At 45.7% G+C, this 72,089-nt stretch overlaps 1 protein-coding gene and 1 pseudogene across 2 annotated transcripts; both read left to right on the plus strand.

Moving 5' to 3' along the window:
- The first annotated feature begins 5,334 nt into the window (after nucleotides 1-5,334).
- Nucleotides 5,335-40,865, plus strand: LOC142590422 (pancreatic lipase-related protein 2-like). 2 transcript variants are annotated; one of them, XM_075702519.1, is made up of 8 exons: nucleotides 5,335-5,658; nucleotides 9,823-9,950; nucleotides 19,410-19,517; nucleotides 20,554-20,868; nucleotides 27,853-28,102; nucleotides 28,880-29,071; nucleotides 37,547-37,789; nucleotides 40,592-40,865. In XM_075702519.1, the coding sequence occupies exons 4-8, from the start codon at nucleotides 20,632-20,634 to the stop codon at nucleotides 40,594-40,596; spliced, it is 927 nt and encodes a 308-aa protein (XP_075558634.1). In that variant the 5' UTR covers nucleotides 5,335-5,658; nucleotides 9,823-9,950; nucleotides 19,410-19,517; nucleotides 20,554-20,631; the 3' UTR covers nucleotides 40,597-40,865. The 2 variants fall into 2 exon arrangements, with proteins under 2 accessions (XP_075558634.1, XP_075558635.1); XM_075702520.1 differs by lacking the exon at nucleotides 9,823-9,950.
- A 625-nt stretch (nucleotides 40,866-41,490) lies between these two features.
- Nucleotides 41,491-41,661, plus strand: LOC142591786 (U2 spliceosomal RNA; annotated as a pseudogene).
- The last annotated feature ends 30,428 nt before the right edge of the window (nucleotides 41,662-72,089 follow it).

A 72,089-nucleotide genomic window follows, 5' to 3' on the forward strand; every position in this document is an offset into this window, starting at 1 on the left:
GTCCGAGTTGTTCCACGCTCCATTCTCTCGAGCTGCACGCTGCTCTCGCTCTCGTGGCCACGCGTTTCCTCCTCCTCGCGTCAGGGCCACACAATCCACATCATCACTGCCGTTCCATCTTTGCCTCGTCGCGGCAACACAATTCAGATCATCACAACTACCCCCCTCTCCCTTGCTCCCTTAAGAAAGTTGCTCGCACCTCTTCTAATCGAGGACAGGCATAGAGTGGGAAGGAGTGCAGGCGCGTTTTGATTGTTCAAAGAAACTTCACATTGGTTTAAGTATTCTTCCTGCCACAACCCAGAAAGGATGTTACAGACGTGAAAACTGCCTGTCTGCCTCGAGCAGTGATCACCGTTGATGGCGCACCAAAACGGCTAATCGACGTACACAGGAAAGTATGAGCAACTGTCTCCGCCGTTATGTTAGGCATTGGAGCTGCTTCAGGCCAGCGTGTGTAGCTATCAATACACGTAAGCAAATACGTATAGACAGGGCGTGGTGGCAAAGGGCCAACGATGTCTAAATGGAGGGTGTAGAAACGTGCATCAGGGAGAGGGAATTTTCCCAATAGAGACCTGGTGTGTCGTTGCACCTTGATGCGTTGACAGGCTGTAAATGTTCGGACCCAGTCGCGCATATCATCCCGTAAACGCTGCCAAGCTTAACGCCCGGATGGCACATTGACTGCAGTGTATCAAAAACAGCACGACGAAGAAGAGCACGAACATAATTGCGGGTATTGTTACGTAGGACGTCGCACCAGAGTGTGACGTCGTGGTTGGGAAACTTCACTTGCTCCAAGCGGAGGGATGCAGGAGACCGGAGTCGTGGTAGTTCATCGTCGGATACTTAAGCCGCCGCAAGTAAAAACAAGGAAAGCTGGATAGAACTTGTGGCGTTGATGGTAAAACGACTGAGGCGATTCCTAACGCAAGTCCGTGACTTGAGATGCGAGCTCTTTTACTTTTTCCCGACGGGAATCCACTTAAGCAAGTGGAGAGCTACGGACAGTATTTATGACTGCCGGGGCGATGTCCATCATATCGTCGTCCAGGTTGGCGAGTTCCGACAAGGGCTTACTTATGCTTGGCTTCGACGAGAGCCGTGCATTATGTTGGCTGGGGGACCTTGTAGAAACAGCTCACGTAATACGGCCGTGTCCAAGGAGTCTAGTTGGTCAACAATGAGATAGATGATGCAGGTAACGTAGAAACATGAGTTGGACGACGGTCACCGAGGTCTTCGTTGCACAGGAGCTGCTGCGTACGCCTATGCACAGGCAGGACTAGACGGCGAAGAGCCTCTGATTGTCGTATATACTGTTTCCTGATATGGCTGGACGAGGATGTCTAGTATCTCGGCTATGGCCTGTAGCGGCAAAGCTTCAAGTAGGAGTTCATATTTGGGACACTCCGACCTGACACGCCGACTGCGGAACTTGTTCTGAGCTTGTACAAACCATAACGTGGAATGGGCCAGCCATAGCTGTGGTAGCGTAACGGTAGCTGTAGCTCCTATAACACCCGTAGAAGGTATCTGACCGACTGCAGAGGTTGCAAGAACGCGTTCGTAGTCCGGGTCATCAGTAACAGTGGAACCAACGAGCAAACTTAAAAGCACAGGGTTTTTGTTTGTGTGTTCCTTCACTTGATGTACTCCATCGTTTGTAACTACTATAGCTAGTCTCTCAAGCCGTACGCCACTACTCGCACATGTCAGGAATACCAAGAGTAGAGGAGAAGTCGTTAAAGTGACGCTTCTCAAGTCCAGACATTCTCCGAAAGCCGTCTTCTTCGATGCTTCCGACGTTAAGCCAACCTACGCTAGACGTATACTGCCGCCGCCCACGCTGTTGGTACGTCAGATCTGGGCGCCATAGAAACAGATCGATGTCGCCTCCAACGTAAATCTGCGTACAGCAGTAGGCTGCAGAGTAAACTTCCCGTGTTCCGGGGGATTTTCGGCAGGTTTTTCCGCAACGAAAACAGATGCTAGATGAGGTCAGGTCGGCGTCCGTCAACCCCCCGCCCCTCCCTCCCCCTTAGCTTAGAAAGGGCAGAAAGAAGTCGTACAAATAAAAACATAGTTACTATTTTATCAAAACGTTATTCCACGCCCTTCCTTTCTTATAAAACGCATACTTTTATGTTTCCCTTGTAAAAAGAAAGACTATAATTTTTTGGCTCTGAAGTGTCTTCTGTTTTCACCACTCCGGCGTCCCGAGCGCGCAACCGAATGCTGCTCTCGTCGCAATTCTAATGAAATCAACTATGATCAAATCAAGTCTTGAGTAGCAGGTATAGACGCTGCGTGGGAATTGTACCGTAGTCAGAGCGCACGGTGCCCACTGGGTTCGACAGGGCTTGCATGGCGCGGGCTCCTTCCCCGACCAATGCACCCTTAAGAAAGCCGAGCGTCGGGTCGTGCGACGTCTGTGCCCATTTGGATAACCGTTGGGTAACCGGTGGCGGCGTGATTTTGAACCCGTGACCTGCCGCAGCCGAGGCGGACGCCCGGCGACCAGGTCACAGGGGTGAAGCCGTACCAGTACTTGAGCGGGACACCTACCAGTGTCTCTCTTTAGAGACACTGGTAGATGATAGACAAAAGACTAGGTTGGATAACGAGGTTAGGAAATTCGCAGGGGCTAGTTGGAATCAGTTGGCGCAGTACAGGAGTAATTGGACATCGCCGTCCTGCAGTGGACATAAACTAGGCTGATGATGATGGTGGTGGTAGAGATGTTCCCTGGCCTGGTGATTGGCTCTCGTGGGGGCTCACATCTCGAAAAGGGGGCCCAATAGAGATTTACTAGTTGTCTCTGGGCACCTGCTTGTCCAACCACAGACGACGCTGTTAAAGAGCATCCGCCACGGTTGCGGGAAGCAGGTGCTGCCGCCGGGTACCTAGCGATAAAATGGGTGCCAGCGCGCTCGCGGCCTCGTGCTCGGCCATTGTGGAACTTCGACGCTTGGAACGGGGCGTGTGTCTCCAACCCTGTTTCTCTCCTGCCCTAGCAATCATTTCAATTACGGGCCCTCAAATCTTCCCGTGTTGTTATTTTTCGTCACTACCTCCCCGTACCGGGAGTGGATAATCTGCGCGCCTGCTGGCTTACTTCGATGTGGTAGCCGTTTGTCAGGCTCCCTCTCCGGAATCGAACCGCGATTATCCATTGCCTGTAACAACCATGGTAAGCAAGTAACCTACCATCGAAACTTCATAAGGCAGACACTTGAAAAAAAAAAAGAAAACGTTGCGGGCTCGTAGCCACGCGATCAGTACAAAGTTATCCAGGCTCGCCACACAATACGGGCCGAAACTTTGTCGATCTTCGTCTAATAAAAGCAACGATCGTGCAAAGGGCTTCAAGCTCACTGCATGTATTACGCCTAGAATCGCCACAGTTATCCAAGTAGGATGATGTGATCTAACGAACCATGACTGATCTAATGAGCCATTCGCGCTTTCGCCTTATTTCGGCATGTACTTACACATGCCTGGCTTAATGTTTGAGGCAAGCATATGATTACTGGTAGAATCAATCAGGCAAAACCAAGGTCAACCAGGTTTGAGCACTTGCGCAATACTAAAGGTGTCCTCGGAAAGCAGCCTTCAGTCCATCGGTTTAGGTAAAACTGTGTACCGTTCACACGGTGCATCCTGAAACCTTCGGAATGGAGCCCGAATGTCTGAGCAAGAAATTACCGAATTGTGGCCCCTTGGATTTCTTATTTCCCTTTAAGATCTCATTAGGCCCTCTCCTGCAGGTCGTTGCATCGCGTCGTTGATCATACGATTTAACAAAAGTAATGCTGCAGAAATTGTGAGAGCTGTCTACTAATGCGTAGGCATTCCTTGGCACGACTGCTTTTTCGTTTCTGCTCACTTATTTAGCTAGCGTATGTATGTCTACCGAATGCTACCAATCATCTACAATTACACTGTTATAACGATTACATATATGCTAACTTCTTTATTTTCCTTTTTTGTTACGTCATTGACGTGGCAACGGCCACGTAACCATTCTTTTTTTTTTCTAGCGATACCAATCATGCACTATTCTTACGACGATAAGATGTGTTAACTTCATTATTTTTTATTACGACTTTGACACGCCTACGTCACCAGTGTTTTATTTTTATTTTTTCCTGGCACTACCATTCATCTACTATTATATCACACTGTTATAGGGATTACATGTGTCAACATGACCAATTGTGCATTGATTTTGCAGACATAAGACGTCGCGGAACGGACAGATTTTGCTATGGCACTTGCCAGATAATGCTTCCGCATTAACAATACAAAAGCTCTAAAACTTCGTGGACAGCGCAGCTGCCTCATCTCTGAAATTTATTCAACCGAGGTGTTGAATTCAGCCTCTAATTCACTGCAGTAACGCATCTTGTGGTAAGGAATAATACATGTATTGTCTATTAGAAAGCGTAGATTTTTTTATGACCAAGGCGATTCACAATATGTAAGGCGTCTTTCAAAGTTTTCCCCAGAACAATTTTCAGATCAATTTGCAGAAGCAATATCATCAATCGCTACCACGTACCTATTACGGAAACTATGACTGTGAGGCGCGATTCAGGCTTATGCGTCTCAGCACTGACAGTCATGTCCAGAAAATAATTTCGTTACTTTCAATGCCTTCTTGGCTGCTGCAAAGATAGCACTGTCAAAAACAGAACAATCTTTTTTTTTAGGTGACGGAGAGCGCCAATGGCGTCTTTGTTTCCACGTGACAGCCATATGAATGCGCATTATTATGTTCGCGTCTCGAATAAAGGCATTTTTTTGAAGTTACCGCTCGCGCGCGGCCACTTGCTTCACGCCGTCCATCACTAAGCCTAACCGTTCTCAAGTACCTCCGTTGACCCGCGCTTCGGCAGATATCTGTTTGTGCTGCTGGCCTCTAGTGACAAGATCCCGAGTACACTGAATTATTAAATGATGTATGTACAAGGCAAACATGTATTCAGCATTACCTGGCCTGCTCCCCCATCGTCGCAGCCGCGTGCTTCTATTCGTGCGTGTCTGAGCGCAGACGCAGGAGAGAGAGAGAGAGAGAGAGAGAGAGAGAGAGAGAGAGAGAGAGAGAGAGAGCGTGACATGCAACATTAATTAACCCGATTAAGACTTCGCTAACGATTCATGACTTCAGTGCGAATCAACGCCCGCACTTCGCGGGGTTGCTGAAGGCGTTCTCGACGCCGGCGCGGCCCGACGGGTTGGCTCCATTGAGACGCCGTTCGTGCAGCGGCAGCTGTCGCCTGCATTCGTCAAAATATTTTACGATCATCGGCACGCGACATCTGCGCCGCTACCGCGTAGCTGGTTCTCCCCGGCAACACGCCTTTGTCCCAACCTATTTTCCACGCGCCTAGCTAAGCTGTCACGAACTTTTATCATCACAGGCTTTCAAGCCGCACGACATATTCGCTAATCAACAACTCTCTCCTCGCTTGGGAGCATCTCCTTCCCATAGTGCTTTACTGCGCGTCGCGCTAAACTGTATAACAGTTTCCGTTCTTCCTGGCTGCCGCTATGGCCGGAAACATTGGTCGGCAGACCTTTCTTGTGATCCCGCATCCTAGATAGCTTTGGACGCTGCGACTGGACTGAGTGGCTAATATCTTCAAACAGGTAAGTGTGGGACCTCGGCAGTTCTGGAGTAAGCAAAATCAATGTGGCAAAACGACTTATGCGTATTTTTTTTATTCTTTCTGTGAAAAAAAAAATATGGGAAAAGTTCTTGTAGATCGCAGTAGACAAGATGGGAAGATCTGTATGTTGTGCGGAAGTCGAAACTTACCCTGAAATTGACGCTACACCACTATCCCCTTTGTTGTGATGATTTTCGGTCCGGTAATGTCAGTATAAGTCTTGCGAATAATATTTGGTATGATACAGCGCCTTCTATATTTGCAACCATCGTCGCGTAGCTCATATAGCTTGGACCTCTGTCAAGCCTTTATCTATGCAGATAGCTTCGCTCGCAATAATTCTGGGTGTGAACGACAAGTCTCCATTTATGCATGACAGCTGCACCACAATTTTACAGCGAAGCTCTTTATGGCTAGGGTTCCGTAGGTCTTTCGTGTCCGTCAAGAAATCTACGTGTGCCGAAACTCAGCTCCCGAATTAAATGCAAATTTCTTCATCCTGTGAAAAAGCATATGTGTCTCATCACTTGGATATGCATATTTAGTAGATTAGCTATGAATAGGCACCATATTCAAAATCAGTTGACTCTATAATAATTTTTTGCTTGCATACGGAGCTATGCCATTCATTCTCTTACGTAACGGACAAGATTATCGTTGGGTAGCCATAGAAATGCTAATAACAGAGGTGATACGAAAATGTGTGCGCGTACCTATCGTAGCTCTTCTTTCATCAAAACAATCCCAGAAAATTATATGACGATTGGCCGTTAAGACGACTCTATCATTACGCCGAGTTTCATTTACTCTTCATAAATACGCAGTTGCCAGTGAAGTTGTAAAAGTTCTAAAATTCCCGCCTGCTGTCAACTCATGGGCTCCATGTTTGCCTGCTAGGATAAAACTCTAGTCCTTTTCATTAAGTTTTATTAAGCTAATTAACTAAGAAGTGTGCTCAGTCGTAAATTATAAACATGTTTTCTTCCATGCACTCCTTTGGATTTGCTGCCCAAGCACGTTCACATCATGGATTGGGGGCGAATTTGGGGGCAGAATGACAGCTTCACTGGTATTCCACTTTCTCAGAGTGGACTGGGCCCTAATTTTTGATAGTTACCGTTTTTTTATTGTTAGTCATTTTCTTTTTTTGTGCTCATTTCGCTGTTTGCGACAATTAGTTCTGTTCGTGGCAGAAGTGCTTGCAGTGGCTTACACTGCCAGACTTTCGCCGCGTAATCGCAATAACAATTCACGACTGCTCATCTACATTAACGGGATATTTTTCTATAGCGAATCCATTCTCGTGTTTGCAGGAGCGTAAGTTCGAGGCATATATATATATCGGAGGCTTGTTATGAGCGCTTACCTGGAAGGCTTCATAATACTGGTAGCAGTTTTGGCACGTATGTATTCCTCTATTTTTCCTCGTGAGGTCCAATGAAAAGCAAAGCAGTGTTCACAAAAACTACTGCTCCGCGTAACGGTTGCTCCTGTATCCGTACGCACATACTACGAAAGATATAACCATTTCTTCGACATTTTCGAGGCCTATATTACTATTTCCGAAAGAAAGTGTACTGAGAGAGCTTCGGAAGACACTTGTGTGGCATGCATGTTGATATTCAAAATAGCTTGTCATTATCGGCTAATATTGTGAGACTAATTTGCATTATGCAGCTTGAAAAATACAACTTCAGCACCTTGGAAAGCTGAGCTGCCATATATCAATATGAAAAAATAATTGTAATAAAAAAACTTTAAACGACGTATTTCCTTGCTTAACAGGTGGCGTCGCATTTGATGCATTCATGTCGCCACTCATATTTGTTATGAGAAGAATACGGAGGAAATTCTATGAATGCGCTGCAAATGTCGGGAACTTTCGATGAACTCGGAAGGCTTAGAAAGGATAAGAAGGACAAGAACACTGTTCATCTTTTAAGAAATTCTTTAAAGCCGCTGACTCGACAATTTTTACTTCTCTTTAGATATGCGACAATAGTTGGACATTCCTTTGAAAAGAAAGCGAGAAGCGGCTTCCTACACGATCAGTTTAGCCGAGAATTTTCAAATGGCTGTGTGCATATTTGGAATAAAGGTAGCATGCCGCTTGACCAGGCCATTCTCACCGGAAATCACTAAGCTAACTTTTCGAGGCCACCGTATCCGCTGATACGAACATGCAGGATGACACTACCGTGTAGCAACTACAAAGCACGGTTCGAGATGTTAAGCCGTAGTCACAGTGCTTCTTCGAGGAGGCATCACGGCAACACTGTTGTTTCTCTATGTTAATCAAGCAACTATTACTGACCAACCGAAAGATATGTGTGGTCGTAGCCTGCTTTTAAGGCAGCAGAATTCAGTACCTTATCCCAGTTACTCATAATACAAAAGGGCAACTTACTGCACCGAGCCCAACAACCTTTTCGCATACAAGTTTTTTAGACATCGCTTGTGCAGCAGGTCTTTTCTATTGGGAACCTGTCATGAAGTTCTATAATTCAGCTATATAAATTACAGATAGGTAAAAACACTTGGACCGCTGTTTAAACCGAACAGGAGCTGGAAATGTCCACTTCATGTTTTTGCTTATCTAAATGTGTTGACGTGATAGCAAATTTTTGCTCCTATCCTGCTGCATCAGTAAAATAATTAATCTATAGCTAACTGCTTTTATGACACCTGAACTATTTTTTGTTTACATCCAGGGAAACACCATACACACTCCTACAATAACCAAAAAGGTACTAGGAAAGAAAGCGGTACTTTATAGTGCTAGTATTGATTGTAATGCACACACTTAGAAGCTTTTCAGTCAGTACAAGATGACAGGTGCAACCAGCACATTACTCATTGTATAGTTGGTTCGAAGATATCTAGAAGCATCAATATGTAGAAGCATATTTTGCCCACAATTTAGTTTTAAAATGTCTTCAAGGTATCGGTACATTGGGAGTAATTAGCACCCTAGATTCACAGTAGCAGCACCCTCTGCAGAGAGGCTGATGCTACTGCGAGAGCTTGGTTGCAGAACACGTGCCTCCCGACCTTTGCTTTCAAGGGCCGTGGTTAAGCATTACTGTTCCTGTCACCGACATGTATTGCTCCATCGCCCTTTCAGAGAATACGTTTTTCATTGTGGACCTGGTTACACTTTCGCATAGTTTTATTGTATATGGAAATATTACGCACATTACAGCGAACGCGTTTAGGCCACTATAGAGCCATGATACACCTGCACGTGCCCTTCGTCACTCTTACTACTTTATTGCCTCGCCGACAGCAGCCTGCACTCTTTGACCTGACCTGGCCCTTGCGCCATTAAAACATATACATCAGCATCATTTTTCCGTTACCGACATATCCTTCGCTTCTGTGCAGCTCAACGCTCCTTACTCAATGAGCGCCGCAGTGCTGTTCCGCTCATTCCACTTCTTTCTCCGCACTCGGCTGCTTTACGTGCTAACTTTTGCATTTTTCTGTAGCTGACGTTGTCCGTTGTCTGTTGCCGAATGCACTTCGTGTCTCGTGTTCTGCTTGTCTATCCGGGCACCTACTGAGTGGAACATGCCCATTCTGGAGCTTTGGTCAAGAGTGTTCACGTACCTGTAATAAAGGGGAAATGAGACATCCGCCCAATCGTAGCAATTGCTACAAAGGAAGCCCATACGGATTCCTGGAAAGGAAAGCCTCGCAGTTGAAGAAAAATTCGTCCCGGTCCGGGACTCGAACTCGAGACCAGCGCCTTTCCGGGGCAGCCGCTCTGCCATCTGTGCCAACCAGGCGGCTGGCTAGCAGATGGCAGGGCGAAGTCGCATTTATACGATAACTCGAAGCAAACGAATGTGTTTGACGCATTAGTTCATCGGAAACCCGCAAGGTGGAGGGCAGTAACTAATAAAGGGGAAATGAGACATCCGCCCAATCGTAGCAATTGCTACAAAGGAAAACCATACGGGTTCCCCGGAAGAAAAGCCTCGCAGCTGAAGAAAACTTTTCCCAGTGTCGCATTCCCAGTTGCGCGTGCCCAGTGGCCGAAAAACCCAGGCTCGCCTAAATTTTTTAGCCCAAATATTTGATAATCGGAAAGGCAAGTACTTCCTCAAGACGTGCAGGAATTTCTCGTTCCCTCCGCCCTTAGTGTCTCTGCGACCGAGTCTCTGCGGAGGTTCAGTACATGGCAGCGATCACCTGGGCACCGGCGCTGACACACAGGAAATATTAACAAATGATCGCAGCCTCGCCAAGACGACTGTTAAGGCACTGCAAGTGAGTATAATGGTCTCATTTGATTTTCTGTGTCCTCTGCTTTTATCAACGTTTGATGTTGCTGAGGTTGTATCGACAGCATTTGTGATGGCCCTTTAGTACCATTCGAAAACATCTTAGAATATCTGAGAAAAATCGATGTCCTAAAGTCAATTTAAACATCCGTGTACAAAAAAATTGAAGATTTCTAGCATTAGTGAGAGCCACAGCATTATCTCCATACGTATAACTTCGGTGTGATACAAACTTTATCTGCCCGGGCACCTGTATGGCACGTGCCCATAAAAATCAGCCGTCGGATGTCTGGTTTTTCGTGTGGAAGACTCTGAATATAACAGAATACTTTTTTCACACGTGAACGGTTTGGGCACCTATAGAACCTTACCATTGCGTATTTTTATGAACTAACATGCAACAGCTATAGCATGTGTTTGGCTCTTTATGCCTTAAGATGGCCACTGTACCAGGAAACCCCCCCAACTACTACTACTAAGACTACTACTACTACTACTACTACTACTACTACTACTACTACTACTACTACTACTACTACTACTACTACTAAACATATCGACAACATGTAAGACCCACTGCTATCAAGATTTATTCGTGCTATTTGCTACGAAGCAGTGTGGCGTGAATACCCGTACTGGAGTGAAAACGTCTGTTTTATACGAATGAAGCCTAAGGAGAGAAATTCACGATTATAGTCATTCAGAAAATATCAAGATCTCTAAGCAGATAAGCAGTTCTCGAGAGAATGATAATTAACATAATTAGGACAGAAGTGAAAGCGTGGCAGAAAAAATTTTACGCATATTCTTTCTCTGTTTTCTATTATTTATGCGGCGTTTTAAAAACAGCGGGAACGATATGGCGCACTTTACGTGCACTCGCTCTATCGAAAGACCGACCATGTTTTAAATTCATTTGCTGTTGAAAAGATGGTCCGGCAGACGAACGTTATTTAAATTAGAGAGACAGCCAGAAACAGAGAGGGCAAAGGCAAGGAGGTTGACCAGACCCCAGTCTCCGGTTTGGTACCCTGCACGTTGGTCGGCGAAAAAGGGTCACGAAGAAGCTATAAGAGTAGAAAAGGAGAAAAATAAATCAGTAACTATAACGGGCGTCCAGATCGCAAGAAGCACAGTTCATTGACATTTTTTCCGATAGGATATCGACTCACTTTCATGTTGGAGGGTTATGTCTTCTGAAATAGCTGGTTAGTCAGACTTATTGAGCACAACGGTAAGTGGTCGGAACTTACCGTCGTCCAGAATGCTGCGGACAGAATCATCTCAGCTCAATACTACGGACATTAGCATAGAATATGACTGCGGTGAATATGACCTCTTCACCGCAGTGGTCACTGGCCGTGGTGTCGGCCATTTATATCCGGCTGCCGCAGGCATTGGTGGACGCCACGCCCAAGAATAGCCTCTGTAAACGGGCGACATCACTTTGGCGCAGTCGTGATGGTACCCAAAGGCTTAAGTAAGGGTACAGGAAATTTTCTCGGGCATTTCTACAGTTGAGGCTGTTCCAACGAGATACTGTGCATTGGCACTCAAATATGCAAAGCTTTAGCATCCGTCTTTGAAAGCGGGATTGATAAATACTGACTTACTCTGTAAGATTCCCGTGCCGCTTCATCGGCACGTTCTTTACAGATATTATCATGTTGGCTTGGTAACCACTGAGCAACGTCGTGGTGTCTCTTGTCAACTGTGGGGTGTATCGCTCCTCCAATATGAAAAGCAATAGTTCATGAGGACCACGATTCAATTAGGGCAATGAAATCTGCAGTGCCGCCTCCGATTCGCAGCTTGTTCGCCATCAAGGAAGCACAGTGCGAGAAGGAGGGTGGCAACTTCTGCAGCTGTCAACGTTGTCCCGTAAGATATATTGAAGTTGGCGATGGTGGCCGTCGCTGTGGCGAAACAGCTGCGATAGTGCTCATCGGCAGGACCCAGCCGTCGGCGTACATGCGGGAAATCGCTTTCTTTTATATAGGAAGAGCATGGTAAGCTGCTAGAAAGATGGCAATGGCACGTCCACTTCAATGATGACACACGATTGAATGACACACGAAGGATGCGTCGAACCTTTCGGTGTAGGATTGAAGCCAATTGGTAGTGACTCACGTTGACCTGATAGCGTTTTGCGGAACGACCTAATTGGTTGCTCTCTTAGTAGGTCGAAAAGTTCAGTGGTGACGACACGACCAGGGAAGATGTCATATCTGTGCCCTGAGCGATTAAGCTGTAATATGCTTAGTGATGAGGCAATCTAGAACGATCATGATAGTTCTCGTCGTTCGCGCAATACGAGAAAGGCCTGGGCACATGCGAAAAGCCTGAGCCTGAGTGACATGGATCATTCAAAGGCTCGTTTTGCTTGCATCGCTCTGGGCGAGCAAGCTGTATCACAGTAAGTCAAGTACATTATGCTCTACCCTATATGGGTAGAGCTTAATGCTCACAGATGTTCCCAACCTCATGACTGCAAAAACTAGATAAGACGACAGGTACGCTTATCAACCGCTTTTTCATGTACGACGCATGATGGGTTCACGAGATGTCTCGATCAATAATGAGATCTAAAATTTTGTCCTGGCATGCCGTATAATTTGACCATGAGTTGATGATATACTGTCATATGTCATGGGCTTACGCGTAAACACCACAACTGCACATTTCTCAGATGATACCTCGAGGCATTGACTGCGGACACGGCTTGTCGCATGAGCTGCAGCTTTCTGGAGCCTTGCTCACGTCTGCAGGCCTGTTACGCCGGGCCCACACGCAGATACCATCCGCATGCATGTGTAGTTCAAGTGAGCCTTGAAGGTCCCCGCAGGGGCGCCTGCGCAAGCAGGCGTTTGGTGTGTTGCGACACCACGGACCCGAGCACACGAGGGTTGGACCCTCCCGCGTGTAGCCGTGCGCGGCTTAGCCGTGTCTGGGGAAAGGGGGATCCTGGGGGTTGAGCCGATGCCGGGTGTTTGGACCTTTAAGGCCCCCCGGCGGAGGCAACACACCCCTTTGGCCTCTGCTTCACAAAGACGGCACCCCCGGACTGACCCACCCGGGGGAAATCGGTAGTTGCCTTTTCCTGTCTCTCTCTCCCTACAACCTTCGTCTTTTTCTTACTTTCCACCTTTCCTGTCTCCTTCTCATTTCTTTATTACTTCCGACCTTCCTGGCAGCAAGGGTTAACCTTGTGTGAGTAGCCAACCTTGGTTATATCATATTGGGTTATAGCGGCAACGTACAGCTGGCGTTTGCAGGCCCTGTTTTTCAGGCCCTGCAGCGTCCCCTTGTTGGACTCCATGGTGGGTGGCTGGCGTTGCTGCCGTTGCTGCCACACATGGCTACTTCCTTCCCTCCACTACCTGATCGTCCTCAGAAAAGAGGGCGCACCGATGAAGTCTTTCAATTTTTTGGCCGCCAAGAAGAATCGTTCCCGCGTTTCCATGTCATCCATTCTGCAAAACCAGATAAGCCAGTACGAACAATCTCACCCTTCCTTGTTTCCAAGTCATTGACTGAAGCCTTTGGTCCTCGATATAAGGCGTCGCGGATGGCAAGCGGTAATCTCCTCCTGGAGCTCCGCGATCAAAAACAATACGAAAAATTGTCAACACTAGTGTCATTCGGGGAAGCCCAAATAACTATAACCCCGCACCGCACGATGAACACCACCCGTGGTGTTGTCTCTGACGATGACTTGATGGAGCTCACTGAGGCTGAACTCTTGGAGGGCTTCAGCGAACAGAATGTCATAAATGTTAAGCGAATTAAGATGAGGCGAGATGGTAAAGAGATCAAGACGAAACACCTGATTCTCACTTTCGGTTCTAGTGTCCTCCCCGAGTCCATCGAGGCCGGTTATATTAAACTACGTGTTAGGCCATACGTGCCCAATCCTCTTAGATGCTTTAAGTGGCAAAGGTTCGGCCACAGTTCACAGAACTGTCGAGGCCGGCTGACATGTGCCAAGTGCAGTGACAAAGAACATTCCTCCGAAACGTGCCAGAACACCCCACACTGTGTCAACTGTGATGGCGAGCATGCCGCATACTCGCGCGCCTGCCCGTCCTGGAAAAAAGAAAAAGAAATTGTGACCATAAAAGTAAAAGAAAATATCACTTTCAAAGAGGCACGGAGGCGGGTGTCATACCTGTCTAAGAGCAGCTTTGCCGATGTGGCGCGTAAGGGGGCAGCGTCACAACGGCCTCCGGCGGCTGTCCGACCCACAAGCAGTGAGTCAGCAGTTACGCCATCTGCCCCCGCGGCGGTCGCAGCTAGCGCTGCTCCGTCAACACAGCAGGGGGGACCATCGACCCCGAAGGTGGGCGCAGCTGAGGGTGCCCCAATCTCCCCGGCCCCTCACAGCGCTGGCAACAGCTGGCGCAGCCAAATCCCGCAGGGTGCCCCATCGACCTCCGGGCTGGTGGGCGCAAGGGTCTTGCCTTCCGAGGCAGGACTCACTCGGAAAACTTCTCGCTCTCAAGAGAATGTGTCCGGCGCCTCGCTAGAGGCAATGGACACTACACCTGTCCTCAAGGCGCACCAAACGCCTAAGGAGCGGCGAGGCTCCCTCGAACGCTCCAGAAAGGGCAGAACCCCCGTTACAGGGCCTCAAAAGAGCTCTGTAACCTAAGACATCACTTCCGTTTCCGTAAACACAGCACCAATTTTCTTTAAATATGGATACGCAAATCATACAATGGAATGTCAGAGGTCTTCTAAAGAATCTTGATGACGTGCAAGAACTCATCCATAAACACAATCCAAAAGTGCTGTGTTTACAGGAAACACACTTAAAACCAAAACACACAAATTTTCTTCGACAACACGTTACTATTCACAAAGATCGCGATGATGCTCTCGCATCATCGGGCGGTGTTGCAATTATAATTCAAAAAAGCATAGCCTGTCAACGTTTGCAGCTACGAACGGCCCTTGAGGCAGTGGCGGTTCGAGTCATTCTGCTAAACAAGCTTATCACTATTTGCTCACTTTATATACCCGCACATTATAAACTAAGCAAACATGAATTTCAGTCCTTTATTGATGAATTGCCAGAACCCTACGTTGTTCTTGGCGATTTCAATGCACATAACTACCTGTGGGGCGACCCTCGTATAGATGCGCGAGGACGTCTTCTCGAACAGTTCCTCTTTTCTTCTGGTGCCTGTCTGTTGAATAAAAAGGAACACACATATTACTCTCTTGCAAATAGAACCTATTCTTCCATAGACCTTAGCATAGTCTCCCCGTCTGTACTGCCTGAACTTGAATGGGAAGTTACCGACAACCCTTACGGCAGCGACCACTTCCCTATACTGCTAAGATCACCGAAAGAAAATGAATATCCACCACACGCTCCTAGATGGAAGGTTGAGACAGCTGATTGGGAGAAATTTCGATCTCTGTCTAGTATCTCATGGGCTGACTTGTCTTCGTTAGGAATTGATGCTGCAGTCGAGTTCTTTACAGCATTCATAATAGATGTCACAGCTAAATGCATATCCGAAGTGAGTGGTCTGGCATGCAAACTACGTGTGCCGTGGTGGAACAGCGAATGTAGGATCGCCCGTATGAATCAGAACAAGGCGTGGGGGTTGCTACGCGCTTCTCCCACTGCAGAGAATCTTATGAACTTTAAAAAAATAAAGTCTCAAGGCAGGCGAACCCTCCGACAGGCCAGAAGAGAAAGCTGGCATAAGTTTTTATCAAGTATTAACTCGTTTAGGGATGAGGCCAAAGCCTGGAACAGAGTAAATAGGATTAGAGGGCGGCAAACACATTCACTCCCCCTGGTAAACACACAGGGAGATACACTGCAAGACCAGGCCGACTCCCTTGGGGAATATTTTGAGAGCGTGTCAAGTCCAACAAATTATACACAATCCTTTCTCAAACACAAAGAAACAGAAGGACGTAAGCCATTACCAAGAAAAGGTCGAGAGAATGAGCCTTACAACCGTACCTTTAGCATTGCCGAGCTAAGAGCTGCCTTGATCACATGCAAGAGCTCTGCACCAGGACCTGACAGAATTATGTACGACATAATTAAGAACGTACACGCTGATACACAATTGACTTTACTTGCACTTTTTAACACTATTTGGGCTGCTGGATATCTTCCACTTGCATGGAGAGAAGCGATTGTGATTCCCATTCTGAAGCAAGGTAAAGATCCTTCGTTGGCGTCAAGTTACCGCCCGATAGCCCTCACAAGTTGCATTTGTAAGCTGTTTGAGAAAATGATTAATCGGCGACTCATACATTTCCTGGAATTAAACCAAATGCTTGATCCCTTTCAGTGTGGCTTCAGGGAAGGGCGGTCCACAATCGATCACCTTGTGCGCATTGAGGGAAACATTCGCGACGCCTTTCTACATAAGCAATATTTCCTATCCGTGTTCCTCGATATGGAGAAGGCGTACGACACAACGTGGCGCTACGGAATCTTGAGAGACTTGTCGGGAATGGGCATCTGTGGCAATATGCTCGCCCTAATAGAAAGCTATTTGTTCAACCGTTCCTTCCGAGTAAAAGTGGGTAATGCACTGTCACGTCCTTTTACGCAGGAAACTGGTGTACCCCAGGGAGGTGTGCTCAGCTGCACTCTTTTTATTGTTAAGATGAACACACTACGTGCTTCACTGCCACCGGCCATTTTTTACTCGGTATACGTCGACGATATACAAATAGGCTTTAAATCCTGCAACCTCGCAGTATGCGAGAGACAGGTACAGCAGGGCCTGAACAAGCTTTCCAAGTGGGCTGACGAAAACGGATTTAAGATCAACCCCCACAAAAGCTCTTGTGTTCTTTTTACTAGAAAGAGAGGCCTGGCTCCAGATCCTTGTGTTCAACTGAGTGGACATCAAATACCTATCAACAAAGAACACAAATTTTTAGGTATTATACTTGACTCCAAGCTCACTTTTATACAGCACATTAAATACATTAAAGAAAAATGTCTAAGGACAATGAACTTGCTTAAAGTTCTATCCCACTCAACATGGGGTAGCGACAGGAAGTGTCTGATGAATGTTTATAAGAGCCTAATTCGATCACGATTGGACTATGGTGCCGTCGTATATAACTCTGCCGCTCCGAGCGCACTAAAGATCCTAGATCCTATCCACCATCTAGGTATTCGCTTAGCCACCGGTGCTTTCAGAACAAGCCCGATTCAAAGCTTACACGCGGAATCAAATGAACGGTCGCTCCATCTACAGAGAACTTACATCAGCCTTACATATTTCCTAAAAATACACTCCAATCATCAACATCCATGTTTTAACACTGTTAACGATATGACCTGCACTACACTATTCCATAATCGTCCTTCTGTAAGAAAGCCTTTCTCGCTTCGAGTGAGGGAGCTTAGTGATGAGATACATGTCCCACTCCCCGAGCTTCGCCTAATGCATCCAGCCAAGCTGCTACCTCCTTGGGAGTGGCAGCTGATACAATGCGACACATCTTTCATTCAAGTTACAAAGCACGCTCCTGAGGCCGAAATCAGAATGCATTTCCTAGAACTCCAGCACAAGCATTCCTGTGCAGAGTTCTACACAGACGCTTCGAAGTCAAATGCCGGGGTATCCTATGCAGCCGTCGGCCCATCCTTCTCGGAATCCGACGTACTGCATCCGGAAACAAGCATATTTACGGCTGAGGCCTACGCATTACTCTCTGCTGTGAAGCATGTAAGAAAATCAAAACTTCCAAAAGCAGCGATCTATACAGACTCCCTAAGCGTCGTGAAGGCCTTGATGTCAGTCTATACACACAAAAATCCTGTACTTAGTGAACTCTACACCGTCCTGTGTAAAGCGTACATATCTAACCAGCGTATCATTATATGTTGGGTGCCTGGCCACAGGAGCATTGAGGGTAACGTTCTGGCGGACGAGATGGCCTCGTCAATCACATCGCAAACTGTTAACCCTACCGCTGCGGTGCCTGTCACAGATCTGAGGCCTTTCTTGCGAAGGAGATTGCGGGACCACTGGCAACGCATGTGGGACGCGGAAACGAATAATAAGCTCCACCTGATAAAACCACAGTTACGATTCTGGCCCTCTACTACAAAATCGCGCCGAACAGATGTCCTATTCTGTCGTCTCAGAATAGGACACACGTTTGGCACCCATAATTTTCTACTAACCGGAAGTGAGCCTCCAACTTGTGGTAGATGCGGGGAGAGGCTGACGGTACTCCATGTCCTCCTGGAGTGTCGGGAAGCCGAAACTGAGAGAAAGAGATATTTTTCATTAGCATACCGACAGCACATTCCTCTTCATCCTGCAATGCTTCTTGGTCCAGAACCGCTTTTTAATGCAGACACAGTCCTAGGTTTCATCAGAGATGTGGTCTTACACGTCATTAGTCCCATGCATTCGTAGCGCCTCCTCTCTCCAGAGGATGCCACTGCGATAATTGTTTTGCATAGCACAAGCCTCCAGGCCCTTGTGTTTCAAGGGCCCTAAGGAGGTAGTAGTGCTCTAGCATTTCTTATAACCTGCTATATTTTACCTATCGTATCACTCTTTTTAAATGCATCTAAATGTTCATAGTACAAGTCATACGTCATCGCCATAATTTTATTATACAGATTTTACACACTTCAGTGCGTATATTTTAAGGCCCCTTTACAGCCACGTTGCACCAACTTCATAGTAATCATAAGTACACTGCAAACCCATTAGCACAGACATGGCGCTCTTTGGCCATACCTGGCCCTTGCGCCAAAAAACCCCATACATCATCAGCCTTGAAGGTGATGAAGGAGACTGACCAGCTTTAGAGTAAACAACGTAGGTTGTTTACTCTAAACTGGTCAGTACATGAGGTTGTTATTTTCACCGATGGTTGATGACTTAGCTCCTTCGTAGCCTTTCTAGTCCACGAAGAGTACGGAGGCAGAGTTGTGCACAAAAGATCCCATATATGCAGCGCTTGAGGTACAAAGCAAAAATAAGCGACGGCGCTTCTGGAGTATTAATTGCTGCGAGTTGTTTAGTTTGTAGCCAGTGTACGTCACTACGTTGTCCCCGCTTCGCGAAAGTCCTTGTTCACCTTTCTTTGCCTTGCCGTGGGGCTCATTCTCCCTGTTATTTCTGAGAATCGAGGTGGCTGCCCGACTGGGGCGCCACCACAGACACTCGGCAAACCTGCTTTTACTTTTGAATAAAGTCAGTCGACTCTCCGCTCTCAACCTGTCAAAACGGACATTCCTTGCACCCGCTAAATAGAGCACCCAACAAGTTTTCAGCCGTGCGTGCTTAAACGTGACATCCAACATCTGACGTGCTGAAAATTGCAAAAGTTTAAAAAGAAATTTCAGTAATTTAGCGAGATGCGCTTTCTCGCATCGCCAAGAAGAAAGGCGAAAATGACGAATGCTGACTCAAATCTCTTCCCACCTGGACAGGCGTCGAAGCACGATCTCCATCACGAGAAAGAAGGGCGTTCTCGTACCAAGCGGTTTGCTCCCATACGGTGGTTCTACGAGGGATTCAAGTCGCAACTCATCGAGAAGGTAACGCACGAGTGCAGATGTTCTGCGAGGAAATCACGCAGATAAGGTATCGCCTTGTCATTTAGTACTTGCCTAGTGGCTGTGGGTTTACTTGTTATGATAAAATTCTGCGAAAGCTGGTCACCGCGAGGCCGACTATGGAATAGGAACTGCAAAATGTTAAAGCACAGTGAAACAGGAGCAAGAAACGATGTGACAAAGAAATAGAAAGTATCGATGCAATCAGCTATCACCTAAGGTAAGCATTGCAAATAAGTATGGTCTGTACTAAAAATAATATGAAGCAGCCTTCTAGAGAGAATAGAATAAACCAAAGGGCTATAAATTGTAAGTAGTCCAAAGTTGGACACCGACCATAAAAATATGGTTCGGCTGCCGCACGGGAGCCTCTTCCACACGAAACGTCTTATTGTTTACAATTTTCAGGTTCGGCGTCCAACTTTCAACTACTTACAATGTCTCCTCCCGGTTTCCGTCAAACTCTTCATTTCGTCACCATGCCTTCAATAAGTAGTCCAGTGGAAATAGCCTCAAAATAAACGAAGAAAGAACTAATGCAAGATCATATAGGCATGCGCAAAATTACGTTCCGATTGTATCAACGGACGATCATCCATTCGGAATAAGTTTTCACAATATTTCTTTGTGCTGATAGCTGCCACGGTCTACGTACGCGATAGTGAAGCGCCTCAAATGCACACACGCGCAGAGATAACAAACGGCAGCTTAATTCATTGTGACTGTAATTCTAAAGCAAAAACTAGGTCAGCAAAACTTGACCTTATTTGATGGCGCATGGTATCCTTACGCTGATGTGCACGTCCTGGCCATCCTAGCGCAAAACCTTGGCGTCTCACCCTTTCGTTGTGTTTTTCCCTCTTTGCCACGAATATCGCGCCGGTATTCTTGATTTGGTGAAGCCTCAGTCAAGTCAGTGTCCAGTGATTGTTACGTAAAGGAACCGCGAGTGAGGTCACGTGCGAAATTTTCAAAAATATTTCGATTTGAATGTATGTGCTGCTCGCGCTGTTTTCAGGCCGCAACCCTTAAGCGACGTCTCGGCTCGGGTGGGCTCTGCTACCGTGTCCTCGGCTGCTTCAAGCTGCGGGACAGGATGAGGCTTCCGTCCGGCTTCCCCCAGCGGCCGCAGAGTATTGGCGCTCGGTTCTCGCTGTACTGCGCACCGGACTTGCGTCGACGGACCGTCATCAAGGCGGCCAATTACTCGGCACAGAGCCTCGACGGCTGTCTGAAAGTCGGGCATCGGCCACTGGTCGTCATCGTCCACGGCTTCTCCGAGAGCGCAGCTGCCTCGTGGGTCAAGCGCATGACGAGAGTTCTGCTCAAAGTGGTACGTTCGGTGACTGAGTGATAAGCTTACGTTAAGTTACAGAGCTGGAAATTAAGTGTAAGATGTGAGTGAGAAAGTGAGTAAGGTGATCATAACGTGTACGGTTAAGGATAAACTATGCAAACGGGAAATAAAGCAATAAACTAGGAATACGCATATTGTCGAAAAATATAAACTAACCTAATAAATAAAAGACAATAATGATAAACTAATCAGGAGAATAACCAAATACTAAAATCAGAATTAGTAAACGCAGCATGAACAAATACATCAATATTATTCGGGCTCCTAAATGATTGACTCTGTCCTGAGCCGAGTAAATCCGCAAAAGTTGAGCGCTGCATGATGTTTACAATCTTGCGATTAGGAAAGCATGGCAAGAATATGAGCTACTATAATAGTGGCAAAGATGTAACCATCAGCGCTGAACATTCGCGGTCTAAGTCAGGATTGGGAATTTTGAGTAGTCCTTAAAGATCACAAGTGTCCATAGCCTTATATATCTTCCTATTTCCTGTTTTTTGAGAAGCCTCCGCCTGCCGGATCGACAATGTATGCTTAAGCGTAGTTTGTTGCAGCTATTTGTCAACCGTGCCTTATTCTGGCAAATGAAATCCGGTGCCACCTCCTTCACCTCCAGACTCACCCCCGCCCCCCGTCTCTTGTTTTTTTTTTTTTTTTTTTGAACAATTCAATGTGAATTTGGCGTACTGCAAACAAACAAAAAAATACTAGGCGAGGATTCTTCTCCCATGTTCAGCGACATGACACCTTTTACTACTCGGTTTTCTGGTAGGATACATATAGCGAAAATTCCAAACGTAACGGACAGTTCAGAGTCTGATTGAGTAACGCTGATTCAGTCATATTGCTTAACGTCCTAACGCAATCAAGAAGCTGTGATAAAGTTCATAGCCGGGCACTTCAAGGTAACCTTAATCACTTGAGGCTCATAAAGTTCACCCAATTCTCTATTCACGAAAGTTCTTACATCCCTTCCTCATTGGAAAATAACAACTGGACAACAAATGAAACCTTCCAGCTAACCAAAAAAAACGCAGCCATTGAACTACCGTGGTGGGACCAAAAAGTGACCACTGTAGCTGAACCGATATTATTATTTCCATTGGACTGCTACTGTATTTTAAGGTGCCATGCATTATAAAATTCGGAAACACCCGAAAAGGAAATTAGTTTGGTTTAATTAATGAATAACTTATTATTTATTTTCAGACACTGCAGCCCCTGCTGACTCTATAGCGAGAGTTGATAATACAATTCAATGAAAAAAATCAGCAAGCAACAAAAGTTGAACGCAATGTTGAGCACCCATAGACAATAATTCGTTTATTGGTATAGAACGGTTGGTACCTGATAGTGAATGCCAAGCTTCGATTGTTTGAGGTAAAAACATATATTTGAAAGTATTAGTGCGAGCATAAAAGGTTGTAATCTTAAGCGCCTGATGTCTTCTATTGGAAGATAATTTAGCAAAGCTGATATATTTATTTACGGGAGAGGCGACAGGACGAATGAATAATGCCCTGAAAAAAAATTAAATTAGCCTGTCGCTATTCGGTGAGAGATGTTAGATTAAGTGAGGACATGGCTGACGACGGTGAGAACCAGAGTTCATAACAATGGTAGATAAATGTAATGGATTTCCTTTGGACGGCCTTAATTAACTCTGCCACAACGGCCCCCGGCGCCTGCCCGGCCCACATACAGTGAGCCGGCAGTGACGCCATCTGTCCCCTTGGCGGCTGCAGACAGCGCTGCGATGCCGTCCCAAAAAAGGGGCCATCGACTTCCGGGCCGGTGGCCTCAAGGGTATTGTCCATTAAGACGAAGCCCTCTCATCAAACACAGTGGTCGCAAGAGCGCATGTCCATCGCTAGAAATTAGCTCGAAATATGCTCCTCGACAATCAGGCTGGTCCTAAAGAGTGTCTGCTTGTGAGCTTACTAATGGTAGAGGATGAGATTCACTTCCATCGCTTCGCAAGAAGCGATGGAAGTTACACCGATCGTGATGGCGTATCAAGCGCCTGAGGAGCGGCACGATTCTGTCGACCGCTCCAGAAAAGACAAACTTCGTGTCATGGCGCCTGGAAAAGGCCCCGTGGCCTAAATTTTGTTTCTTCAACACACGGCATCAATACTTGTCCTATAAGGGAAACGCAAATAATACACGGAAATTGTTAGAGGACTTCTACATAACCTTTACGATATCAGAGACCTCCTCCTTAGCTACAATCCAAAGGTACTGTGTGTTCAAGAGACTCACCTGAAGCCTGCAGATATAAACTTTCTCCGACAATGCACTATATTTTAGGAAAGATCGTGACCATGCTAATGCTTCGTCCGGTCGTGTAGCCATCGTAGTTAAGAGTGTAGCATGTCGCTTATTTGAACTTAGGTCGCATATTAAGGCAGTCGCCGCACAAGAAATCTTGTTTAACAAGATAGCTACAATCTGCTCGTTGCACTTGCCAACTAATCAACAGCTGAAAAAAAAACACATTTCTATTGCCTAGTGGATCAGCTTCTGAACCTACATGACCGTAGGTGATTTCAATGCCCACAACAGTCTCTGGGGAGACGCCCGATGCTACAGTGGAGGGCGACTCATCGAAAATTTTCTTTCTCCAGTGCATGCCTTTTTAATAAGAATCCACATAAATAAACTTCACACATAATTCGTGCACATCTGTTTATCTTGCTATTGGCTTCGCTTCATTAATTCCTGACCTGAAATGGCAGGAAATCCAAATCCTCTAGGAAGTGACCATTTTCCTGTATTGCTCAATCTAGTAGAGCAACATGACCGTTCGCCACATATGCCTCGATAGAAACTAGGAACGGCTGATTGGAAGCAGTTTCATGAATCAACTTACTTAAGGCAAGGTTTTGTCAATTATATTAGTATAGATAACGCAGTACAGTATTTTGCAGCCTTTCTTATCGGCGCAGCAGAAGAATGCATCTCTCAAACATGGCCATTCATGGAAACGAAGCGTTCCATGGTGGAATCACGATTGCAGACAGGCAAGGAAAAAGCAAATGAGGCATGGAATCACCTCCGTGATTCTCCGACTACAGAACAACTTATCAGCTCCAAGAAAATAAAATCTGAAGGTAGAAGAGCGCGCCGCCGTGCCAAATGGCAAAGTTGGCAATAATATTCTGGCATTAATTCTTATACAAACGAAAGCAAAGCTTGGACCATGGTAAACAAAAAAGGCCGTAAATCTCATCCTCTACCATTAGTAAGCTCATGAGCAGACACTCTTGAGGACCAGGCTGATTGTCTAGGAGAACCCATTTCGAGCAAATTTCCAATACATCCCATTACACAGATACAGCTCCATGATACCAGCGACAAGCGGAGCGACAGCCTCTGGATCGGAAGGGCACAGCCAGTGAAATATACAATTGTCCATTTAGCATGGCGGAGTTTCAGGCTTCAATGAATTGTTGCAACAAGTCTACCGCAGGAAGTGACAGAACGCTGTATGAAATGATTTCATACTTACACCCTGACACCCAAAAAACACTAGTGTTACTTATTTAACTCCATGTTCTCTGCTGGTTACATTCCGTCCGTCTGAAAAGAAGCAATTGTAAATCCTACTCTAAAAGAGGACAAGGACCTTTCCTCACGCAGTAGTTATAGGCCTATAGCTCTAACAACTTGTCTATGCAAACTCTTTCAGAAAATTATTAACCGGCGTCTCATCCATTTTCTTGCAAGCAACAAAATACTCGATCCCTTACAGTGCGGTTTCAGGGAAGGTAGATCCACAATAGATCACCTTGTCCGCATCGAGACAAATATTCGTGATGCGTTTGCGCACAGTATTTCTTGTCAGTGTTTTTTGATATGGAGAAAGCGTACAACACAACTTGGCGCTTTGGAATCCTCCGTGAGCAGTCTGAAATGGAAGTCCGATGCAGCTTAGTGAATGTGATTGAGAGCTACCTCTCCTATCGCACGTTGCGTATTAGAGTCGGTAAAGTTCTGTCTCGTCCATTTACGCAAGGGGCTGGTGTACGACAAGGTAGTGTGCTGAGCTGTACCTTATTTATGGTCAAAATGAACTTGCTGCAAACTGTCGTACCACGTACAATGTTTTACTCGGTATATGAGATCTGATTGGGTTGCTAATCATGTTATCTAAGTACCTGGGGACGACAATTACAGCTTGGCTTAAATAGGCTGTCTAAGTGGGTGGACGAGAACCGTTTCAAACTAAACCCCCAAAAAGTACGTGCGTCCTCTTCCCCAACAAGAGATGTGTACTACCAGACCCCGCTATAGGCCTTCATGGAGAAAGACTTTCTGTAAGCTCCGAAGATAAATTCTTAGGTATTGTCTTAGACAGTAAGATGAGATTTATATCCCATCTGAAATATCTTAAAGCGAAGTGCCTCAAGACTACGAACCTGTTGAAGCTCATGTCACGCACATCCTGGGGAAACCACACGAGATGCCTAATAGGCTTGTATAAAAGTCTAATACGATCACGCCTTGACTATGGAGCCATAGTCTATAATTCAGCTATACCTAGTGCTTTGAAAATGTTACGTCCTATCCACCACTTGGGTATCCGTCTTGCTGCAGGCGCCTTGAGGACTAGTCTTGTAGAAAGCCTGCACGTTGAATCCGAGGAATGGTCTCTTCATCTGCAAAGGACATATTTACGCTTTTCGCATGCCTTGAAGGTAAAATCCGCTGTATATCGTCCATGCCATTCACTTATTTACGACTTGTCCACGGCCACGCTGTTCCGTCACCGCCTAGCGATGAGGCCTCCTCCGTCGCTAAGACTGGGAGAAACAGGCGTGCCCCTTCTTAAAGATCTCCTAAAAGCTCCTGCAAGCCTTCAACTGCGTTGGCAGTGGCAGACCATCCAGTGTGACGTCTCTTTCGTCAAAATATGAAAACGAGCACCTGAAGCACATATATGTTCACATTTTCTTGAACTTCAGGATAAGTATTCCTGTGCCGAATTTGATACAGACGCTTCGAAGTCTCCTGCTGGTGTTGCTTACGCAGCTTTAGGACCATCGTTTTTAATGTCCGGTGCATTGAATCCATATACAAGTATTTTTACAGTTGAAGCATACGCGATCCTTTGTGCGGATAAACACATTAAACAAACGAATCTCAATTGCGTTCACGGACTCATTGAGTTTAGTCCGAGCCATACTGAGTCTACGAAAACATAAAAACACTGTATTTAACGAACTATGTGCATTGCTATGCTCCGCTTGTATGGACGAACAAGCCGTCATCCTTTCTTGGGTGCGTGGCCACTGTCGCATAAAAGGCAATGAAACCGCGGACAAGCACTCTACCTCAGTGGTTTTTAGCGACGCTGATATAAACACACCCATTACCACCACAGACTATAAACTATATTTACGGCATCATTTGAAGAAGCACTGGCACAAACACTGGGATACTCTGGAATCTAATTACCCCTGATCAAACCTAAATTAGGCTACTGGATATTGGAGAAATCAGCACAATACAAGGAAGTGCTCCTCTGTCGACTAAAAATAGGTTATACCTTCGGCACCCACTCTTGCCTGCTGGCTGGAAGTGATCCTCAGTCATGCCGAAGGTGTCATCCAGCGCAAGGCAGTAGATACTGCACAGAAGAAAGTACTTTAATTCTGCGTATCTACACCATATACCATCCCATCCAGCACTCATTGTCAGTAACGAACCTCTTTTGAACCTGAACACAGTCTTTAGCTTTTTGGGCGAAGTTAACATACTAGAAATAATTTCGTCAGGTCATGCGTAGCACAGTCTCGCCTTGGAGGCTGTAGCCGCAGTGACAAATGTTTACGGCACGTGCATCAACCCTTAACTTCAAGGGTCCTGCGCATGCAGCAGTGTTTGTTTGCACTTTGCTATATCACTTCCTCATAGCCAATTCGTTATGCTCATAGCTCACATAATGAGTCATTGACATTAGCTATGCATTTCATAGTGCCCTGTTTTTAGGCCTGTTTACAGCCGCATTACAACTGCCATTTGCAACTCATTTGATCGTTTCTTACAGAAAAGAAAGACTTTTTATTACCATATGTACCTTCATATTGTTACGAGACTGTATGTGCTTACTTGATTCTATGCCCCCCCCCCCCTTACTCAATGCCAGTGTAGGGGACTTGTAAGGTACCTTACAAATAAATAAATGTCATGGCGCTCTTTGGCCGTTGCGGCATTAAAGATCACACATCAATCAATCAAATCAATCAACCTATCACCTTGCGCACTGAAGAAGGCGGCCAGCAGTACTGCTCCTGTAGTCGCAGGCACTGACGTCACAGTGTTGGATACGAACAGGGTTGGAAAGTCCGTGACTACGTAGTGGAGCGAAGAGAACTTGAAATCGGCGGCGGTCGGGCCAAGGCTATCTTCAGTAAAGAAGTTAGGGCAGACCGGGCACGGACAAGACGAATCTTGTAACCATTGCTCCGGCATCGACGACGCATCCTGGACCGCCGGAAAGGGGCCCCCAGTAGTAAGGAACACGATGAAAAATTGCACAAACAGGAGAATTCGTCTTAGCATGGTTGCGGCGTTGCTGTCACCTTTGCCCACTGTGGGCAAGGTGACAGCATTATTGTGGGTTTAGTGAACCCCACAATAATGTAAACTTGATAAAATTCCGCCTATTTGCTTGGAGATAGTTTGCTAACCAGATACTGAATTCTATAAAAATGCATAGCTTTCACTGTCACCTCGCAGACAGTTGCGAATTTCTAGAAGTATTTATTAGTTTTTCTTTTTTAACTTGTGTAATTCAGGTCTTTCCCACCCTTTGTTTTCACGCATAATTGTTGTTGTCAAAAGTGTTTTGTTCACCAGTGAGACGTAGGTGGCGAATGTGGTCTTTTTTCACTACATGTAAAAGCAGTATACAAACGCAAAATCCGCTCAACAATCTTGCACACTCCTTCGCAGATTGACGCCAACGTTCTAGTGGTGGACTGGCGCCGAGGCGCCGCCGCACCCGTGTACTCAGTTGCCGCAGCCAACACGCCTGCAGTGGGCGCTGAGCTCTCGGTGGTGCTGCAGCAGCTGATGCGCGGTGACGCCAGCCTGGTGCCCCACAATGTCCACATTATAGGCTTTAGCCTGGGCGCTCACGTGGCCGGTTTCTGCGGCAGGCACTTCCTGATGCACACGGGCAAGAGGATCGGACGCATTACGGGTGGGACACGTGTGCCTGAACTCTCAAAGCGTTCATGTTGCGATAACTTTGCGCCACCGACCGTTGAAATTCGCTACCTCCAAACATGTTTGCTGTCCCTGCTAACCGGCTCCCCCTTTTTACGAGTCGCGCAAAGATTGGTAATGACATCCATATCTGCACCTTGAATCACTAAGTGCTGGGTGTGATTTATTTTACTGTCTGTACCAGTGTTTGATTCTGTCAGCCATTTATTATGTGATCGGAGGGCACAGGGTAGAGTGAGCGTCCTAGATAAAGAACACCCTCAAGAATGCAGACAGTTACTGTTCCGGAGTCTAAAGGTGTTTGTTTCGTAAATGCTAGCTGTGCTGCTCCTTCATAAGAATGAAATTTGACTCAAAATTTATCCTACCCTATTTTTCCCTGTCCGAGATCCTACCAAGTCTGTAGGATCTCGTGCACTAAATATTTCTCATTATTCACTGCATACTACACTATACTATATAAATAATAATAATAATATTTGGGGTTTTACGTGCCAAAACCACTTTCTGATTATGAGGCACGCCGTAGTGGAGGACTCCGGAAATTTTGACCACCTGGGGTTCTTTAACGTGCACCTAAATCTAAGCACACGGGTGTTTTCGCATTTCGCCCCCATCGAAATGCGGCCGCCGTGGCCGGGATTCGATCCCGCGACCTCGTGCTCAGCAGCCCAACACCATAGCCACTGAGCAACCACGGCGGGTTATACTATATAAACCTGGTGGTAAACGCTTCTTTCCTCTGGCCCAGCACTCGATCCGGCTGGTCCTCTCTTCGAAGGCACTAACGTAACGGTGTCCAGGGGTGACGCCGAATTTGTGGATGTCATCCACACGAACATGGGCCTCTTAGACAAGTTGAAATTCGGTCTTGCTGCATCGGTGGGTGACGTGGACTTCTTCCCGAACGGGGGATCGCTACAGCCGGGATGCTATCGACTGGGTGAGGAATGAATGTCACTAATTGATTCAGCTTCGAGCGTACCGGAATCTTGGAGGAAAGCTAACATAATCCTAATACATAAGAAAGGGGACGCCAATGACTTGAAAAATTATAGACCGATCAGCTTACTGTCCGCTGCCTACAAAGTATTTACTAAGGTAATTGCAAATAGAATCAGGAACACCTTAGACTTCCGTCAACCGAAGCACCAGGCAGGATTCCGTGAAGGCTACTCAACAATAGACCATATTCACACTATCAATCGGGTGATAGAGAAATGTGCGGAATATAACCAACCCTTATATATAGCTTTCATTGATTACGAGAAAGCGGTTGATTCAGTCGAAACCTCAGCAATTATTGAGGCATTACGGAATCGGGGTGTAGACGAGCCGTATGTAAAAATACTGAAAGATATCTATAGCGGCTCCACAGCCACCGTACTCGTCCATAAAGAAAGCAACAAAATCACAATATAGAAAGGCGTCAGGCAGGGAGATACGATCTCTCCAATGCTATTCACTGCGTGTTTACAGCAGGTATTCAGAGACCTGTATTGGGAAGAATTGGGGATAAGAGTTAACGGAGAATACCTTAGTAAGTTGCGATTCGCTGATGATATTGTCTTGCTTAGTAACTCAGGGGACCAACTGCAATGCATGCTCACTGACCTGGAGAGGCAAAGCAGAATGGTGGGTCTAAAAATTAATCTGCAGAAAACTAAAGTAATGTTTAACCGTCTCAGGAGAGAACAACAGTGCACGATAGGTAGCGAGGCACTGGAAGTGGTGAGGGAATATATCTACTTAGGACAGGTAGTGACTGCGGATCCGGATCATGAGACTGATATAATAAGAATAAGAATGGACTGGGGTGCGTTTGGCAGGCATTCTGAGATCATGAACAGCAGGTTGCCATTATCCCTCCAGAGAAAAATGTATGACAGCTGTGTCTGACCAGTACTCACGCACGGGGAGGGTTCTATTCAAATTGAGGACGACGCAACGAGCTATGGAAAGAAGAACGATGGGTGTAACGTTAAGGGAAAAGAAATGAGCAGATTGAGCGAGGGAACAAACGGCAGTTAATGACATCTTAGTTGAAATCAAGAAAAAGAAATGGCGGGGGAGGGGCTTGGGCAGGACATGTAATGAGGAGGGAAGGTAATTGATGGTCATCAAGGGTTACGGACTGGATTCCAAGGGAAGGGAAGCGTAGCAGGGGGTGGCAGAAAGTTAGGTGGGCGGATGAGATTAAAAAGTTTGCAGGGACTACATGGCCACTATTAGTCCGGGGTAGTTGGAGAAGTATGGGAGATGCCTTTGCCCTGCAGTGGACGTAATCAGATTGGTGATGATGATGATAATGGTGATGAATTCATGAATGCATGGTCAGTCCCAAAGAAACGCTGCTCAGGCAAGCAAGCCTGCAATTGGCATAGTCCTTTAGCATATTACGGTAAAAAGTTCGGCTTAAACTTGCACAGGCATCTTCGAATTGAGAAGCAGCAGCTACCATATTTATTTATTTATTTATTTATTTATTTATTAAAATCACTACACACGCCCAGAGGACAGTACGGTAGTCGGGGTGCATCACACGACAAACAAGAAAAATACAATGAGAGCTATGAAAACAAAAAAATGACTATCAGTGTCAAATAGTACAAGTTTCCTCAGAAAGCGGAAGCATCGTTTGCCATAGCAAATTAGCAGACAGCCAAACGAAGTGAGGCCAGCACTTTTATTGGCCGTATCAGCTTGCAAAGGTTCGCTTGCTAACTAATTAAATGCATCACGCGCAGCAAACATGAACACATCACAATCGATGACCGCGGACACCCGCTGTCGAAACGCTGACGTTGGCAAGTGCGTCGGTAGCAGCGAGAGAAGCGGCCTTCGTGCTTATCTATCGCTTCAACGTAAACTGAATGCCGAGAACACACAGCGCGGACAAAGCTGCGAGCTGTGGACGCACCTAGACTCTGCCGCCAATGCAGATCCCTCTCAACATGTGGCGGCTGCACTCTCAACCGCGCGCAGCCGCCACATAGGCAGTTGCAGTCGGAGTTGAACGTCATCCCCCTTCCTCCCCTCCCCCCCCAGTACCTCGGAACGGTGGGCGCCTGGCGCGCGACAGAAGACGGCGCGCTTCCTGTCTTTCGCGCGAGCGAGATTGCGCCGCGATCGTCGGCTCCCCTAGCACGCTATCACTCGCACATACCGCGTAGGGTGCGCGTCGACATGATATCGCATTTGTACTTTATACGGAACATCATGGCAACGCCGGCGCCGACGGCAGGAATGCGCCTGGAATGTCCATATAGTTGCTATCGCAATAAAAGAGCTGCACGACACTTGTCAAAGTACGAAGGCACAAGTGATGGGTGAGCGTAGGTCAACACTTCTCTATCATGTCTGCGTTTCATCCAAATTTTGCTTGAGTAAGGCGGTAAACGACCCGCTGGACTTTGTAACAGCAGTGTTAGGTAAGTTGGTCCACTCACCTATCGTGTGTGGAAGAAATGATGACTGGAACACTGTAATGCTGGACTTAATTTCTCTGACTTTCTTGCTATTAGAGCTTCTTTGGGAATAGTATGTGGGAGGTTTCAACTACTTGTGGCGATCCATATGGAGGTTGTCGTGGACTAACTGGGTGAGAAAGGAAAGCCTGAAAAAGCGGCGACGAGTTTCTCATGGCTCCCAAGATAAACACTTTTTTAGGGCGTTAAAGCTAACGTGACGATGAAATGAATCGTTCACAAAATGAGTGGCACTGCTTTTAACCCCTTCTAACTTGTTAATTCGAGCTTTAGTGAAAGCATGTCTCATGAAGGCAGCTTATTCTAGAAATCGCGGCGTACTCTTTTGAGAGTGCCCATGAAGACGGCACTGATGTATGAGCAGGTGATCGTGATGTCGCATATTCACATAACTATGCGGCCTTCATAAAGTAATTGACCAATGTTGAATAGGAGCTGTATGTGCCTAAGTTTGGTTTATTCAGAATTCTCTGTCTAGCAACTGCCTTCGTAGCTCGCTGTCCTAAAGAAAACGTGAATGATAGGAAGCATTTGCATGCAAAGCCGACTGTGAGGGAAAATAATTTGTTACAGTGACAACTATGGAAATTGGTGAATTGAATTTGCCAAGCGCGAAATAAAGGACCACAAACGGCGCCGTAGGTATTGGTATGATCAGGAAGCCTAAATGAAAACGACCAGCCAGCGGGGAAGCTTGAACTGGAACAAATGATGCGGCACTACCCTATAGCCACTTTGGGAGAACCTTCCTTACTTATTTATTTATTTGTTTGTTTGTTTAATCCGCATGTACTGCCCGCACCAGTATGGCGCCATAAGCAGCAGTGGGTAATACAGTCCAAATCAAAAAGGCGTGTGAGATCAACGCACTTCATGTAAAGGAACGCAAGAAACGATGGCAGCGTAAAAGCGCAGAATTTAATTTCTTTCTTTTAGTGTAGATTATGAAAAAGGAGCCCTTCCTAGGATACCTTGATTTCAACAATGATGAGGTTCTGCAACAAAAACATTGAAATGTGACAAATCGCTGTCATCATCAGCGAATGAATTCGTTGAATGAGTTTGCGATCATGGATTTCTCACATACGATATTGCTGCTTGTAGAAATATTGCTCAAAAGTTTCCGTTTAGGAGTGAAATGTTGCCAGAACATTGCCGTGGGCGAAAGAGGAAAGTCGTTCATTGTGACTTTATTGTAGTATTCTTTTGCGCTTCTCTTGATGTCAAGTTTGGGTTGACATCACGGAGTGGAAAGCTGACGCATGCTAGTCGTTGCTAGCTTTACAGCGAAGCGGTTAGCCTCTAATTGGTCGTTATTTTTCGTGTCCGTCAGGAAAAAAAAATATAAAGTGCACGTGTCCTTTGGAATGAGATATACAACACACAGCTCAGTTTTCGTTTCAATAAATAAAAGACGAAACAAGCGTCAGGATGGATGATAAGGCGCCTCTGGACAATGTGAGGCACGTTCCTTCTCCCCGCGCGTGTTACCCGGTAAAGAGTGCGGTTGCATAAGCTGCTCCGGTGAGAAATGGGCAATAGCAGCATACGAATCAGTGAGTGACGTCACGAAACTTCACGTATAAAAGGCAGACCTGCCTAGCAACTCAGTTCATTGCAATACCGCTGTCGTGATAACACTAGGCAAAACACTGACTGCATCCCCACTGACGGCATTTGAGTGGTTTTCTAACAGTATTGTTGGCCATCCGCTTTCGCAGAGTCGGGATGGCGAGTCCATTTTTTCTTCCTAATTTGATTTGTCTTTCGTCCCAGGCGTACAATTCGCCCATGGGCACCTACTTCCCAATAAGTTTGTTGCCGAAATTTGATGAATCCAGTAGTAAAAAATATAGAATGAAACGCTGGGTTCTTACGTCTAGAGTCACGATCTGATTATGAGGCACGCCGTAGTCGTGGACTCAAAATTTGTTTTGACCACCCGCTTCTCTTTCACGTACCCAGCGCACGGTACACGGGCGTTTTTTTTTTTTTTTTCATTTCGCCCCCATCGAAATGCGGCCGCTGCGGCCGAGATTTGATCTCCCGGTCTCGTGTCTCGTGCTTAGCAGCACAACGACATAACTAGAAGGAACCACGGCGGGTGCACCGTAGTACAACGTTCTTCAGATCATACCACTAATTTTATGACAATTATTCCCAACCAGACAGATGGTTCAGCTTTGAATCTGTAGTACGAGCATCTGCTTCGGAAAGGAAGAAAAGTTCAGAAAGACGTGTTAAATTTAACCTTTGATGTTTGGACGTAGTCAGGTCGAGAACAAGACAAGCGCTGTGCACTTTCGTAAGTCTAGTTGCTCTGTGTAGGTGTTCAAATGACTAAATTTATGGTGAGGTTTTTCGTCAAATGCATGTACTTTGGAAACGTGATTGAGCATGTTGAGTAGATGTTGGCTAAGGAAATTAATGTTCACAGTTAACTGAAGGAACATTTAAATATTCGCTCAGTATTATACTGCATGAAAGACTATTGTTAACAGAGTGAAATGTATTCAACAACATTGTCACAAACTGTATCGTCTGCATTTCAGGGTGTGTAAAACCCTGCAACCATAAACTTTTATCATGGGCACAAATTTGAACGATAACGAACTCGACGCTATATATATCGGCTAAAGATCGAACTTGTAACGATTTCTTTGATAAACAATAGCAACTACCCGACCCAATCTTTACAATAGGTCATGTAGCCTTCCGGCGTAACCTCATCGTCGTCGATATCTGGGAGCGGCCGGATTTTGGTTATCATCATTAGACGGAGGAGGTACCGTGAGCGCAGTACTTTCCAAATCGTCAGCTTTTGCGACAGTGTTACGGGCGCGAATGTTTACGCAGTGAGGTAATGTTTCGTCTGTGGCCCATTCATCGTCGACGGTTTTATTTGCAAGTTCCTGTGCTCACAGGGATAATTTTAATAAATACACGATTATGCAGATGCGCACTTACCGAGGGAATGGCAGTTATGCGAACCATTTTTGCAGGTAGCTGGCTATAGCATCGGCTGTATGGCGGCGCGCCTTCACCGGCTCTTTGACTGTCCTGGTGACTTTGAGCAGGCGCTCATTGGAGCTCGGTCATGCTGAGGGTCAGAAAGAACGTGTTCATACCTAGCTGCTCGATGACCGCAAACACGTTCCCCTTCCTATGCGTCAAGTAGTACCCCTGTAGTACGACATCCTACGCTGTGTCCGAGTTGACGCATTTCTCGAGGAAGCTGCGGTCTTCCAGGAGCTCCTTTGTGAGCGTCATGAGCCGGTTCGCGTGCACGGGGTGGGAAACTTGCTTTTGAATTGCTGCTCGTATGGAGGCAATCGCGAACCGGTGTCCCGCAGTCGACGTGCCCTGATCTTACTCGCGCCAGCTGGCTCGGCGCACGCGAGAATCAGAGGCGAGATTTGGATGATGGAGCTCGATTGACGACGATGCCGGGACCACGCCGGCAAGGAAAACATGGGTTTATATATACCTAGCGGCTCAAGTTGGTAAACACCGCCAGCCCTGCCGGCATAGGAAGCTAGATAAATAGGCACTCTGAAAGCGCCCGAGGTTCGAAAAGGATGCTTCGCAATTAAAGAAAATAAATTCAGAGATCATACGTGCCAAAACCACGATCTTATTATGAGGCGCGCCGTCGTGTCCTTCATTAACCAATTCTTTGACGTGCACATAAGGCCCAAACAATGAAACGCTCCTTTCCTTCGAGCGCTTCCTAACCTTACGTGAGGCCTCCTTACAGCGAAGGACCGATGGAGGAAGCAAGCGTACTCTGAAAGCTCCCCTCACCCGTCCTCACGTAAGGAGCGGTTGCCGCATGCCTGGCTTCGAGATTATCCCTTAAAAGCTTTACGCGAACACCATTATTCTATAAAAAAATGTCTCGTCGCGCAATCTTTAAATTGAATAGCTCATATAGAGAAGCGTGGACACTTTCTTCTAGTTTTATTTACTAGAGTTCAAAAAAGTTGCGCATTACAGTGCCAAACTTGATGTGCTCCATCAACGCTGGTACGCCGGCGTCGTGCGACGCCTAGCAACGCTTTCATGCCGCACGCGTGACTGAAACTTTCTTCTTCTTCGTGGTTTGGGAGAGGGAAAATACGCTCAAGTTCTGCAGCCCATGTGGGAGCACGGCGCAGCGTAATGGGGAATGGGGGCGGGGAAAGAAAGATGAGAGGACAGAGGGGGAAAGGGAGAGTAGGTTTTAGGCAGCAGGCGTCAGCATCATCCAGGGACGATGGCCGGCGGTCGGGCAGAGGCCGTGCGAGGCCGAAGTCTATTGGCGATCTAGGAGCCCGTTTGTGTACACATATTCAAGCAGGCTTGCCAGTGCTGGGAGGTGGTAGCGGGCCGGGAAGAGCAGGTGTGTCTCTGAGGTAGCCGGGAGTCCATACCGTCGGTAGGTGGCAGTGACTGGAGCGCGCTCCTGGGCTAATGCAGGACAGGTGCAGAGTAGGTGCTCGAGGGTGTCTGCGTCACCGCACCTTCTGCAGGCCGGCGAGGCGATGCGCCCCCTGGCATGGAGCCTAGTTGCCGTCCACACGGAACCCGTGCGCAGACGAAGGAGTGTGGAACGGTCCCATCGCGAGAGGCCGGTCTCAGGGAGGAGTTTTGGGACGCGGTTGGCAGCTACCCTGCTATCCGGATGGCTGGATGTGAGCAGCTGTTTGAGTCTCTGCCTGGAGAAGTCCGATGCTGCGACTGCTCTGGTGAGTGGAACGGTCGGGTGGTGGGCGGCCTTAGCAAGGACATCCGCCTCCTCGTTTCTAGGGATCCCTACGTGGGAAGGCAGCCAGTGGAAGGAGATGGCTACCCCCACTGCAGAGAGGGCCGAGATTTTTGCTCTCAGGAGGGTCTCAGTGACTCCGTGTCGATGGTGATCGGAGAGTGCCTGGAGAGCCGGTCGCGAGTCACTTAGCACCGCCACTGGTTTTGTCCAGATGGTGGAGCGCGTCTGCACCGCGCTCCACCATCTGGAGCGCGGTGCAGACGGTCAATGTGCCCAAGGGCACGTTGGAGCATGTGCAGCGACAGTGGCCATTCGCCAGCCTCAGCCAGTGTGGCAGCAACTGAAACGAACATACCTGGCAAGACGTACCGTGCTCGCGCTTCTCCGCAGGTGGGCGACAGCGCGCATGCGCAACCAAACGTCACGTCATTTTTAGTTGCCCCCCCCCAAACATTTATTACACCAAATAAAATTCGATTGCATATATTGGTCTCCGCGCAGGCGCTTTACATTATATAAATGCACAGCTCAGGAAATGAATGGTAATCGAAGGTTTCTGTCTCTTATGTCGTACATCGCTTCTCATACGTTTCACGCATATGACGTACGCATATACCCTTTGTCACATTTGCTATCATTTAAGGCTCAGAGTCTATTTGCACTTTGTCCGTGCCTTGCAGCTTTTCTTATTCCATATGTTCCCACTGTTAATTTTCAATACCCAATAAGATTAGAGCTGTCTTGGAAAGGCACAGCGCTGACCAAGTGGCGTTTTTGATGGAAGTGCCACATAAGACCGGTAATCGCGACGCTTGCCAACGTGGTGTGTCAAACATGGCGTTAGTAACGTTGTTGTCCGATATTGTCGCCACAACGTGGCAATTGACACCAATTACCAGCAAACTTCCATGCCTGTTGATTGCGATCAAGAATGCGAAATTGGTGCTCATAGGAATTTCTTTCCTGACAACAGCTTCCAAAACCTTACCGAGTACAGAGCCGCAAATAAGGAGCATAAACTGACTACGATCATCTCGAATTGCCTCCGCGAAAACGATTTCTTGCTTTAGCTCTAGCGCTAAGCAGCCTTAAATATTTTTTCAGTTAGTCGACATATGCGCATGACACCAAACTGCTTCCATCGAGTTGCTTTAGGTTGACTGTCTTCGCTGTGCTGATCCAGGTTGCAGTCACAGAAGAGCGTATGCTCTCATGATTGAGTCCATGACCAACCACCACTGCATCTTCGTGTCAAATCCCGTCAGAAATAAAGGCGGTCGAAGCATAAGAGGGCTTCACTTCAACTCGCGTTCGCTGCAGCAAAACGACGTCGCTAGCCGAGGAGCCATGGGGTACGACAGCATCAATGCCAAGGGCCGTGGCATTCAGTACATCAGGACCAGGAGCAAACCGCCTTTTTGTATTCGTAAGTATGCGGAAATAACTCCATTGTCGGAATGAGCATCTACGTATGCACTGTATTTTCCAACGTCTATCAAATTCTCACTAGCGCTTCCTTACGAACTTAAGATTTTCTTGCGTGTTCTGGTTTGAGCCACTGCCTATTTCTTCGTTTTGCACCATCCAACGTCACGCAAAGAGAACACTGTGAATTGATGAATTACAGTAAACTTCAAGGCATTTCATTTCACTTGCGGTCATTCAGCCCACTTTGTGACTCGAAACGTCACCTTGCTATTCTGCTCAGTATGATTTGCCGGGTAATTTTTCATGTGCACTTGAATGGAATCTGAGAAATACCGAAGCACGTCACTAGTTTGTACGACGTAGCCTCGATATACTTTTCAGGTACCGGCACCCTTTGGCTACTTATGCTTGCAGCTTCATGTGCGAGCACTGTCATAGATTTTTCGTATAGGAAACCTACCTAGAGAAACCGGCACTGGCACTATGCGTTATGCATACATATAGATAGCCGAAAAGCGATCTAGGTATACTAAACATAAAGAAACAATTCCGAGTGAGTGGGTGGGGTGAAGCATTGTCCTCGTATTCAATGCTGCTGAGTATGAAGCACGCTTTACACGTTGCTTCCTGCTGTTACTCTCTTAACATTAATAGCACATTTCGAAGTAGTACAAAGGTTTGCGAACAAGTGAGACACGAAAGGTATAACGGGACAAGGACAAAGAATCTTCGATATAGCATTGAGGTTTCACGAAAAGGACTTTCGTTCACAGCGAATACAAGTCCGAAGACAAGGCGCCTTTCTGTTGGAGCCTTTTCAAAATGCTGGAGCAGGATTTAGGCTTTCCGCTGCCTTGCTCTCCTCAATTCACGAATGCAGTGTCCCAACGCAGGCGGAGTCTTGGCTAACTTGGCCATCGTTATGTATCCTTCCCTCTGAGATCGCACGAAATATTTGCGTTGACTGGCACAAGCCGAGAGCATGCGTGCGACGCGATGTGGGCTACCACTATGTGTTATAAAAGAGCAAAGTAAGATACTCTTCGCTTTAGACAGCGAACTAGATGTAATGCCGGCAGCCGAGAACCCACGTGTTCCGTGATACATACAGCACACAAGCACTTCATTCGCAGTGCCCATACGTCATCTGCCGTGTTCTTGTATCTTATTGGTCGTGTATGTCTGTTTTCAAATCAAATAACAGTAATATCTTATTACAACGAGTAAAGACTAACAGCTATACCAATTTAAGCAGTTTGGTTATATAGCATAGTGACCCGTCAACGTGAAAATAGACAGGGACGAAACAGAAATGAAGGCGCTTTATATGGCGCGTTCATTTATTCTCTTTGCGTTTATTTTTGGCATAATGTATACGTTTATTTGCTCGCGAAATGAAAACACACAAGTGCCTGGACCCATAGTCACTAGGCTAGTAGGGGGTACATAGCAAAGTAGGCATACAAATACGACAGGACGGAATAATTACACAGAAATCAAATATATTTAGACGGGTCGTAAAAACAACACTGGCTCACGCATGTCACCTGAACCAATATTATAAACATACACTAAATAAGTGATAATCATAATTTGTGTTTCTGTCAAACATGTGAAATATCTATTTTTATAGTTCTAATAAACAACGCCTAAATGATCGCTTAACGCTTAAAGAACTCTCCTTATCTTTCATACTACGTACGCTTTTCAATTAGTGGCATCCCATGCTACAAGTATTTCAGATTTTTAGACAGACCACGGCGAATATGGGTGTACGCACAAAGAAATCGGCATTTTCAGGTGGCGTTTCAATGCTTTCAGCGCGAGGGTGTACTTTTCAGCGGAGCGCGCACAGAGCTCTGTGCCTCATGCTTCTGCCACCATTCAATAAGTGCCTTGAAGCGCTGGGTAGAATAGCCTCGCTGGAATAGCCTTCCTGTTGAACGGCCGTTTTCTTCCAAACTTCATCCTCAAAATTCTGTTTGTGATCTGTATAATGGTAATTGTCGTTAAATGTAATTGTTAATAGTCGCCTGGACTATTTCAATTCTCTCCGAAAAAGAGAACACGACTTACCTAGAAAATCACTAGATTTCACTGGCGAAAGCAAAGAAAAAAAAAAGAAACTATAGTAAGTGCCATAATATTTAAGTTGACAGAGGTTCCTGGCGTATAATTGTGTGAAAGAATTGCAATTTTACCTATTACGGCTAACTTGCTTTTGCACAGCTGGGTCAGCGCAGACGTTGTTACATTAATAGCTCCGCTCATAATTTCGATATCAGCTAAGAAGTGGTTGTGGTTGAAAGTATAATTTGTACGTTCAATTTTCAAGCCAGATAAAGCTGCATGAAGCCGTCTCCGACGATGACAGGCCTATACCTGCATGCACCCCCGTGGCATATTTCATTATGCAATGAAAAACGAGACCAATTATCAAAAAACATAAGATGCGCTTTCTGGCGGAAGTGGCAGCGATGCCATAAATTATACATTCCACGTTTTCCCATCAATTCAGGCTTTAAATTATTTGCACATCTCACTTTCCTGGTAAGAACTTCATGAACTGTAATAGCGAAATTTCGCGAGCGCTTAGAAAACTTCTAGCCCCTAAACGCGTCATTACTGCATGTGTGATCTACGCTTAGGTGCATCGAGTTTTGTTGCACGACTTTTTTCCAGTACGTAATTTCTCTAACGTCGTGGGAAAATGTTTCCGTCTGTGTACGGCTGCACATGTTGACTTCATTGTTTCGAGGCAAACGCTTCAGGTCACAACTATTTCTTCTTTTGATTTCAGCTTAACGTCAGTTTGATGCGGCTTGGCATTTGAAAGACATCACTTTGTCACAAATATCATGGTGTTATGCAAAAACGCAAGAGGAGAGCGAGCTCGGCGAACAACGAAAGCAGACCCATTTCATCTTTCGTGGCAACACGTTTGTCCGAAAAGCAGAAGTTACAATAGCGGAACGAGCTTTGTCCAGGAACCACCCACCTGAATCCCTAATAGGAGGCGAGGAAGAAGAGATCGCCAATTCACAACTATTCATGTTATCGCTGAACTGGAATAAAAAAAAGAATCAGAAAAACCTCTGAAAAATAATTTAATGCCATTTCACTCTGTGAAGGTGGATGACCATAGAAGCTGTGTGCGTGGGCCCCTTAATGGCGGACTCTCCATTGCCATGCGTCAAATGCCGTACCCAATGCATGGAAGGCGAGGCGCCTCCACGATGTTGCGCCTCAGAAGGTGATGAAGCACCGGGGGTTTATACATACGCATGCGTTGTTGCAAAACTCGGCACGAAACATTTTACTAACCAATCCTGGCGCGCTGAAGAGACACGCACGTTTCCGCCCTCCGAGGGCACACACTGCCTCACCGTAGCCAAGGGGATCATGCGTTGGTCGACGCCTCGAAGTGCAGTAATGGTTCTGAGGTCACTCCAAAATCACAAGCGCCACGCACAACACAGGCCACACAAAATTGGTTCCCCACAAACTCCCTCTGAAAGCTGGCCGTTGCTCCGGTGAAACGTTTCAAGTTTGTGGGATCGGGGCCACAGAGATGGTTCATATTTCTTTCGGCCTTGTGGTCCTGGCGGGCAGCACGTTTACGGCACCGCCACCACGGGAGAGCGGAAGGAAAGGAGGTATGCAAGGGCATATGCAAGCGGTGCGAACGTAGACATGGCGAACGCCGGTCAAAAGGTAGTATCTGTTATCAGCTTAATGTGTGATATGGGTTGTATTTCGACCTAAGATAATAAACTTATTTTTCCTAGTTAGCGGATTGCTTAAAGCCTGCTTCACCTCCGCCGCGGGTCGGCCCAGTGTTGGACTATCTTCGGGATCGGCCCACATATGGGCAAATTCTCGATCTACACGGCTCGATAGACACACGCATTGTTTGCAATTATAAGTGGTTATACTATACTGCACACGTCATCATCTTCAGAAGCCTAATTTCCACTACAGGGTGACGGTCTGTTCCAACGATTTCTGGTCGCTCCTGTCTTGCATCAGCATGTACAGACCCTTTATTAAGGTAAAGCGCCGCCTTAGTGATTTCATATGGGGGAAAACCATGATGCACTTGTCGCACTGCAGACTGGATAAGTCCAAGCCCTACCATTGGTCGCGCGTTAATGTGGCGATAATCTACAGGTGCTGCTCAAGTTATCGCCGCAGCTGTCGCACTCGTAGCATATAAATACATGCGGTATAAAACTAGCTGAAAGTATTGCTCTTTGAGAGGGCATTGTTACAGCGCGACTTACACGCATGGTTACGTAGTCACAATCGAACGTCTATTGTTAGACAAGCCTGGCTGCTTCTTCAGATGTGTGATGTAAGCGTCAGGTGTCCGGTACCGCAGTTGAGGAGAGGGCAAATACTATGACCCCACCACACCAAATCATGACCGACAGTGAGTCCGCGTCTTTTGTTAAAATGTGGTCGCAGTAGCTCATGAAGTTCCGCTAGGCAGCTTGGTCGTCCCTTGGCAATGCGATGCTTGACTTGTTATTGCGTAGGGTCCAAGCCTGTTAGATATGAAAGTTGGGTGACATCTGGTGAAGTTAGTCCAGTGACAGGCTAGGCGCGCTACTCCAGCTGAGATAGTGAGAGAAGAAAGAGAGTCATATAGATGCAAAGCAAAGCGTACACGACACGTAACTCTCGAGCGAAATGCTGTAACACCCAAGGTATTTATTAAGTGTCATTTAGACGTGCATCCCTCAGTGAGGATATAAACGCTTTGGTTGGGCACAGCTCAGATGACAGGGCATTCTGGTGGTGCAAGAACGTCTCGCAGCTGAAGTCGCCTGTCGTGTTGCATGTTGAATGCGTTCCTGAAGACAGCCGCCGATGTTGCAAAGCGTCTACAAATACCAGATGCCTTAGACTTCGTTAGCACCGCAGGCGGGAAACGGTGGCGTGCTGGACAAATTAATTTTAAGGTGCTTGCTGTAAACCACAGAAAGGCGAATCCGATGAAGACACAATTTCTGTATCTAGCCGCGGTGACACAAGCTGATGTCGGTAAAACAGATATGATAGGGCCGTTGAGGGATGCTCGTGCGATTGAATCGGCCATTTCATCAAGTGCAAGCCATGATGTCCCGATACCCAAAGCAAACATACTTTCCCTAAGTACGGAGGCACCATCGAACGAAATGTTCTTCGAATTCTTGTATCTAAAGATGCAGTTAGTGCTGTACATACAGGTAGGAGTCGGTCACAATAACAGCTAATGTGTCGTTTTGGGCGAGTTTTCGTACCGCTAATATAATCGCTAATAATTCTGCTTGACATATAGTTGTGAAATGAGGAAGGCGAAGGGAGTAAGACCATTGTAGATTCAGAGAAGATCCCCACTACTGCCTTCTCATTGCACACAGAAGCGTCAGGAGCTATTACATTTTCAGTGGTTAGTTGGTGTAGGTGGTCGTGTAAGATAATTAAATCTAGCCTTCGTAACAGTTTAGCATGATTCGGAAATATGTCCTCGAACTCAATTTTGAGGTCTGTCAAGGCGTCATTTGAATGATAAACTTGGCGTATGGACACATCCAATTGTTGTAACTGTGCTTCCACAAATAATATCTGAGGACTGTGGAGTCTCGACCACGATACCTGAAAAAACTCCGATGGTTTAGTGATAAATGCATATCGCGTACGTCTTTTTATAAAGTCATAAATTTTTAAATATGTCTGAACCGTAAGCATGCGGAATCTGCAACCTAAGTTGGGTATATGAGCTTCCTGATATAAAACAGCGTTGGCCACAAACTTAGGCAGCCCGAGGCATGACCGTAGAGCTTCTCTTTCTAAAAGTATGAGAGGTTTAATTTTGTAGGCGGGGCCACCGGCAAATATTACGCAGCCAAATTCTAATATGGGCCGAACATACACTTTATAAATAATCAGTAAGGTACCCCTACGTAGTCCAGAGCGGTGGTGGCTGAGCCAGCGAAGCATAGCTACGGCTCTTTCTGCCTTTGTTTTAATATGTTCAATGTGACTGCGCCAGGTGAGTTTCCCATCGTAAAGAACACCAAGGTACCTGACTTCGTCAACTTGAGGAATGATTTCCTGTCTATTGCAAAGATATATGTACCTGTGCAGTTAATGGGAATACTAAGACGGCAATTTCGCTAATATTTAATGACATACTTAATCTCTCTAGCCATGTCTCCAGCATTCCTAAGTAATTTTGCAACGACTGTTGTAGAGAATGTATATTGCTTGCGGAGGGAAAAAATGCGATATCGTCCGCATAAACATAAACATGTAATTCCGGAGACAATGGAATGGTGCTTAGCAAAATATTAAATAATATGGGGGAAAGAACGGAACCCCCCGCAGGGGCGTCAGCGTAAGCAGGCGTTTGGTGTGTTGCTACACCACGTACCCGAGTACACGAGGGTCGGACCCTCCCGCGTGTACCCGTGCGCGGCTTTGCCGTGTGCGGGGAAAGGGGGATCCTGGGGGTTGAGCCGATGCCGGGTGTTTGGACCTTTAAGGCCCCCCGGCGGAGGCAACACACCCCTTTGGCCTCTGCTTCACGCAGACGGCACCTCCAGACTGACCCACCTGGAGGTAATCGGCAGTTGCCTTTTCCTGTCCTCCTCTTCAATCTTCGACTTTCTCTCTAGCCTTTTCATCTTTCCTGTCTTCTTTTCACTTCTTCTTACTTCCGAATTTCCTGGCGGCAAGGGTTAACGGTGGGTAGTATATCCAGTCTTGGTTATATGCATTAGGTTATAGTGGCGGTGCATAGCTGGCGTGTGCAGGTTGCTCACAACCTGTAGCGTCCAACATGTTCGGCTCAGTCGTGGGTGGCTACCACTGCCACCGAATTTTAAACCATATTATGGCAGAAGCTTTCCCGCGACTTCCAGATCGGCCTCTGAAAAGAGGCCGCACCAATGCACCTTTTCAATTCACCCTCCGAACCGACCTAGACAACTTTCAACGTTACCACGTCTTGCATAGTGAAGGATCAGAAAGTATGCGTAAGCTATCCCCTTGGTGGCGAAATGCCTCATAGAAAAAATTGGCAAAGACTATAAAGCCTCGAAAATTACCAGTGGAGACCTACTTATAGAACTGAGAAACAAATAACAAGTGCCAAAGCTGTCCGAACTCGCCAGTATTGGTGAAATCAAAGTCAGGATTTCTCCCCATCGCTCCCTAAACACCTGCAGGGGCGTTATCTCAGAGGAAGATTTTCTCAGCTTGAGTGACGAGGAACTTCTCGAGGGTTTCCAAGAACAGAATGTCATTAAAGTACAAAGAATTACAATCCGAAGAAACAATGAACAACTCCCGACCAAACATGTGATCCTCACATTTGGTACTAGTATTCTCCCCACTTCTCTCGACGCAGGATACCTAAAGATCAATGTCAGGCCATACATACCGAACCCGAGGCGATGTTTTAAGTGCCAGAGGTTCGGCCACGCATCACAATCATGCAGAGGCAAAGAAACATGCGCGAAATGCAGTGCCAATGATCACCCATCTGAAAATTGTAACGCTCCCCCACGCTGTGTGAACTGCAAAGGGGATCATCCAGCGTATTCACGATCATGTCCCTGTTGGAAGAAGGAGAAGGAAGTGATTGTTCTTACAGTAAAATAGAAGATTTCATTTTTTGAAACAAGGAAGAGGCTTTCGCTGTTACCTCACATAAGCTATGCCAATGTGGCGCGACAGGGGGCAGCGCCACATCGCTCTCAGGAGTCTACAGAGGTCACAGTCAGTGGTCCTGTAGCAACTGCATCCGCCCCCTCGGTGGCAGCAGCTAGTGCTACTCCACCATCATCCAAGACGGTCCTGCAGACAGTCGTTCCGCAGGTCCCCAGACTAAACAGAACGCCATGGCCCGAGGCGCGCGTCTCGGCGCCTGGCTCTCGATCATCCAGCGCCTCAGAGAAGCCAATGGAGGTCGACACTAAAACCCCGGCGTCATTGACGCCAAAAGAACAGCGCTCTACTGAGCGCCCTAAGAAGGACAAGGTCCTTATAACTTTACAGAAAAAGGGACAGGCAACCTGAACGGTTACCGCCCATTAAACGTGTACTGTCCCATATCACATGTCACCTTTAGTTTTTCAAGTTCGCAAACACCAGTACATTTTTCATTTTTGAAACATGGCTTTCATTGTACACTGGAATTGCAAAGTTCTCATACACAATATCATCATCATCATCAGCCTAGTTACGCCCACTGCAGGGCAAAGGCCTCTCCCATACTTCTCCAACTACCCCGGTCATGTACTAATTGTGGCCATGTTGTCCCTGCAAACGTCTTAATTTCATCCGCCCACCTAACTTTCTGCCGCCCCCTGCTACGCTTCCCTTCCCTTGGAATCCAGTCCGTAACCCTTAATTACCATCGGTTATCTTCCCTCCTCATTACATGTCCTGCCCATGCCCATTTATTTTTCTTGATTTCAACTAAGATGTCGTTTACCCGCGTTTGTTGCCTCACCCAATCTGCTCTTTTCTTATCCCTTAACGTTACACCCATCATTCTTCTTTCCATAGCTCGTTGCGTCGTCCTCAATTTCAGCAGAACCCTTTTCGTAAGCCTCCAGGTTTCTGCCCCATATGTGAGTACTGGTAACACACAGCTGTTATAAACTTTCCTTTTGAGGGATAGTGGCAACCTGCTGTTCATGATTTGAGAATGCCTGCCAAACGCACCCCAGCCCATTCTTATTCTTCTGGTTATTTCAGTCTCATGATCCGGATCCGTGGTCACTACCTGCCCTAAGTAGATGTATTCCCTTACCATTTCCAGTGCTTCGCTACCTATCGTAAACTGTTGTTCTCTTCCGAGACTGTTAAACAACACTTTAGTTTTCTGCAGATTAATTTTCAGACCCACCCTTCTGCTTTGCCTCTCCAGGTCAGTGAGCATGCATTGCAATTGGTCCCCTGAGTTACTAAGCAAGGCAATATCATCAGCGAATCGCAAGTTGCTAAGGTATTCTCCATCAACTTTTATCCCCAATTCTTCCCACTCCAGGCCTCTGAATACCTCCTGCAAACATGCTGTGAATAGCATTGGAGATATGGTATTTCCCTGTCTGACGCCTTTCTTTATAGGGATTTTGTTGCTTTCTTTGTGGAGGACTACGGTGGCTGTGGAGCCGCTATAGATATCTTCTAGTATTTTTAATTATGGCTCATCTACACCCTCATTCCGTAATGCCTCCATGACTGCTGAGGTTTCGACTGAATCAAACGCTTTCTCGTAATCAATGAAAGCTATATATAAGGGTTGGTTATATTCTGCACATTTCTCTATCACTTGATTGACAGTGTGAATATGGTCTATTGTTGAGTAGCCTTTACGGAATCCTGCCTGGTCCTTTGGTTGACAGAAGTCTAAGGTGCTCCTGATTCTATTTGCGATTACCTTAGTAAATACTTTGTAGGCAACGGACAGTAAGCTGATCGGTCTATAATTTTTCAGTCTTTGGCATCCCCTTTCTTATGGATTAGGATTATGTTAGCGTTCTACAAGATTCCGGTACGCTCGAGGTTATGAGGCATTGCGTATACAGGGTGGCCAGTTTCTCTAGAACAATCTGACCACCATCCTTCAACAAATCTGCTGTTACCTGATCCTCCCCAGCTGCCTTCCCCCTTTGCATAGTTCCTAAGGCTTTCTCATACACAATATAGGTGACGTCAAAGACATTATCAACACTTTTTCGCCAGTTGCAGTGTGTCTTAAGAAACGAATCTTGGTCCAAAAAATAGTAACATTCTCAAAGGTTTCACCGTTGTCCGAAGGGACCGCGAACACTCTAGCCGTTTGTCAGGAGGAGTCGCCATAGTCGTTCAGGGCGGCACCCCTGCACGAAATGTTCAACTGAATACTTCTTTCGAAGCTGTTGCCGTCACCGTTCTATCGCATAAAACCATCACCATCTGTTCACTTTACATCGCACCCCATATTCATTTTACTACTAGACAACTGGAAAATCTAATACACCAGTTGCCGGATCTTTTTATTCTAGTAGGAGATTTTAATGCCCATTGTAGCCTCTGGAGCAGCGATAGAACAGACCAAAGAGGGCAAGTAATCGAAGATTTTATTTTGTCTAACAGCATATGCCTTTTAAACTCGGATTCACCAACATATTTGTCACCAAGCTCACGCAAATTTAGCTGTCTAGATTTAGCCTTCTGCTCACCGTCTGTTTTTAGCGATTTTAAGTAGGAAGTCCTCGACACTTCATACGGAAGTGATCATTTGCCGGCATTTATCAAGCTAACATCTCCATTACCTACCATAAACTCTAAGCCACGTCGCTGGAAAATACATCTTGCCGACTGGCCGCTTTTTATGAAACATGCAAAACTTGAAGAAGTCTTTTCACATGAACTCAATATAAGTGATATTATTGAGAAGTTCACTGAAGTTTTAATGTCAGCGGCAGGAAGGGCAATACCTCAAACATCCAGTCTTGTGCGCAAAAAAAGTTTCCCCTGGCGGACTCCTGAGTGCACAGAAACAAAAAAGCTTCAATATAGGGCCTGGAGTATGTTACGAAGACACCCCACCTATACCAACCTTTTACGCTTTAAACAGGCCAAAGCCAAGGCACGATTTATCAGAAGGCAGGCAGTAAAATCATCATGGAAGAAATACGTATCTTCCATAAACAGTACAGTCACGTCTAAACGCATGTTGGAACAGGTAGGAAAGTTTCGGGGAGATTGCTCATCTTACACAATACCGTTACTTACAAGTCCAGACACACAAACAACAATACAAGAACAGGCAGGTATACTTGGCGAACATTTCCGTGATGCATCCAGTTCAGGGAATTATACAGAGGAATTCTTACAGTACAAACAGTCTGCTGAAAAACAGAAGCTGCCCACTACTGGCGCGTTAAATGAACCGTACAATTCCCCTCTCACACAACAAGAAATAAACAGAGTCCTTTGTGCAGGGAAAAACACAGCGCCAGGACGCGACCGTATCCACTACGCCATGCTGGCTCATCTATCTCAGGCATCTGTAGAAGCTCTCCTTAAATTTTTCAACATAATCTGGGAATGTGGTATAACGCCCGAAGAATGGAAAAAAAGCAATAGTAGTTCCATTTCTAAAAGCCGGCAAATCCCCAACATCCGCAAGCAGCTACAGACCCATTGCCCTCACAAGCTGTTTGGCAAAAACATATGAAAGTATTATGAATATGAGACTCTCATTTATTTTAGAATCAAGAAACCTCATAGACCCCCACCAGTGTGGATATCAAAAGTGTTGTTCAACTACTGACCACCTTGTCCGTCTAGAACATGAAATTCGATAGGCATTTTTACACAAACAACACCGTCTTGCAGTTTTCTTTGATTTAGAAAAAGCCTATGATACCACATGATTTCATGTCTAATAGAACATTTCAGGTACGTGTGGGTACCGTTCATTCTAATACATTTGCACAGGAAAATGGCTTTCCGCAAGGCTGTGTTCTGAGCACGACGTTGTTTATAGTAAAGATGAATTCAGTTAAGATTATACCGCCGTCTCTCATGCACTCTGTTTACGTAGACGATCTCCAAGTGGCTTGCCGCGCTTCAAGTTTGCCAACCTGTGAGAGGCAGCTTCAAATGGCAATAAATAAACTTATACAATGCGCTAACAAAAATGGTTTCCGTTTCTCCACACAGAAAACAGTTACTGTTTTGTTCTCTCAGAAACGAGGGCTACAAAGCGATCCAGTCCCAAAATTGAACGACACCATACTGCCGGTGAAACAAGACCATACGTTTTTAGGAGTAACCTTTGACACCAAACTTAACTTCCTAACTCACATAAAAGCACTAAAGATTAAAGCAAATAAAGTTCTAAATATCCTTAAAGTTTTGTCTCATAAGCAGTGGGGTTCCGACCGAACCTGCCTTTTACGTGTTTACCGGTCTCTTGTGCGTAGCCCTTTAGACTACGGCTCCGTGCTTTACGGCTCAGCCAGACAGTCCTACATACAACGACTTGACCCAGTACATAACCTTGGACTGCGACTGGCAAGTGGTGCCTACAGAACTTCGCCTATTCAACGTTTATACGTCGAATGTAATGAACCCTCCTTACAGCAGCGCAGAGCATTACTCACTTTTTTCTTACATACTCAGAATTCAGTCTTCACCACAACACATATGCTACAACATTCTCACACAATGCAACTCACGCTTACACTACACAAATAAACCGAACATGATTAGGCCACTTGTCTTACGGTATGAGCAATACTGCCAGGATTATGACATTCCCTACGAAGTTCTCCAGGTTGCCAAGAAACCACAAAGGTTGGCCCCGTGGTACGATTTCGCACAGTTGTGCGACTTGACATAACACATTTAAGGAAAAGAGACACTGCACGCGAACACATTATACAAGAATTCCATGCTCTTCAGGACAAATATCAAAATAACATGCAATATTACACTGATGGCTCTAAAACAAAAGATCACGAGGGTGTGGGGGCCGTAACAGAAAATTGGGAAACAAGTATTCGATTGCCACAACACGCTTCTGTTTTGACGGCCGAAGTTTACGCTATCTGGGTTGTTGTGAAAAAGATTATCACTGATAAACACAAACATGCACTCATATACGATGACTCTTTAAGCACACTGAAGGCTCTACAGTTGAAATCTGAGTGTGAACCCCTGATAGGAGACATTTTAAACATGTTAGTGCTGAACAAGTACGGGAGGTCAATTCGTTTCTGCTGGGTTCCAAGCCATGTTTGTATACCGGGTAACGAAGCAGCTGATAGATGTGCATGGATGGCAGCGTACAAAGGGATAACAAACCCAACACTTCCATACAAAGATAGCATCCGTGCGATTAAAAAAGCCTTAACGGCAAAATGGCAACGCAAATGGGACCGTTGGGCCGACAGCAAGCTACATCTCATTAAACCCATAGTTGGCGAGTGGAAGTCATGTTATCATCAGGAGCGGTTCATCGAAGAAGTTTTATGCTGACTACTCATTGGGCACACACACCTCAAAGACAATTACTTCCAAAAAAGACACACCTACATGCGAGAAATGTCAAGAACCACTAACAGTCATGCACATTTTACTGACATGTACGCATATTGAAGCACACAGACGAGCACTTTTGCACAAATTATATCAACTACACATACCTTTACACCCTGCTCTAATTTTAGGTGATGATCCACTAGTACCATTATGTGACGTTCATAAATTTCTAGATGACACTGGCTTTTTACATAAAATATAGATCAACAAAGCCTTTCCCTTCATAAACTGGATTTTAAAACACCTCGTGTTTGGCTCTCTATCCCTATACTCTCTATCCCTTATAAATTCAGAGATCCAAGCGGTTATATATTTTGGGAAATTCGTAGAGTGAAGCTTATCTAATAAAATACAATGTTCTACAGAGTCATATGCTTTCGACACATCTAGCGTCACCAAAGCTGCGTACTCTCGTTTGCGGCGAGAAAGTTTAATGCAGCTCTCTAATTCTACATGGGCGCACCATATGGAGTGGCCCAGACGAAATCCAATCTGACATGGAGTGCGAAGGGTATCATCCTGCATAAAATTTGTTACACGGCCGTGAAGAACTCTTTCTATTAATTTGACGACATTTGAGGTAAGACACATCGGTCTTATGTTTTCTAAGTCAAGTCCAGATGGCTTTTCCTTTAATAGTGGGATAATTTTAGCTACTCACCACTCTCTTGGAACCCATGAATTCTTGAGAGAGAAATTTATTATGTTTAGTAGGTCCTGAAGCGCATAATCAAATAAAACTTTTAGCATTCCTGTTGTAATTTCATCTGGACCGGGGGCTGACGCCGGCAACGAATTAATAATGCCTTCAAGCTCTGTGGCTGTTACTGCTACAAACTCGTCTACCTAGGGAGGTTTCCTTAAGTCTATCGGCAATTTATGTGTGAAACGTCGCGCAAGTCCTTGAGCAATTTTCTCAAGTTATTCTGATAATTATTTTGTTGATGGAATGACAGATTCGGCGTTCACGGTCGCCGGTATAGCTTTGCGAGATCGAAGAAATTAAATAGGGCTTTTTTTTTTGCTAGACTTCGAAAGGTATGTGTAGTGCCTAGAATCGTATTCCTCCTTAGCTTTTGAGACCTCGTTTAAATGTGGTGTATATATATATATATATATATATATATATATATATATATATATATATATCCGTGTGTGTGTGTGTGTAATCAGCCCAATTAACAGGACATTGGTTGTATAAAAGCTTTTTCATTGCAGCTTTGCTACGTTTAAAATTTCGCTCGCACTCGGAATTCCACCAAGGACAATATGATCCACCCTTATAAAATTGCACAGCAAATTGAGCTTTTTTTGATGACTGTTTTAGTATTGAACATAGGCTCATTGCTTTAATATCCCTCTCCATGCCCTCCTGGGCTTGTAAAGCTGATTTTAAGGCATTTTTAAATTTTTCGTAGTTAACAAAAATGCGCATATTATTATCTAAACTACTTAACGGAGTAAGCTGTTCAAAAATTATAGGAAGGTGATCACTGTTAGTTCCGGAATCTACAGTCTTCCAAGAGGTGACAGTCATGCTCGGGGTAGCAAACGAAAAATCTAGGGCAGAGCGCGAGTGACCACGAACGAAAGTATGTGCTCTCGAATTTAGGCAAGAGAAATGATTCATAAAGACCCGATCCCACAAGCGTTTGCCACAAGTATCCGTTCGGGAACCCCACGACACATGATGAGGATTAAAATCTCCCACTAGTATGATGTTCTTCTGACTGCGAGCAATAGAGGTATCTAGATAATGGGTATTTTGCACGCCAGCGGGGAAGTACGTGTTAATTATACAAAACTGTATGCAACCAGGTAGTATTACATCCAGTGCTAAGATTTCACAGTCTGGGCACATTATCTGGTATGCTATAGTAGCTCCATGGCAGATTTTTGATGAGACAAACAACGCTGAACCACGGCCTCGGGATAGGCGATCCAATCGAAAATATCGAAAATTTTTTAGATGAGAAGATTCACCAGCAGCAAGCAAAGTTTCCTGTAAAATAATAATATGTTGAGAATATGTAGAACTAAGTTATAATAAATCTGTTGCGGAAAGTATGGAACGACAGTTCCATTGAATCACTGTTAATGTTTCTATGGTGAATAAATCCGAGCAGCAGAGACTACTTGGTCTAAAACGTTCTGTTTTAAGAAGTCCTTCTTAGTCGGAATCCCTCTAACGTAGTTTTATTGCCTTGGAGTTGATAGGAGAGCTAGATTTTTTCTCTGTCGGTGACCTTGTTCGTTTAAGAGATCAGGGGTCCATACCTACATCTTGATTTTCCACTCCATCTGTGTTGGAGATACAGATTTGGTCGACTTTCTCAGGAGTTGATGGCTTTGGTGAATCGTTATTTGTGAATGGCAGCGCGGTCGATATTTCTATAGGTGCATTCTGCGGTAGACCCGACGCCGGATCCTCGATATTGGCTTTATTAGTTAGTTGAAGCTACGGAATTAGTTGTGAGGACAGCACCTGAACAAGAGAGTCGGTGAGATTTGTCATGATGCGCGCCATTGCTTTCTCCAACGCCTTTTCTACGGAAGCTGCCACAGCCTCAGAGATTGAGTTCTCCATAGACAATGTTTGACGGGCCGTTATACCAGCATACCCTTGAGTCCTGCTCTGAATTTCTCCAATGGCCTCACGACGAGAGCATCGACGTCTGTCAATTATTTCGAGGATTTGTACTTCTTTTGACCTGGCAATTAGGTTCATCTGCGGGGTGGGGACCACTGCAAAGGCAGCAGGACTCATTTCGGGAAGAACAGTCATTTGAATGATGGCCTTCTCCACAAATTCGGCATAGTGTGTTAGACCTGCAGCCTTTTATGAAGTGCCCACACCGCCAGCACTTCAGACACTGAAAGACACGACGTGGTAAAGGCTCAACTCGGTATTTAAGTGGTCATGCTTTGATTTCCGATGGGCGGTTCATTCCAGCGAAATTAGCTATGACTGTTTCAGTGGGCATGCGCTTATTATCAACGACACGGCTGCAACGATACACAGAAATCACGCCTGCGGCGGAAAACATTTCCAAAATTTCTGCCGGACATAGACTTACGTCGACACCGTGGACTAGGCCTTTGGTACATGCAAGGTGATGAGGAATGAAACTGCTCACCGGATGTGTCGCAAAAACATCGCACTTCAGTAAATCTTGAACACAAGCCCGGTCTGACGAGCAGCAAAGAATGCCCCCTCGTCCAAACTGTCGAACCTCGGTGATTTGTTGACAATTGGCCGAGGCCATCCGGAGTTCGGTTTGAATTGCGTTGCCCCGCAGGGGCGTCTGCGTCAGCAGGCGTTTGGTGTGTTGCGACACTACGTACCAGGGCACACGAGGGTTGGCCCCTCCCGCGTGTCCCACCCGACTCACCCACCCGGGGGAAATCGGTTGTTGCCTTTTCCTGTCTCTCTCTCCCTACAACCTTCGTCTTTCCCTTACTTTTCACCTTTCCTGTCTTCTTCTCATTTCTTTATTACTTCCGAGCTTCCTGGTAGCAAGGGTTAACCATGTGTGCTACAATCAACCTTGGTTGTACATATTTGGTGATAGCGGAAACGTACAGTTGGCGTCCGCAAGACTTGTTTCTTTATAAGATCTGTGGCGTCCCCTTGTTGGGCGCCATGGTGGGCGGCTGCTGTTACTGCAGAAAACTGAACATCCTTTATGGATTATTCCTTTCCAAAACTCCCTGATCGCCCTCAGAAGCGAGGGCGCACCGAAGAAGTATTCAAATTTTTTGGCCTACATATTGAAAACTTTCCCCGCTATCAAGTGATTCATTCTGAGAAACCAGGAAAGACAACGAGAATGATCTCGCCTTTCCTCGTATCCAAATGTCTAACTCAAACTATTGGTTTAGGCTATAACGCATCTAGACTAGCAAGCGGCGACCTCCTCTCAGAACTGCATGACAAAAACCAGTGCCAAAAACTAAGTAACCTAGCGTCCATTGGGGACACCCCTGTTTCAGTGACCCCACACCGCACCATGAACCTGACCGAGGTTGGAACTTTTGGAAGAGGGGAAGGATCAAAATATTGTGAACGTAAAAAGAATTAAAATCAGGCGCGACGGGAAAGAAATCGATACCAAACACCTTATTCTCACATTTGACTCTAGTGTACTTCCAGAAACGATAGAAGCAGGTTACATTAAGATCCGCGTAAGGCCGTACATCCCTAACCCTCTCCGTTGCTTCAAATGCCAAAGGTTCGGCCACAGTTCACAGAACTGTCGAGGCCGGCTGACATGTGCCAAGTGCAGTAACAATGAACATTCCTCTGAAACGTGCCAGAACACTCCACATTGTTACTGTGATGGCGAGCATTCCGCATACTCGCGGTCCTGCCCGTCTTGGAAAAGAGAAAAAGAAATAGTGACTTTCAAGGAGGCACGTAGGCGGGTGTCATACCTGTCTAAGAGCAGCTTTGCGGATGTGGCGTCAGGGGGAAGAGTCACAACGGCCTCATGCGGCTGTCCGACCCACAAGCAGTGAGTCGGCAGTTACGCCATCTGCCCCAGCGGCGGTTGCAGCTAGCACTGCTACGCCGACTCAGCAGACCCCGAAGGTGGGTGCAGCCGAGGCTGCCCCAACCTCGCCGGCCCCTTCCAGCGCTGGCAACAGCCGGCACAGCCAAATCCCTCAGGGGGCCCATCGACCTCCGGGCTGGTGGGCGCAGGGGTGTTGCCCTCCAAGGCGGGACTCTCTCTGAAAACTTTTCGTTCGCAAGAGCACGTGTCCGGAGTCTCACTAGAGGCAATGGACACTACACCTGTCCTCAAGGCGCACCGAACACCAAAGGAGCGGCGAGGCTCCCTCGAACGCTCCAGCAAGGGCAAAACCCCGATTACACTGCCGCGAAAGAGCTCTGTAATTAATCTAAGGCATCACTTCCGTTGCCGTACACACAGCACATATTTACTTCCAATATGGATACACAAATAATCCAACGGAACGTCAGAGGTCTTAGCAACCTTGATGATGTGCAAGAGCTTATCCACAAACACAATCCAAAAGTGCTGTGTCTACAGGAAACACACCTAAAATGACAACACACAAACTTTCTTCGACAGTATGATACTTTTCGCAAAGATCGCGATGATGCAATCGCATCATCGGGCGGTGTTGCAATTGTAATTCAAAAGAACATAGCGTGTCAACAATTGCAGCTACGAACGGCCTTTGAAACAGTGGCTGTTCGAGTTGTTTTGCTAAACAAACTAACCACTATTTGCTTGCTTTATATACCCCCCCCCCCGTTACAAACTTAGCAAACATGAATTTCAGTCCTTTGTAGATGAATTGCCAGAACCGTATATTGTTCTTGGCGATTTCAATGCACACAACTACCCGTGTGGCGACCCTCGTATAGGTGCGCGAGGACGACTTGTTGAACAATTCCTTTTCTCTTCTAGTGCGTACCTTCTTCTGAATAAGAAGGAACCCACATATTACTGTCTTGCCAACAAAACCTTTTGTTCAATTGGTCTCAACATAGTTTCTCCTTCTATTCTGCCTGAACTCGAATGGGAAGTAACAAACAATCCTAACGGAAGCGACCACTTCCCCATACTGCTACGAACACCTAAAGAAAACTAATATCCACCACAGGCTCCTAAGTGGAAGATTGATACAGCTGACTGGGAGAAATTCCGAACTTTCAGTAGCATTTCACGACATGACATGTCCTCGTTAGCAATTGATGCTGATGTGGAGTACTTTACAGCCTTCATAATAGATGCCGCAACTAAATGTATATCACAAGTAAATGGCTTGGCATGCAAACGGCGTGTGCCGTGGTGGAACGAGGACTGTAGGATCGCTCGTAAGAAACAGAACAAAGCGTGGGGGTTGCTACGCGCCTCTCTCACTGCGGAGAATCTGTTGAACTTTAAGAAAGTGAAATTGCAAGGCAGGCGAGCACACCGACACCCTAGAAGAGAGAGTTGGCAGAAGTTTTTATCCGGTATCAACTCGTATACAGATGAGGCGAGAGTCTGGAACAGGGTTAATAGGATAAAAGGGCGACAAACATATTCACTTCCTTTGGTAAACGCACAAGGTGAAACACTGAGAGATCAGGCAGACTCACTTGGGGAACACTTTGAGAGCGTGTCGAGTTCGAACCATTATTCGCAATCCTTTATGAAATACAAACAAATAGAAGAATGTAAGCCAATAATACGAAAATCAAGACAGAATGAACCTTATAACCGGCCTTTCAGTATTGCTGAGTTGAGAGCTGCCTTAAACACATGCAAAATCACTGCACCGGGACCTGAGAGAGTCATGTATGACATGATCATAAACTTACATACTGACACACAACTTACACTACTCACACTTTTCAACGCTAATTAGGCTACGGGATACCTCCCATCCACATGGAAAGAAGCGATTGTGGTACCTGTTCTTAAGCAGGGTAAAGACCCTTCCTTGGCGGCAAGTTACCGTCCGATAGCTCTTACAAATTGTCTTTGTAAGCTTTTTGAAAAAATTATTAACCGCAGACTTATACATTTCCTTGAACTCAACAATATGCTCGATCCCTTTCAGTGCGACTTCAGATAGGGACGGTCGACAACCGATCATCTTGTGCGCATTGAAGGAAATATCTATGATGCATTTGTTCATGAACAGTTTTTCCTATCAATATTCCTCGACATGGAGAAGGCGTATGACACAGCATGGCGTTACGGGATCTTGCGAGACTTGTCGGGAAGGGGCATCCGTGGAAATATGCTGAACACTATTGAAAGCTATTTGTCAAATCGTACGTTCCGTGTAAAAGTCGGTAATGCAGTGTCCCGTCCTTTCACGCAGGAAACTGGTGTACCCCAGGGAGGCGTGCGCAGCTGCACTCTCTTTATCGTTAAGATGAACACACTGCGTGCTTCACTACCACCTGCCATTTTTTATTCCGTATACGTAGGCGATATACAAATAGGCTTGAAATCCTGCAACCTCACAGTATGCGAAAGACAAGTACAGCAGGGCTTAAACAAGGTGCCGGGCAGACCAAAACGGATTGAAATCAACCCCCACAAAAGTTGTTGTATTCTCTTCACAAGAAATAGAGGCCAGGTCCCAGATCCTTGCGTAGAACTGGGCGAACAACAAATTCCTGTAAACAAAGACCACAAATTTCTTGGTGTTATACTTGACTCCAGGCTTACTTTCATTGCGCACATAAAACATCTTAAAGAAAAATGTCTTAGAACAATGAACTTACTTCAACTCCTATCCCACACAACGTGCGGTAGCGACAAACAGTGTTTATTGAATATTTGCAGGAGCCTTTTCGATCACGGTTAGATTATGGTGCCGTAGTATATCACTGTGCCGCTCCGAGCGCGCTTCAGATGTTAGACCCCGTTCACCATTTGGGTATCCGTGTGGACACTGGCGCATTTAGGACAATCCCTGTTGAAAGTCTACATATAGTCAGATGAGTGGCCACTCCATCTTCAGAGAACAAACATCAGCTTAACGTATTTTCTCAAGGTTCGCTCTAATGAGGAACATCCGTGTTTCCCAACCGTTAACGACTTGTCGTGTGAAAGACATTTTCATAATAGACCTTCTATGAGACTTCCTTTCTCTCTGCGTGCAAGAGAACTTAGCGCGGAAATGGATGTCCCAGTTCTCGAACATCACTTAATGCCTCCAGCTAAGCTTGTGCCGCCCTGGGAGTGGCAGGTGATAGGCTGTGATATACCCTTTATAGAGGTCACAGAGCATGCTCCTGACCCCGAAATTGCTATGCATTTCCGTGAACTTCAATCGAAATGCTGCTGTTCCGAATTCTACACAGATGCAACAAAATCACATTCTGGTGTATCTTATGCTGCTGTTGGTCCCTCTTTTTCTAAATCTATGTATTCAACCCTTTAACGAGTATCTTCACTACAGAAACCTATGCTGTACTGTCTCCAGTAAAGAATATCAATAAATTAAAACTCGGCAGAGCAATAGTATTTACAGACTCGTTAAGCCTTGTAAACGCGCTGAACTCTTTACAAAAGTTTACAAATCCGGTTTTCATTGAACTTTACTCACTCTTATGCAGCATTTATTTATCAATAGACATGTAATAATTAATATGTTGGGTACATGGCCATAGAGGCATCGAGGGTAATGTACTAGCTCACAAAATGGCCACATCACTGACACCACTAACCACTTTTTCTACGGCTGCTGTCGCTGTCACAGATCTGAAGCCTTTCTTAAGAAAGAAACTGCGACAACACTGGCAACGCATGTGGGACGCAGAGATAAATAACAATTTGCATGTGATAAAGCCACAGTTAGGTTCTTGGCCCTCCGCAACAAAATCACGGCAAACAGATGTCCTATTCTGTCGTCTCAGAATAGGACAGACATTTGGGACCCATCATTTTCTACTCACTGCAAATGAACCTCCAACCTGTGGCAGATGTGGTGAGAGGCTGACCGTGCTTCATGTCCTCTTGGAGTGTCGGGAGGCCGAAGCTGAAAGAAAGAAATATTTTCCTCTGGGATACCGGTATTACATCCCTGTACACCCGGGAATGTTTCTTGGACAGGAACCGCTATTTAGCACGAAAGCAGTCCTCGGTTTCTTAAATGATGTTATCTTACATGTTACAAGTCCATTCAATACATAGAGCATCCTCCCCTAGGATAGCTGTTTTGCATAGCACATTTCTCCAGGCCCTTGTGTTCGAAGGCACTGAGGACGCAGTAGTGCTCTAGCAAATTTTAGAACCAGATATATCCTATACAGCGTATAATTCTTTTCAAATGCATCCTAATCTTCATAGTACACGTCACATGTCACGGCCATAATCTTATTATACAGATTTTACTTAATTTAGAGCAAATATTTTAATGCCCCTTTACAGCCACGTCACACCAATTTCATAGAACTCATAACTACACTGCGAATCCATTACAAACGGCATGACGCTCTTTGGCCATACATGGCCCTTGCGCCATTAAACACCAAACATTCATTCATTAATTGAATTGCTTTGGGATTCTTCATGCAAATGCTGTATGTACAAAATAGGTGATTTAATTCCTTTATGGCTAAAGAAATCAATATACTTCGCCCTTTTTTTCTCGAAGCTATCTTATTGTGTCTTGATCTGGGGAACAACTACAACAAAAAACTATGATAAGTTATTAAACTTGCAAAAACGAGTACTCCGAATTTTTGAAAACTACCATGGTAGGCCGCGTGACTTACCCACACACAATCTCTTCGACAAACATTTAATGATCCGAGCAAATCAAGTATTTTATTATAGATTACTCTTACATATAAAAAAACACAGGCTCCATGTTGTCAGCACACCCACTTCTTTTCGATACCCATTACGTTATGAAATCAAGAAAATACCATTCACGCGTACTAACTACGGACGTCAGGATATAAACTATCAAATACCTAGGCTACTAAACATTGTTGAACAAAAAATTGATTTCTGTGCACCTAATTTTAAGCAAGGTATAAAAAACCTACTCATACACTATCAAATTAATTACACATAAATTGCTCTCGCACTAAATTTTTTTTTCTTTTTTTAATAATGCACTATATATGTATTCCTTAATATGCGCGGAAATGTGATTGCACAAACAAAAACTGAAGCATAAATGTCTTTTACACATAGTCATTGTATAATGTACACGTTATCTTGTTTATTTGTCTGTTGTACATCGTACTTGCTTGTTTTCCTGTTATATTTGCTTTTTTGTTTGTACATCGGTTCATCATGTAAGCCGAACGCACTTAGGAGCAAGAGCCCCTGTCAGGCCGAATGGCCTTTAGCTCTTGGTTCCTCTTTCTGTAATGAAGAAAGGAAAAATAAACTTCAAACTTCAAACTTCAAAAAATCACTTCTCTATCACTCGCCATCACCCCGCCATCACTCGGAACCAAAGCCACAGGTACGCTGCTCGTCCCACTGCGTAAGAAAAACTCCACCGGCAAATCAGAGTTAGGAACAGAAGCCGACCAGGAGGAAGGAAGCCTCCTGGCCTGGCGATCAGAGTGACATTGCAAAGAAATAGCAAATTACTCTGGAAGGCTAACAGATATTGACACAAAAAGTCAAAAACAATTACGTAAACGACACAGATTACAAGAAAACCGCCAGCTACTTTGACCAGAACCAGTGTTCGGGAGCTCAGGCACCAGGCCACGTCAGCGCTTGCTCGCAGAGCCTCCTTCTGCACGTGTCACGCGTTCACGTTGTCAGTGACTGTCATCACTGCTGCTCAATAATCGCCTTCGATCTTCGTTATCTGCCTACGTGTCTCTTTTGTTCTCCTCCCTCTTCTTCTTCTCTCTCTCTCTAGTCCCCCGTGGACTTCTGTAATTGAATATTTATTTTCTATTTTGTTTTTGTTTTTCATGCAGCTCCCTGTCTACTCGTGTAAAGCCACATGGCACGTCGTCTCCGTCGTCTTCCTAGCGCACAAAGCTCGCGCAGCTTCGTGAGCTCGCAAGTCTTTGATGACGTGTACATAGCAACTTAGCGCACATCGTGACACATGGCGAGCACTAACATTACCCGCTACGCCACAGTGGGCGGGCAACCACTCAAGCACAACTGCTGCTTAAAGGCCAACTACAACGAGATTTCACTTTGGCTAAATCTGTAATAAATGATTAGTACATGCCGCTAAAGCAATCTTATCAATACCGCAGCGCTGTCACTTGCATAGTTTCTTTTGTTACCTGCCTCTAAACAGTATTTAAGCAGGCAACGTGTCCATCTGGTGGTTGTCGCTATGACGTGAGTCCCAGCATGCCGTCCCGCGAAATTTTCGGGCGCGTTGCCCAGGCGCGCTGCCTTTATTTCGGAAAGTATGCCGAGGAGCCGCGCACTCTTGTTCATGCGTCATTTCTGGCTAGCGCTAATGGCGGCGTTTTCTTTTTCAGTGTTCGTATAAATATGGCTATATTTTGGAGCTTTTCGTCATACTTCCGCTCGTGTTTCAAACGTGAAATTTTGCACGGAGGCTCCTTTATTTCAAGACTATCTTAACAAGGCCCTTTTACGCGGTCCAACATATTGTTGCAGTTGTCCAGCGATGTCCTGTGTGTTCCTGCCTTACCCGCCGTGGTTGCTCAGTGGCTATGGTGTTGGGCTGCTGAGCACGAGGTCGCGGGATCGAATCCCGGCCACGGCGGCCGCATTTCGATGGGGGCGAAATGCGAAAACACCCGTGTGCTTAGATTTAGGTGCACGTTAAAGAACCCCAGGTGGTCAAAATTTCCGGAGTCCTCCACCACGGCGTGCCTCATAATCAGAAAGTGGTTTTGGCACGTAAAACCCCAAATATTATTATTATTATTATTGTTCCTGCCTTCTGTCTTCGTCATATTGTGCTGCCCCGTCAAGGTTAAAGTGAAGTTCATTGTGTGTAAGCAGCTGATGTCAGTTACTAGGTGGATTTGCACTTTTGGCGCCCTCACGCATTGAATAGCTATTTCTGAACCATTCGAAATTCCCCACTCGCCAGATTGTTGCTGCAAATGATAAGCGATGGCTGCTGGCAGTAATACAATGAGCTCACTAGCTGTGGTTGATGGTGTATGATTGCGCTTTGCGGTCTTTGCTGCCGGGATTGAGATACCTATGATTGAGAGGAAGATTTCTTTATTTTAAAGCAGGACGAGAGAGAGCGGAAACTTATTTTGACCGGTCACGAGTAGTGTCGAATTCCCGTTGTGGATAGGGCCTTCAGTCCAGGTACCCAGCGACGGTGGCAGCACTTTCGGATCTGGCACTCAGCCTTCGCTGGTATTCCAATGGTAAGGTTCGTAAGGTTTGCTGGCGTAGCACTATTCGCGTGCATGCTGTTGTACACGGGAAGGGTACAAGGGAGAAAAATGCCGGAGGAGAAGGAGCAGCGCACAACAAAATGAATAGACAACATGTGACTATGTTGATAGCGGATGAGCGAGGGAGAAGCTACAATACATACAGGTTCTCAACGCCTGACGTCTTTCCCGAATCCATGCATTGAGAACGTTAAGCGAAAAGCACCGCAGCGGCTTTCATTATGCACACAAGTAGCGGAATGACATACGTTTTGAGAACGTTGGCCCAAGGGGTACTGGTATTAAATAAGAGCTTCCTGCAGCATCAAACATGCCCCTTCGCAGAGATCCAAGTGGGGGACTTTGTTCTCACATGACTTTTGCAAGCCCCGGAAAGCCTAGAAGATGGGTCTCGCTCAAGAATTGTATAGGAGAAAACGGAAGAATAATATCATATTGCATTTGTGATGAAGTGCTTAATTCATTTGTTTAGCGAAGCCAAAACCTTTGCAATAACACACTCATGATTCTATAATGTATTTATATTCTTTGTTCGCAAATACTACCATATGTACTTGCCCTTCCTGTTATAATCCCATGAGGGATTGGCAGTATGTGAAATAAATAAATAAATAAATAAATGCCTTGTGAAAATAAGTGCGGATACCAAAATCAAGAGTGCCGTGCAACACATGTACCCGCTAGTGACTGCACTCGACTGGTTCGAGTGCAGTCACAACCTCGAACCACTGCACTCGAGGTTATTCAAACTTTGAAGAAAGAGGAGGATGACGGAAGACACGAGGCACGCGACGCGCCATCTTAGAGCGAAGCAGCAGTCGACGAAGTTAGACACTTCGCAGTGTTATTAAATGCTTGGCCCTCGCGCAACGCGCTCAGTATCTTCAAATGACGCCTAGAGAGAGAGAGCGAAATTTGTTTACAGAAGGGCAGAGAGGTCGGCCTGAGCAACAGCTTACTCTGGTCTACTACTCTACACTGGGGAAAAAGGGCGGGTAGCAAAAGAACTGATGACTGATGATGATGATATTAGTAGCCAGGGCGTAAATTACAAGGAACCGCTTTATTTCAGCGGAGCTCGTGCTGCTACCACGAAGATCAAGCTGTGCAGCTGATGATGATATATACAGATGAGGGAGGTGAACAATGTGTGACCATATTTAGAGATAATATAGATGAAAGTCAGGCATGTGTTGCGCTCACACTAGTTCCATAGCGTTGTGGAATCGGGTGGGTGGTTGCGCGGGAATGTTATTCTATGCATCGAATATATGGTTGTAAACGCGAGACTATTTCTATTCCAAGGCAATGGTGATCTGACAGCGTTCTAAGGGGCGAGAAGTGGTAATTAACAAAGCATATCTGCTCAATTACCGTGTATAAATCGAGTGGGGAGTTTCTCGCGTAAGCCCGGAACGCGCACAGGAGTCCAAAGAACTTCGTCACTAGGAGAAAAAGTCACAGCACGCTGGGTCTAGTAGCGAGACTTGCGAGCGTCCTGGGAGATACCGGTGTTAATGCTGGTTAGGTGACGGCTGTGCGCGAGGCGAGACAAGAATAATTTCTGAGCAAGGATCTGCGGGGGGTGCAAGAGCAACACAAGGAACAACGGAAAAAAGGCGGTGGTACGTTGCGTAGCCGTGTTATAGGCGAATGTTAAGAACGGCAGGATTACATCCCGTTCGTGTGGTCGGGGGGGGATGTACATTGCAATCACGTCAGAAAGCGTACGATTAAAACGCACCGTCAAGCCGTTGTTCTGTGTATAGTAACTGTAAGTCGTCTTTTAAATGGCGGTTGAAGCACACAGAAATCCGACAGGGATAAAAAAGACAGGAAAACATTGCTGTGGTCGCTGAGGAGAACGCGCGGAGCTTCTTGGCGTAAAAAAAATGTTGCGTAGAAAGAAATCGGCGACTTAAGCGCTAGTCCCCTATTGTAGAGAGGCTTTCTCCGCGTAACGTGTTACGGGTCAGCGGCCGTCATAATCGAACGATTGTCGTTTGAGGTAGTGGGAAGGGTGCCGTACAAGGCTATTGCAACAACTTCGAAAGGCGAAGCGGGATAACGAAGAGGTTGCAAAAAGCCAGAAGCAACTTTTGTCGGTAGTTTACGGCCTTGACAATGAATCCAGGATGCGACGTGCTTCGTGACGGCTGAAGAGAGGCCAAGCCAGGAGCAGCGACTTCGTATTCTGTCGAAGATATTGTCGTAGCCTATATAACCGGACTTCGGATTGTGGTCTCGGATGGGATACATGAAAGGCTTCGAGCACCTCACGTTGCAGAGAAGGTGGTATGACTGAGACGCATTTGTTGCCTTCAACGTGATAAATGTATCGATGTAAAGCCCGACTGTGCAGCTTGAATTGGTTAATTTAAGAAGGGAAAATCAAACATCCACCCGTTCGTAGCAATTGCTACGAACTGGCTAAGTTGTCGACGAAGTCAGGCGTCCGGAGTTGAAGAAGAACCTTCCATGCGTTCAAAAATAATTGGGCAGTACGGGTCGACACGTTGGTAGGATAAAAGGACAGATGGGCTGTGGGGTATATGCGAATTGATCATTACGAGGGGTAAAGCCGATGAAGAGGACTAGGGATGTAGGATAGTACGAAGAGGCGATGGTAAGTCGTCATCGGCCTATGCTCGGTTAGGCCGAGCATAGCTAGATAGAACATCGGCGCCTTGTTTCTTCGTTCTAGCCCTGTAGGTGACATCGAAATCGTAGGTTTTGAAAGTACATTGAGGCTTTGTTGAAACGTCATTGAAGAAATTGTTGACAGGTGTTGATAATTGACCCGCGACATTTAGTAGAAACATCATTGGGGCCCCTATATTTGAGAAATCGGTAATGTATTGAACCAATGCTGGATGTCAAGGTTGAAAGCCTGTTTAAGCACTGTTGAAGATGTGTTGAGTGTCAAAATTGAAAGCCCATTGCGGATTCGTTGAAATATATTGAACATCAATGTTGAAACCCCATTGTCATGTTGTCGATATGTTGAACGGCAATATTGAAACCCCATTATCATACTGTTGGAGATGTGTTGAACGGCAGTGTTGAAATCACATTCAGATATACTGCTCATTTTTGTTGAGTAGTGTTGAAAACTTCACTACTTTTCTTAAAACGCCACTGAGTTATGTTGTGTCGCAGCATTACCATTGCCACATTGGTATGGTCCTTGTATACTAGAGGACAGGGGCAAATTTAAATACAAGCACTTCTGTATTGCAGGCATGTGTCACCCTCGGATCAAAAGAACACTTTTATATAGCTTGTAATAAATCATATTGTAGATCTGCTAGCAGAACCGTTATGCCAGTCGGTTTTTCAATTGGCTTAACACAGCAAGGTCAGTGCTCCTTCACGATATCAACAGCTCACTATGATGTGGAAAAAAACCGGTTTTCTAGATGAAGTGTTTATTTTAGCCAAACATTTGCTACATGTACAAACACTGGTGGCTTGAGATAAAAACTTCTTAAAACGTACTGCAATCTACAAACTGCTTGCAGCTTGATACAATAACGAAATCGAATACAGAAGAATGTAAAGATTGTGTGGTCCTAAAGCAAAGACAATTTCTCAAACAATAAATGAATAAATAAATAAATGGACTTAGTAGCATGACAGTAAACAAGACCACTAAAAAGGTACTTGATTTCTCTTTCGCGTAGCCAGTGACAATAATCATGGCACAATTTCTATGAGCCCACAGCAAACAGGTATATAATGTGCTCTTATTTATTGATTGAATGGTGTGCGCCAATTTTACTAAACATTATCTAGCTCTGAAACAACTTGGTAATTAGAATAAGTGATGCATGGCCGCAGTCTCTTGTGTCACATTGCTTGTCGCACGATCCACTTCAGTTTTCTGTCATTACTACACGTTCCTGGGCAGCTAATTGCATGAAAAACCTAAGATTTCGATCTGAAAAATTGTGGCTGCTAGTGACCTGCTGGAAGATGTTAAAAAAGTTATTTTTTCTGAGTGCCACTAAAGAGTTTAGAATGAAAGAATTTGCAACGAATCAGGTTTCATGCATACATGAAAGAGAGAACATCTTTGTCATTACACGAGATAATTTTTGAACGTTGAATTTAAGGAATTTTTCCCTTTTAATTCTTACTGATCTTCTGGGGGAGTAAAACAAACAATTACTGCGAACTTAGGTTAACATGCAGTTCTTCTTAAACCGAACTACTGACAATGGCACTGATACCACTTTCAGGTGTATGTATGAAATCAAAATTTTCGCAATATTTCTGATTGTACCCACTTTGTTTTATGAAACAAACTTGAAGTGGTGTGCTGTCATGAATGTTTTGGCTAACTGGGTCGTTAGGCATGAAATGACCCGAGATACTTAAGAAATACAGTAAAGGAACACTATTTTTGGTAGAAATATATTAAAAATTGACATACATATGTACTAAAACACTACTAAGCACAACACAACGCTTGTGTTTGAGCCATCGAACCTGTGCTTTTCGGATGACTATAAATAAATTATAATAAAGAAACTGTAGGGGTCTAGAACATGACAACACTTGTATCGTCCTACTTAGATTCTTCCGGACACTTTAATTCCCCTGCAAGGAGTGAGGCCAGCGGGTTTTTGATGTAGGCCATCTTTGTGCCAGGGAACTTGTGACAGGTGAAGCCTGCAAAAAGACAGCCTGAGGTTTAAACTAATTGTTGTTTGCGTTTTTTGCCTGCGCATTGATAATGACACCATCGATGGGAGAGCACGTGGCTATGGTTTGTGCACATAAGTTTGTGTACGCCTTCGAATAAAGTTAGTTGTGAGTTCAGTGCTGTCCTGTGTGTTCCTGCCTTCTGTCTCCATCATATTGCGCTGCCCCTTCAAGATGTTCATCCCGCTTATAACTAAGTGCATTTCCTGCCTCAATCGCTCCGTTGTAATGAGTATTTACTGCAGTTCTGTGCCGAGCTGGTTGCGCTAACATGGGCAGAACATGACAGCTATACGAACAACCGATCAGTCTCCTAAGAGAAATATGCAAGTGGACTGGCTTCGTTAATCCTTTGAGGTTCACTGCCGTACATGTACAGTTGCGGAAACAAATTGTGTTGTCACAGTCATACATATGTGGCAGCAACAGAATGTATGAAAAAAATGTGCCTTTTCAGAACCTAGTGTCACCCAGGATCACATTTGAGATTCTGCGGCTTCCTGAAATGACTTCTACAAAAATTTTTATTGTGCTCTCGCCCCATGGCTTTCTCCAAAACTGATTTTTTTCTATTTGCATTAAGGCGGATGCCACCACACTAGTTTCAGAGTATTGCTGCTTCACCTAGTTTATAAAGTATAAAGTTTTATTTCATCATTCATTTTAGTACAGAAGATCCCGCAGTTACAAAAACTGTCAGGGGGACAGCCTATTGGTAATTTAACAATGCAGTAATTATTACGTTATGGCAACATAGAAGTGACAGACGTCAGAACCAACGATACTAATGAATAAAATAATTAAATACAAGAAAGGTGCTCACAATAATTGAATTTCAAGTCAAACACGAGCAAATAAATAGATAGTGCATATCAGTAAATAAAGATGTAGTAATTGACACGTTAAGAAAGCATAGGAATGACATATACCTAGTTTAGTAATGTTTTGTGAATGTCATTATATTCTATCCCCACACCATCATTGGATGTAGCCCTCAGCTTTCTACTCAAGACGCGATGTTGCAGTTCAAGCATCAAGTACTAAACTACCGTTTCCGTAACACGAAAGCCATCCCCGGACTCGACCTCACTCAGGCCTTTGACAGCCTTTCCCATGCGGCTATCTTTGGCCAGGTCTCCCACCTCCACCTGGGAGAGCGAGCCTACAATTACATCCGTGACTTCCTCTGCAATAGCGGGGCCACCCTCTCGGCCGGGGATTTACGATCAGACCAGCTTCCCCTAGGCAGCAAAGGCATCCCGCAAGGTTCAATTATCTTTCCCATGCTCTGTAAAGTAGTCATGATTGCCCTTGCCCAGAAACTACAACGAATCGACAATGATACCATCTACGCCGACGACATCACCGTCTGTGCGTACCGAAGCAGTAATGGTCAAGTGGAGCCAGCCCTCAAAACGGCGATTGACACGGTTGATGCCTATCTCCAAGGAAGCGAACAGCGCTGTTCGCCTGCTGAATCAGAGCTTCTTCTCTACAAGCCCATTCAGTGGGGACGCCCTCCCAAACACCAATTTGATCACCGACCCTGTGACGCCATAACCCTACGCCTTCAAGACGGCAGTCCTAACCCACACGTCCCTAGTATCCGCGTCCTCGGTGTCATGGTCTCTACCAACGGCTCCAATGCCTTAGCTCTCAACAAGCTATGCGCCCAATCTCAAAACACCATACGCCTTCTGAAACGTATCTCCAACCGACGAAGGCCCTCTCCACCTCGTGCAGTCCTTTGGCAGATTTCACATTACCTACGTTGCTGCCTACCCCAACTGGCACCGGGCTGCGCAAAACAAGCTCGACACCTTCATAAGAAGGGTCTACGAGCAAGCATTCTGCCTCCCGCATTACACCAGCACTGAACTCTTCAACCAGCTGGGAGTTCACAACACCCTCGCTGAACTCATTGAAACCCAATAATGCTCTAAGCTTGAACGGCTCACCCTTGCTGAAACGGGATGCTTCATTCTATCCACGCTTGGCTTCACTTACCATCAGCCACAGGGCCCCAAACAATCGATCCCGACTGACATCCGTAGCTGGATCCACACAGACCTTATCCCGAGAAACATGCACCCTGAATATAACAGGGCCCGACGCCAAGCTCAGGCCAGAGCTATCATAAAAGCCCTTGTACACGTACCTGGCGTCACATTTGTTGATGCAGCCCAATATTCCCGTAGCACACGATTTGTGGCCGTCGCCACATTCAGTGGAGTCCTGCACCACGCCTCCAGCGTCACTACCCCTACTAGCGAGATGGTTGAAGAAGTGGCCATCGCCCTGGCCACTCTAGATCCCACCTGTCACACCCTCGTGTGTGACTAGCTCAGCCGTCACTAACTTCAGCAAAGGCCGTATTTCTCCTCAAGCCCTTCGCATCCTCTGCCAGGCACCATACTCTAAAGAAAACATGATCTCCCTGATATGGATCCCGGCAGATGCAGGCCCTGTCCACCCACACCTCCACAACCTCAACGAGGTCACGCACTCCATTGCGTGAGGCCTAGCAACCGCGCCGGAGTAACTGAAATGAGTTGGACACCAGGGACAATCTGACTACTTATAACGATATCGTTAAGGCCTTTTACCTTAGTCGCCGAACCTACCCCCCACATCACCCCAAGTTCAGCCGGGCGCAGGCTACCACCCTGCGTCTGCTACAAACAAACATGTACCCTTCACCCGCCCGTCTCCACCTTATATCCCCAGACGTTCACACTACCCCCAACTGCTGGTGATGTGGCATTCACCCGGCTACGCTTGCGCATATGCTGTGGGAGTGCCCAGCAAAGTACACACACATTAACACCACGACCAACTCGTAGAGGTTGCGTGAGGCTCCGCGGAGCTCCGCCCTCGTCAACTAAACCTGGGCGACCCAGCACGCCCGTAAGGCGGCGGCGAGGCCAGCCCTCGACGTCCCCTCATGGAAGGATTAGGCCCGGCCATCCTAAAATGCTGGTTCTATAATAGAAGTTTACTCCTCCTTCTGACATTATAATAAACTCTTATCCTACTTTGTCCTGCATGCCAGATTAAACAGGGTGTAAAACTGAGGACACTAGAAAACTTTTTTCACCTAAATAATTATTTTCCCATTTTTTTCTTGAAAAGTCAATCTCAAGAACCTAAATCTACAATAAAGAAATATAACCCTTACATTAAAGGACATATTTCCCCAAAAATGTTATCCTCAAATTGTCACCCATTCGTTTTTTCAATAAATGCAAACCAATAGTACTTGAGCAATGGTTTATGACCCTGAATAGGCCGTTAGCAGCTTTACACAGCTGCTAACGGCCTATTCAGTGCAGCTCGGTTTATTCAAACATGTCGGAAAAGGTCACATAAATGTGTGTTTCTGCAACGTCTAACAATACAAAGTGATAAATTGCATGTTAATAAATAGGTTGCGTGCCTAGAATGAATAGATGTTTGCTAAACATAGCAATGTTGAGAACTATGCTCTGAACTTCGCTATTGCTGCTTTGCTCCATCTGCTGAAAGGCTCCTGTGTGCCATCACATGGATCTCCTTCAAGACAGGAGCAACTATAATTCAGTGTCGTCTGTTGAAATAGGTGAAATCAGTGTTTTGCATTAGAGAACCGGGAGGGCCATTTTGATCGCTGAATATTGGTGGCAGTGTTGACCCCCGAGGTGAGCAGTAACTGCACTCAATTAAAGCTTTTCCACAATTCGAATAATATATCAACACTTTAAGGCTAATTAAGCATATCTCCCATACCACTAGATTGGTAGCATGCTTCACAAAGAGCTCTTCATTGCAATCAGACTGGGGTAGGCCTACCAATGTGCAAATGCAAATTTTGACTCGTGCAATCAACTTCTAGCAGTTGAGGCAGCCTTTAAAGTATAGGAGCATTCCAGTATGTAGGGTTTAGCCCCTTTAGGTCATATGAACAGCCATTCCAAATGGTAGGCTATTGTAGCGTGCAGTGGCAGACACAGGCTACTTGAAAGTAATTTCTTATGCGAATAGCAAGTTGCTAATTTAAAATACAAACAGTGAATGCAATGGGAATGCATGTAGGGTACTTGCCTATCACTGCGTTGACTCTGATGGGGTCAAGGGCCTCTTTCTGCCCCTTTGAATTCTTACTACCAAAGAGCGAGTGGCCCATCAGTTCTTCCTCATTGAAAACATGCCGCAGCAAGGCCCTGGAAAATTCGCCTGGCCCACCATGGCAGGCCGTTGTGAGCTGCGCCAGGACTGTCTCCTCGACCAACACTCCTCCGCCGATGTCAATGTGCACATATTAAGTAAATGTTAGCACGGTAGTTTTTAGGCTTTTCAGCATGTTTATACAACAGCCGTACTGTAAACAGAGAATACAAATCTTACTTGACCAGTTTCATAGCTTCTCATGCTGTTTGGACGTCACATGCTTCAGAAGAACAAGGTTCTTTCCAGCACAAACAACAAAATAAGTACTCGAACGTATCCAAAACATTCAGCAAATTCAGATATTCTTAGGATACTTCACGTACTTTCGGGTGCCTATGCCAAACCGTTTTCCTGCCAAACTGAGTCGCTGAATCGTCCATTGTCTCATGCGTCGAGCATCGTGCTGCTATGCTGAGGGAGGCTGATTCATAAG

This window comes from Dermacentor variabilis, chromosome 8, assembly GCF_050947875.1.
Source record: "Dermacentor variabilis isolate Ectoservices chromosome 8, ASM5094787v1, whole genome shotgun sequence".
Classification (NCBI taxonomy): Eukaryota; Metazoa; Arthropoda; class Arachnida; order Ixodida; family Ixodidae; genus Dermacentor; species Dermacentor variabilis.

What these genes read in the sequence shown, in the direction of transcription:
- LOC142590422 (XM_075702519.1), top strand. Translation starts at nt 20,632, where the DNA reads ATGAGGCTTCCGTCCGGCTTCCCCCAGCGGCCGCAGAGTATTGGCGCT. An exon ending in CGAGAGTTCTGCTCAAAGTG is followed by an intron (nt 20,869 to 27,852) that starts GTACGTTCGGTG and finishes ACTCCTTCGCAG; the next exon opens with ATTGACGCCAACGTTCTAGT. An exon ending in GCCGGGATGCTATCGACTGG is followed by an intron (nt 29,072 to 37,546) that starts GTGAGGAATGAA and finishes GTGCTGATCCAG; the next exon opens with GTTGCAGTCACAGAAGAGCG.